Raw genomic sequence first — 72,089 nt, forward strand, 5'->3', positions numbered from 1 at the left:
AAACGGAAATCCTAGTTGGATGGATTTCTAGTGGGTGATTGAATTCTTATAATTCTATTGATCATCCTCAGGTACATCCATTATTGGAATTACAATAAACTATAAGTGAGCAACTCCTTACCCATCACATCTCATGTGAGGTTCAATCCTTTTACTAGCCCCTAATGCTCAAAATCTCAGGTACATCCAATATTGACTTATCTTGCATTAGTTAAGTTGATCCCATTGAGCCAGTAATTATGCAAATAATTTTAATGTCCTCAGGTACATCCAATATTGGCCACCAAACCATTTACATATTTACAACATTTCATGCTTAACAATTATTCTTAAGAAAATCTCTTAAATTAATTGCATCTCATGCAACTATTTAAAATTTCTTAAAATAATTGCCCCAATGGAGGGCTTATGTTATAATTACTTTAATTATAGCATTTCCAACTTAATCATTTGTTTGGAAGATTTTATGGTCATTCTATTTACTATTAAGGTCTCACTTTGCACATTATCCATTTAGCATGCATATATCATATAATTGCATACATTCTCATACATCTCATGCATTCATGGATAAGCAGTAAATATGGTATGATCATGGACTTTCTAAGGGATTCAATCGAGCCACCAAGAATTGAATCAGGGCATTCCTAGGTGCATTTCATTCATTCATTTTACAAGAGTTGCTGAAGGAGTACATAATCAACACTTGATCTTGAATTCCTCCCTGTGGGCCCACCCATGCTCTTGACCTCCTTGAACTTCTTGCAATCCAATATTACATAGTAATCCTTGGCATACCAAGGCGAATTTATAAGAACTTAAATAAATGAAATTACAACCCAAAAATATTACAAACTTAATAATACATGCCCAAAATAAATTAAAATAAATTAATTAATTTACATTCCCAAAGAAACATAAAAGAAATAAATCCAATCACATTGGTCTTTTATAGTCCATGATCATCCATCATGCATATCACTATTTAACAATTAAATAAAACATACATTCTTAAATTAAATTGAATATCTCATATTCAACTTAAAAATCCAGATTTGAATATGATTCAAATAAATTTAAAAATTCAGATTTGAATCTCATTCAAACAAATTTAAAAATTCAGATTTGAATCACATTCAAACAACTTCAAAAATTCAGATTTGAATCTCATTCAAACATTTTTTAAAAAATCAAATTTGAATCACATTCAAATATTTTTTAAAAAATCAGATCTGAATTTTATTGAATCAATTTTAAAAAATCAGATTTAAATATGATTCAAACAACTTTAAAAATTCAGATTTGAATCACATTCAAACAACTTTTAAAATTCAGATTTGAATCACATTCAAACAATTTTTAAAATTCTGATTTGAATCATAATTTAATTGTGTGATTAAAACAACTAATTAAACACTTTAATTAGTCAAAGAATAGGCCTTAGATCATACAACAATTGCAGAATTAAAAGCCAAACCTTGAACCACCCATGGAACCAATGTTGCCGCCACCAACGGTGGCTTCACCATGTGTGCCGCCACACCTCTTGATCCAACCAGCAATGAATCTCTTGATCTCATGATCAAACACACAATTAAATTATATAATCAACAATCTAAATGGCAAATATAGTGGCTCTGATACCAATTGAAGGCAGGCGTGAAAAACACATGATTTTACCATTGTATTAAAAAATTTTTCAACTAGGGTCACAAGCACCATGAAAGATTTATTTTTATCTATTTGATTTCAATTATAAACAACATATTAAAACTCTTTTAATATGTTTTGTATCTGTATTTGACATTTAAGATTTTAAAATTAATCAGTTTAATTTTAGAACCCTAGATTAAATCAAGAACGATTACACTAACCTCTTGATGTCTTTACTGCGCCTTTGAGATCGTCTTCAGGACACCAGATGTTGTCCCTCTAGCTTGTCCACACCAAGAACACCTATGGCAGCCCTTGAACAGCTTCTAAAGCCTTTTCTATTAATTAGAAATTCAAGTTCTGCCTTTTAAGAGATTAGAGATGCAAACAGGACACTAGAAACAATTTCTAGTGTTCTTAATTCAAGAGATTGATGGCTAATCTCTTTGAATTGATGAGAGATGAAGAGAAATAGCTGGAGGCTCAAAGTGGCGTGACATATGAGAGGAGAGGCTGCTGGTTGTGTTTTCTTTTCATAACCCCACTTAAATAGCTAGGTTAACACATTAAACCCTAGCCACATGTCACCTTTTGATTAGCTCTAGGTTTAAGTGACCCAATCACATTGTGCCAAGTGTCAAACCTATATTTAATCTTGATTTTAATCATCTTACATGATTAAAAATATTTGGCAAGCTTATGTGTTATGCCATGTGTCACCATCTCATGGTGCCACGTGTCACTGTACAAAATGACCAAAATGCCCACGTGTCTTAATTTTGAGTTCTTAACCCAAAATAATTATTTTCTTCTTCTAATTAATTTATATCAAATATAAATTAATTAATTAATCTCTATTAATTAATTTCTCATCAATTAAATTCATATTTAAACACTTTAAATATAAATTTAATTTATACTACACATCCAATAATCTAGATTTGGTTTCAAGTCATGCTAGGGACTTTGCAATTTTATTGCAAACCAAATCTATTTAATTAATCAATTAAACTCTTTAATTAATTAATTAAATCATATTTAAATAGGTGATAACTTGTGTATGTGTGTGACTTACTATGCTCATCACTAATTGGCAATGAGACATGATATCAACTCTTAATATCATCGAACTCTTTCTTACCATAAATGATTTCTCTAAATCAATTTATGAACCTCATAGACCATGGTTAACACCTAGCATAGCATGCCATGGCCACCCAATTAGTAATAAGATTTACCTTAAATGAACCTATAATCATATGTTACCATGCACTAGAATCTCTCATTACAAAATCCCAACTCAAGTTTGGAGTCATGGTTTATGTCAAACTCCATTTGCTATGAATATTATGTTCTCTTTTAATTCCAGTTCTTGATTAAAAGATTTTTCTCATCGAAACTCTTTTACGAATAAATCTATCTGTCTGGCCAGAACTTGAAACATCAAGAACAATTAAATGAACATAGGATTTTAACTCTATTTACTTAGAGGAACAAATTCCATCTTGATCAACACCTACCTCCATATATAACTAGTAGGAGCCAACAGATGCCCATATACCCATACATAGTATAAGTATGAAAGCAGTATCAAACTCAAACTACCTATATACAAGATAACTGTGCTATCTCAGGTCTAAAGATTATATGCACTGATATGATTTATGACAAAATATTGACAAGAGTAAACTCCATGTGCTTGTCATAAGCGTCACTGGTTCGGCCTACTTATCATTTATAAGTGCCTATCATGTTTGTTATATGGCATGAGACTCACCATTCCATCTTATTTATATCTCATATAAATAACTTGGGAACAAACATGAATACAATCTTTCTGGATAAGTCATGTCCTTATTATGAAGTATCCTCGATTGTGAACCTATTTATGATACTTTGTGCTAGAAATATTGTCACTCATATTCTTAACAACTTAAGAATAATATTTCTAACAAAATATCAATGGACCTTTTCTATTACACATAAATATATTATGTAAACGGAAAAGTGGAAATGCCTTTTATTAATAAAATATATACAAGATACATACTAAATGATATGCTCTAGGGCATACTACTAACATATTGAACCAGCATACACTATACTGTTAGGAAGGCCTTGGATTCATTCAGCAAATGCGATGCCCTCAACTCTACACCAAAGGATCAAATATGTCATGAATGGTAAAATCATCACGGTGTGAGGAGAAGAAGTTATGCTAGTCACTAAGCCCTAGTCCGCTTCTTATGTGGAAACAACTGAACAATCCCTAGAGAGTTCATTTCAATCATTAGAATTGCAAGGAACTGCCCTGGGAGATGGGGGAGCTGCGGCCATGGTTGCAAAAGTGATGCTGAAAAATGGCTATGAAGAAGGCAAGGGATTAGGTGCTACCCTGCAAGGAATTGTCGAACCCGCGTTAGCTACTTAAAGAAATGGTCGTTCTGGGTTGAGATATGATGAAGATGCCTTGACTGATGGAAGGTTCTAGATAAGGAACATACTCAAGGATCGGAGATTCGACAAATTACTCGAAATGAAGAAAAACGTTCAGAAAATCGTAGATGTTTTTACCAGGTCGATCATTGAAAACTTAGAAGAAGAGGATGGAGAATCTCCCTCAGGGCTATCTATCAATGTCCTGCACCTAGATCTCATGTCTGAAGTGCTGATCTTACCAACCGTTGAGGGGCAAGAGCTTGACAATTGGGAAGTCGAGGATATTCCTATGCTTTATTTTGAGGCCATTGACCAACCCAGCCATAATAATCCAATCAACCCTGAAATCCCTTATGTTAACTTTGAAAGTCCCATAATCACCATCGATACAAGTGATTCCGAAAAAAAGCCTGTGAAAGAGCAAGGAGAAGCAGATGAACCCACTCTAGTACCCTATGGAGATAAAATGAGTACCCTGAATTTGAGGATAGAGGAAAATAAAAGGGAACTCAGAATCGTGAATAATGAAGAATTAGAAGACATAATTTAATTGCTAAAGGAATTCATCGACGTATTCGCTTAGGGTTATGATGATATGCCCAAACTGGACCCTTAAATTGTCACACATAAGATTCCTTTGATTCCTGGAACAGTCCTAGTTAAACAAAAATTGAGGAGAATGAACCCTAACACATTACTCAAGGTTAGAGATGAAGTTAAAAAGCAATACGATGCTGGATTCCTAAAAGTGGTAAAATACCCAGAATGGGTAGCTAATGTTGTCCCCATAACGAAGAAGGATGGTAGGGTAAGGACATGTGTTGACTACAGGGACCTCAATAAGGCAAGTTTGAAAGATGATTTCCCTCTCTCACATATAGATGTACTGGTGGACAATGCTGTAGGACTGGGGAGATGTTCATGTATTGACGGAGCCTCAGGGTATAATCAGATTTTGATGGACAATGACGACAAAGAAAAACTACTTTTATCACCCAGTGGGGAGTCTTTTACTGCCGGGTGATGCCCTCTGGTCTAAAGAACACAAGGGCTACCTACCAATGTGCCATGGTCACATTATTCCATGACATAATGCACAAAGAAGTGAAAGTTTATGTGGATGACATATCATTAAATCCAGAGGGACCAAACGCCATGTACGGGTATTAAGAAAAGTATTCGAAAGGCTCAGAAAGTATAAACTAAAGCTAAACCCGGCTAAACGTGTGTTTGGAGCAAGATTAAGAAAGCTGTTGGGATTTATAGTAAGTGAAAAAGGAATAGAAGTGGATCCAGACAAAGTTCGAGCCATTCAAGAGATGCCATCCCTAAAGACAGAAATGGATGTGTGTAGTTTCCTGGGAAAGTTGAACTACATTTCAAGATTCATCTCTAATCTCATCGACAAGGCTGAACCCATTTGCAAGTTACTCAAGAAGAACAATATTGCCAAGCGGGATCAAGCTTGTCAAGAAGCTTTTGAAAAGATTAAGTAGTACTTGTCAAATCCGCCAATATTGGTTCCTCTAGTGACGGGTAGGCCATTGATCCTGTACATGGTAATTCAGCAAAACTAGATGGGTTGCGTTCTAGGATAACATGATGACACTGGGAGGAAGGAAAGAGCCATTTACTATTTAAGCAAGAAATTCAATGAATGCGAGTCGAGATACTCATTCCTCGAAAAAACCTGTTGTGCGTTGGCTTGGACAGCGAATCGACTCAAACATTACATGTTGAATCATAAAACGTGGCTCATCTCTAGAATGGATCCAATCAAGTATGTATTTGAAAGCCCGTTCATACCTAGAAGATTAGCAAAATGACAGGTCATACTTTCTTAATATGACATAGTCTGTATGATAAGAAAGGCAGTAAAAGGAACTGTGATAGCTGATCTCCTACCTAAAAACCTAATAAATGATTATGAGGCCCTGGATTTCGAATTCCCATATGAATATATTAACGTAGTAAGCAATGATGCTGAAGGTCCTAATGATGTGTGGGAAATTTATTTTGATGGAGCGGTCAATTTAGCCAATAATGGGATCGGAGCAGTGTTGTTGCTCTAAATGGGAAACATTTCCTAATAGCTGTTAAGCTGAGATTTGGCTACACTAATAACGTAGTAAAGTATGAAGCCTACATGAGTGGCTTATAGGCTGCCATTGAAATGAAGATAAAGAAGCAAGGAGAAATCTTGTACAAGAGAAGCTCCAATGGTGAGTTATTAAGATGCGTGAATGCCAAAGAAGCAAGGAGAATCCTTTTTGAAACCCATGAAGGGAACTATGCTACGCATAGCAATGGGTATATGATGGCAAAGCAGATCTTAAGGCAGGGTTACTTTTGGACCACTTTGGAAAAAGACTATATTGAGTTCTTCCAGAAGTGTCAAAAATGCTAAATTTATCCTCATCAGATAAATGTCCCGCCTCATCAGCTCTACAATCTCGTCTCACCATGGCCTTTTGCAATGTGAGGTATTAATGTAATCGATCTGATTAATCCAAAAGCATCGTATGGACACAGGTTCATTTTGGTGGCCATTGATTACTTTACTAAATGAGTTGAAGCTACCTCATATGCTCACATCACTTAAAACACCTTTCTGAAATTCCATAAGAATAATATTATCTGTCGGTATGGTCTTCCTAGTGAGATTATCACTGACAATGCCAATAATCTAAATGGTCCAAAGATTCAGAAGTTGTGTGATCAGTACAAGATATGGCATCTCAATTCATCACCATACCAAGCCCAGATGAATGGAGTTGTAGAAGCTAGCAATAAAAATCTCAAGTGAATAATTGGAAAAATGACAGTCACTTATAAAGATTGGCATGATATGCTTCCCTTTGCCCTTCATGCCTATCGAACCATGGTAAGGACATCGACCAGGGCAACTCCATATTCGCTGGTCTATGGGATGGAAGTTATTTTGCCAATAGAGGTGGAAATTCCTTCCTTAAGGATTTTAAAAGAGGCAGAATTAGATGAGACAGAATGGGTTCAATTGAGGCTTGATCAGCTGGATTTCATGGATGAGAAAAGACTGACAGCAATATGCCATGGGCAGTTGTACCAAAGAAGAATGGCTAGAGCATTAAATAAGAAAGTACGCCCGCGCAAATTCCAATCAGGAGATCTAGTTTTAAAGAATATCCTCCCAAATCAAAGCGATTCCCGAGGTAAGTGGTCACTAACTTATAAAGGGTCTTATGTGGTTCAAAAGGTATTTTCTAGCAATGCACTCATCTTAACTCAAATGGATGGGGAAGAATTACCAAGGCCTGTGAATGCAAATGTTGTAAAAAGATATTATGCATAAAAAAAAAGGGTGGGAGTGAAAACCAGAAAGGCCACTCCTAACAAAATGAGGGAAAGAAGGCAAAAACTCACAACGGCGCTTTTCTGCAAAATGAGCAAGGGTGAAAATTCGAAAGGACACCCCATAAAAGAGAGTAAAAAAATAATAGGAGTGAAAACCCGAAAAGGCACTTCTAGTCGAAGACAATGAAGAAACAAGGAGGATCTCGAGATCAAGGGATAGTAAATTACACATGACGCTTTTTGGAAGGTCACTTGGAACGCTGGCAATTGAGAGACTTCAAAGTTATGTAACACCCCTATTTGCATAGCCTGGTATATTTCACTATTCTGGTGATCGATGTCGGTCCAGATAATTAAGGGAATTAGAACCATGTCTAAGACACCTAGAGAAACCCTGAACACAAATAATTAGTAATTATCAATTAGTTAAATATAAATAAGAAAAACAGAACATAAGAAGTTAAATGAGCTGAGAGTCACAGCAATGGGTGACCTTCTCGGGAAGGACTGCAAGGTCGATTTAAACTCGAATTTCGAACTGTAAAATGTGATGCTGTGGTCCTTAGGACTATTGCAAATACAGTGAAAAAGAGAAATCACAAAAAAGAATTGTTAAGCTGGTCAAATAATTAGGTCAAAAATTTAGAAGAAATATTGAATTATTTGCAAAGAGAATGGAACAGTGGTTAGAGAGAATGGAACGGGTTTTCAGAAAGCTACGGTGTGTAGAAGGGCTGAAGTTCGAGTACTCTATTTCTCTATTGCAAGGAGATGTATATGAATGGTGGAAGACCATCCCCCACAGCCTGGTTGAGCCACCTATGCTGACATGGACAGACTGCCTGAGGGAATTTAGGCAGAAATGGGTTCCCGATGCTTATGTAGATATGAAATTATAAGAATTCTTGAGCTTGAAGTAAAGGGGCAGAACAATAGCAGAGTATGAGCAGGACTTTTCAATGCTAAGTCATTATGTTGGAAGCTTAGTCTACACCCCCAGAGATAGATGTAAGAGGTTTAAGGCTGGGCTGAGGCCTAGTTTAAGAATGCAAGTTGTGGGATTCAGACACCAGAATTTTTCTGAGCTAATTTCACAAGCCCTGGAGCTGGAAAAGATAGAATCAGAAGGGGCAGTGAAGAAGGGCACTCAAGAGAAAGAAAAGACTGAAAAGGCTATGGGCCAGGCTACTGAGAGTGGTTCTGGGAAGAGAAAATAGTTTGGGGGATCTAGCTCTCGCAGATCTGGCAGAGGCAAATTCTCCGGCCAAAAACCACCCTGGTCTGGTCAGCAGACCCAGTAGGCATCTCGAGGAGCTTTATCATTCCGACAGTGTGAGACTTGTGGTAGAACACACGGTAGGGTGTGTTTCAAGACCACAGGTGCATGTTTTAATTGTGCAGAAAGCGGACATTTTGTTAAAGACTATACTAGTCCACGCCGATCTGGACCTTCTACCACATCTGAGGGATCAGCCAAGACTCTGCACCTAGAGGGTCACTGCCAACTGGTCGAGGTAGAGGCAGAGGTAGGGGTCCTGGTAGCACTCATGGAAGTTAGAGTACTGTTAACCAGCCAGAACCAAGTGGTGCACCAGCTAGAGTCTATACCATGAAACAGAGAGAGGAGGCTGAAACATCAGATGTAGTAGCTAGTATTTTCTTTATCCTTAACCAAGATGCATATGTGTTGTTTGATCCTGGCTCCACACATTCATATGTCAGTGCTAGTGTGATGTGTTCTACTGCTATCCAGTGTGTACAAATGGATTATGATGTGATAGTAGCTGGTCCATTAGGTCAGGAGGTTAGGGCCAACAAAATCTATAGAGACTGTCCTTTGGTGATCCAAGGAGATGTTTTTCTGTCAAATTTGATTGAAATGCCCTTCAGAGATTATGATATTATCTTGGGCATGGATTGGTTAGCCAGGCATCATGCAATAATTGACTATAGACTGAAGACAGTCACTTTTGGTCTCCCTCAGTATGGTGATGTAGTAATACATAGGGAGAGGCAGTTATTGCTGTCAAACATCATTTCAGCTGCACTGGCCAGAAAAATGATTAGCAAGGGGTATGAGGCGTACTTGGCACATGTGATAGACACCCAAGTGGGTAGTCCAGCATTAAGGGACATCCCCACAGTATGTGACTTTCCGGATGTGTTCCCTGATGAATTGCCAGGATTACCTCCAGAAGGAGAGGTGTAGTTTGAGATTGATGTTATGCCTAGTGTGGACCCAATCTCGATAACACCATATTGAATGGTACCAACAGAACTAAAAGAAGGATGGCACTCTCCGGTTATGCATTGACTATCGGCAGTTGAATAAGGTGAGAATAAAGAACAGATACCCATTGCTCTGCATTGATGACTTGTTTGATTAGTTGAGGGGTGCAGCTGTGTTCTCCAAAATAGACCTGAGATCAGGTTATTATCAGCTGAAAGTATAAGAGCAGAGTATTCCTAAAACTGCCTTTAGAACCCGCTATGGCCATTATGAGTTCTTGGTTATGCCATTCGACTTAACTAATGCTCCGGCTACTTTCATGGATCTGATGAACACTATCTTCAGACCATACCTCGATCAGTTTGTAGTTATGTTTATAGATGTTATATTAGTTTATTCGAGGAGTCCAGAAGAGCATGATAGACATTTACAGATTGTATTGCAAACTTTCAGGGAGAAAAAGCTATATGCAAAATTATCGAAGTGTGAATTTTGGCTGAAGGAGATATCTTTTTTGGGGCACATAGTATCAGCAGAAGGTATTAAGGTCGATCCTAGCAAGATAGAAGCTGTCCTTAATTGGAAACCACCCAAAAATATCACTGAGATTCGCAGTTTTTTGGGGTTAGCTGGATACTACAGCCATTTTGTGAAAGGATTCTCCATGTTGGCATCTCTATTGACCAAGCTGCTTAGGAAAATGTGAAATTTCAGTGGATGGATAAATGCCAGCAGAGTTTTGATGAATTGAAGAGGTGTTTGATTGAGGCTCTAGTCCTGACTTTACCTACACCGGGTAAAGAATAAACAGTTTATAGTGATACTTCTCACAATGGGTTAGGCTGTGTATTGATGCAAGATCGAAATGTCATTGCCTATGTATCATGTCAGCTGAAACCGCATGAGAGGAATTATTCAACACATGACTTAGAGCTAGCAGCTATTGTGTTCGCTCTTAAGATCTAGAGACATTATTTGTATGGGGAGAAGTGCTACATCTACACAGATTATAAGAGTTTGAAGTATTTAGGCACCCAGAAAGAGTTGAATTTGAGATAGAGGAGATGGTTCGAGTTGATAAAAGACTATGATTGTCTGATGACTATCAGCCAGGGAAAGCTGATGTTGTGGCTGACACCTTAAATCGCAAGGCTATGGCAAGTCTACAGGTTACCCCTTTGTCTATGGTACATGAGTTGAGATCATTACATGCCAGCTTAGAGATTAATGATGAGGGGCAGACAGCAGTTGTATGGCATGTACAGCCAGTGTTGATTGATCATATCAGAATGGCTGCTCAGAATGATCAGAAGTATCAGAAGCTGTTAGAAGTTCTGCAGGGCAAAAAACCAAAATTCTCAATAAGAGATGACAATCTACTACTTCACCAGGGCAGAATGTGTGTTCCTAATAATGTTGATTTGAGGCAGATCATTTTGAAGGAAGCACATGAGTCTCCTTTTGCTATACACCCTGGTGGCACAAAAATGTATAGAGGGCTAAAGAAGCATTACTAGTGGATGGGTATGAAAAGAGATGTGGTAGAGTTTGTTTCCAAATGCCTAACTTGTCAGCAAGTGAAGGCAGAGCACTAAGTACCCGCTGGGTTGTTACATCCATTACCAGTACCAGAATGAAAATGGGAGAGAATAATGATGGATTTTGTGATGGGACTTCCGAGGACACAAAAGAGCCATGATGCAGTATGGGTCATAGTTAACAGACTAACCAAGTCTACTCATTTTCTGCCAGTTCGAATGGACTACAGTTTAGAAAGATTGGCCAAGTTATACATTGATGAGATAGTAAGACTGCATGGAGTGCCAGTATCGATTGTGTTAGATAGAGATCCTAGGTTCACTTCTAGATTCTGGGGTAGTCTTCAGAGAGCCCTAGGAACTATATTGAACTTCAGTACGGCATTCCACCCATAGACAGATGGCTAGTCTGAAAGGGTAATTCAGATTTTGGAAGACATGCTACGGGCTTGTGTGATTGAGTTTGAAGGCAGTTGGGACACACACTTGCCTTTGATTGAGTTTACTTACAACAACAGCTACCATTCAAGCATTGGGATGCCTCCATATGAAGCTTTGTATGGTAGAAAATACAGAACTCCCCTGTGTAGGGATGCTGTAGGTGAAAGGAAGATGATTGGGCCTGAAATTGTTCAGCAAATTGAAGAGAAGATCAGGTTGATCAGAGATCGACTTAAGACTGCATCAGATCGTCAGAAGTCCTATATTGATTTAAAGAGAAGGGATATTGAGTATGCAATGGGTGAAAAAGTATTCCTCAAGGTTTCCCCTTAGAAGAAGATTATGAGATTCGGCAGAAAAGGGAAACTGAGTCCTCGTTTAATTGGGCCATATGAGGTTCTGGAGAGAGTGGGTCCTTTGGCATATCATTTGGCACTACCTCCAGAGTTAGAGAAGATACATAATATCTTCCATGTGTCTATGTTAAGGAGGTATCAATCAGACCCATCTCATGTACTACCAGTGGAAGAAATTGAAGTGAATCCAGATCTCACATAAGAAGAAGAACCCATAGAGATTTTGGCTTATGAGGTGAAGTAGCTACAGAACAAGCAGATACCGTTGGTAAAAGTGCTGTGGAACCATCATTCGGGCCAGGAGGCTACTTGAGAACGAGAGGAGGACATGAGGAGACAGCACCCACAGCTGTTCAGAAATTGATACCTGGTAAAATTTCGAGACGAAATTTATTTTAAGGGGGGGGGGGGGAATTGTAACACCCCTATTTGCATAGCCTGGTATATTTCACTATTTCGGTGATCGGTGTCGGTCTGGATAATTAAGGGGATTAGAACCACTCTAAGACACCTAGAGAAGCCCTGAACACAAATAATTAGTAATTGTCAATTAGTTAAATATAAATAAGAAAAACAAAATATAAGAAATTAAATGAACCGAGAGTCATAGCGATAGGTGACCTTCTCGGGAAGAACTGCGAGGTCAATTTAAACTCGAATTTCGAACCGTAAAATATGACGATGTGGTCCTTAGGACTATTGTGAACATAGTGGAAAAGAGAAAATCACAAAAAAGAATTGTTAAGCCGGTCAAATAATTAAGTCAGGGATCTAAAAGAAATATTGCATTATTTGCAAACTGGGTCGAACCGGCAAAGGGCAATTTGGTCAATTGACCCCTAGAGCTGACTCCTGACCTAACTGTCAAATAAAATCGGACAAAAAAAAATTTCGGAAACGAGAACTAAATTAAAAAAGTATAGGAAAAATAAAAGAATAAGAAAAGAAAAGGAAATTAGATTAATGACATCACATAGATGACATCATGCATGACTTCATAATTCATTTTAATTTAATTACTTAAATTGACTAAGTCAAATTATGGATAAATATACACAAACGAAAAAAAAAAAAGAAGAAAGAAAATCATTTTAGTCTTCTTCCATTCTTACTGTCCCTCTCTCTCTCTTGTCTCTCCCTCAAAATTCCTCCATGAAAGCTTATTCTTAAGCTTTCTAAACACCAAATTTCACTATAAATCCTTTAATTTTCTTGAAGACAAATTATAAGCAAACCTTGGAAAGAAGATTAAAGGAGAAAGAAAGAAGAAAAAGTTGATGGAATTGAAGATTGAAAAGCTATACCAAGGTTAGTAAGCTAAACTTTGTATTTCTAGTTTAATTATTGTGTTTATAGTTGAATAAACTTAGAAATTATGAAAAATGGAAAACAAAACAATTGTTGGAGGACTATATGTGAATTTTGGCCAGCCTATATAGGACAATGATTTTCATGAGTTTAATTAAATTAAACATTTTAGAAAGCTTGAATGAGTTGAGAAAGTATGTTTATATGCTTTGAATTAGTAAAATGTAACAAAATTAGTGAGTTAGGGTTTTGGACCTAGGGTTTTCGGAGACAAAATTTTAAGAATTGGTCAAATGGTGTGTTTGACCTTATTTGAGCTGAAAAATGGTCATGTATGACCAATTGTGGTATTTTAGAAGCATTGGAAATAAATGTAGATTCGGATTGGATATGGTCATTATGCAGGCAGAATGACCAAGGTCCTTTTCAGGGACCAAAACTGAAAATTTACCAACCCAATTGGTGTGAGGCTAATTGAGAATGAAACTAGACACGAAATGACACATTTTTTATTCAGGAATCATGCCCAAAAAGTGACCATAGCATAGTGAATAAATTGGCCAAATCCAGAATCAGGTGTTCTGCCCTGTACAAAAATGACTAAATGAATAGTGTTTGTTCATTTGGCCATATCTTGGGCTAGGTAGGTCCAAATGACCTGAAATTTTACCAGGAGAAATCTGAGATATAGACCTACAACTTTATGAGGAACACAAACCCAAATTATGCCCTTAACCAAGTTAGTTAGCCACCCAAAATTAGTGACCTAAAACTGCCAGAACCAGTTTTTGTGCCCAGAAAATCTGGGTTAGGGTAATCTGGCTAGCTATGTTCAAATGGCTATAACTTGAGCTAAAAACTCCAAATGGAGTGATTCAAAAAGGGAAATAAAGTTAAGACAATAAGGAACAATTTCTATGAAGAAAACTAGGCCAAATTCTAACAGCAATATGACTAATGGAACAGTGCAAAATAGGTCACTAAAACTAAAAATTTGAAAGTTTGCCTAAAAGACTTAAGTTTTGAGAAAATGACCAAAACTAATAAGTTAGGTAGTCAAAATGTGGTATGCGGGTATGATTGGATTTCCCATACTTTTAAGCATAAGAAAGTCAATATTTTGACTTGAATAGTACTATAAATAGTAACCTCAATATGAAAATTTTTAAGAATATAAATTTAACCATATTGGGGCTAGAATTGAACATATACGAATTAATTATTGGAATTATTGTGAGTCAAAGATACTGAGACACTATAAATTTCATGTTTTAGTTGAAAAAGACCCAGAAGGTCTAAGAGACTGAATCAAAGCCTAGAGGCGACTAACGTCAGGTTTGTGCACAATAAACCTTATTTAAGCATTTTATCATTGAAAATTGATTTAGTACACATTATGAAATTTCTGTGTTAATTATGAGTTTAAGAATTTTTGTATTGCCACTTTGTGAATGAAAAGGTGACTTTGGAAATTTAGTGTGATTTGCATGAAATATTTGAACAAATTGCTTTAAATTGATTTCGGATTCACACTTAGTATGACAGTGCCTTATTATTCCTCCTCCATTTATGGGGTTGAGATCTATTATTTTCCTCCCTCTCTGGTTTACTAGTTTAGATTATAGATCGGATGAGTACTCATTAGCTAGCTAGCCACCTCCCTCATTGATTTCGATTAGTGGGGTTGTGGATTGCTTTGTCGTAGTGTACAACACGGCATTGATCGAAAATTTTGTGTCATGGCTTAAGTTGTGTATGAATTGGCAACACTGTGTTTATTAAATTATTTGACCCAAATTGTACTATAATAAGTTTTGATAATTTGTGAAATATTTAAATTGTGATTTATCAATGAATGTTATATGTACTGCATTTCAAATTTTTATTGTGCACCACTGGATATTTTTATACTCAGCGATAGCTTATTTTGCTGTCGTAGATAAGGGCAAGGAAAAAGCAGTAGGGTGAACTGTTGAATTGACAAGGACTTCACTGATCTTTTTGTACAAGTATTTGTTTATACCCTTATAGTTATTTGATGTAAATATTATAATGTCATATGTATTAATGTAAAGTTGAGTAGTTGTACAGTAAATTGTAATATTGTTATTTTGGATTTTCTTTTTTTAAATTAAGATCTGTATTTGTAAATTAAGTACTATATGCAATGTGAATGAATTTATAAAGTATTTTGAGATGACAAACTTTTGTTAAATTGTGGACTTAAATTCAATTGTGTTGACTTGAGTTGTTTTGGTGTTGGGAGTTGTGAAAATAATTGTTGGAAGTGCTTTTTTACAGGTTTTTGAAGAATTGTTTTCTCAAAATACAAACGGCACTCTGTCGAAATTTTTTCAATATTTGCGGACAAATAAAAATGGACAAAAATTTTTACTAGTTTTGAAACTTCAATTAAATGTTTTAAATTCTTACTAAAATGCTCACCACTTCCAAAAAGTAAGAAAATGGTTTTAAAATCCCTTGTAGGGTACTTAATGAGTTATCAATAGGTGATGTTCAGTAGTTCATTAGGTATTCTACGGGATCATGTTGTGCCTTACAGAGGGGTAAGGTGTGACAAGTTAACTGAGGGTATTTGTGAGATTTATCTTTGTACCCTTTTTCATAAAATTGTACCTTCATTCTATTAATGATTATCTTCTTACGCCAGAAATAAATTTGTGCATATCTCGTCTACCTTGGTTTATGCGTTATTAATTTGTTGAAAGCTTTCTTGTAAGATGAGAATCTAAATACAAGTAACTTCATATATACTTTATTTTGAGATTTACAAGAGGGTAAACGATTATCAGGTACATCTAAGAGCGAAAACCCAAAAAAGTACTCCTAGCAAAATGAGGGAAAGGAGGCAAAAACTCACAAGGACACTTTCTGCAAAGTGAGCAATGGGTGAAAATCCGTAAGGACGCCAAAAAAAAAAGGTGGTAGTGAAAGTCCGAAAGGACACTCCTAGAAAAATGAGAGAAAGGAGGCGAAAACCTGCAAGGGCACTTTCTGCAAAATGAGCGAAGGGTGAAAATTTGAAAGGACGCCCCGGAAAGGAGAGTAAAAAAAAAAGAACTAGGAGTGAAAACCCGAAAGGGCACTTCTAGTCGGAAACGGTGAAGAAGTAAAGAGGGAGCCAAAAGGGCACTGGGAGACAATCATGAGCCAAGCCTTAAAACTCGTCCTGACCTTTTTCATTAATCATTTATCTTCAAGATCTTGTTAAGTAAACTTTGCCTGGAAGAGCACCCTGCATCAAATTTGCTTTGTGAGCATTAAAGGTACATACACAGCTTATTTACAATAGTTGGTTAAGTCAGATTCAAGTTAATTTTTAAGATTTTAATTTCCTGTTATTAACCTATGGATTTAATATCCAAGTTGATTTTAATTTTCAGCATTCTAATTTCCTATTATCAATCTCTGGAAATCCAGGTTGATTTTAATTTTTAGCATTTTAATTTCCTATTATCAACCTCTGGATTCAAGATCTAAGTTGATTTTAATTTCCAACATTTTAAATTTACAGTTATCAACCTCTGAATTCAAGATCCAAGTTGATTTTAATTTTCAACATTTGAATTTGCTGTTATCAACCTCTGGATTCAAGATCCAAGTTGATTTTAAATTTCTAGTTATCAACCTCTAGATTCAAGACCCAAGTTGATTTTAATTTTCATCATTTTAATTTCTTGTCATCATCCTCTGTATTCAAGATCTAAGTTGATTTTGAATTTCTTGTTATCAACCTCTGGATTCAAGATCCAAGTTGATTTTAATTTTCAGTATTTTAAATTTCCAGTTATCAACCTCTGGATTCAAGATCCAAGTCAATTTTAATTTTCAACATTTTAATTTCCTGTTATCAACCTTTGGATTTAAGATCCAAGTTGATTTTAATTTTCAGCATCTTAAATTTTCAGTTATCAACCTTTGGATTTAAGATCCAAGTTAATTTTAATTTCCAGCATTTTAAATTTCTAGTTATCAATCTTTGGATTCAAGATCCAAGTTGATTTTATTTTTCAGCATTTTAAATTTCAAGTTATCAACCTCTGGATTCAAGATCCAAGTTGATTTTAATTTTTAGCATTTTAATTTCCTGTTATCAACCTCTAGATTCAAGATTCAAGTTGATTTTAATTTTCAGCATTTTAAATTGCCAGTTATCAACCTCTGGATTCAAGATCCAAGTTGATTTTAATTTCCAGCATTTTAAATTTCCAGTCATCAACCCCTGGATTTAAGATCCAAGTTGATTTTAATTTTTAGCATTTTAATTTCCTGTTATCAACGACTGGATTCAAGATCCAATTTGATTTTAATTTCCAGTATTTTAAATTTTTAGTTATCAACCTCTGGATTTAAGATCTAAGTTTAATTTAATTTTCAGCATTTTAATTTCCTGTTATCAATCTCTGGATTCAAGATATAAGTTGATTTTAATTTTCAGCATTTTAAATTTTCAGTTATCAACCTCTGGATTCAAGATCCAAGTTAATTTTAATTTTCAGCATTTTAATTTCTTGTTATTAACCTCTGGATTCAAGATCCAAGTTGATTTTAATTTCTAGCATTTGAAATTCCTATTATCAACCTCTGGGTTCAATCTCCAAGTCGATATCAACTTCCAACATGTCAGCCACCCAAAATATGGTTCTAAATCTTTACATGATTCCTATACAAGAGAATTTCATTCTCTCTAATAGAAAACATGTAAAGAGGGGCAGCTGTAGACACCATATTTTGGATGACCTCTAAATGCATAATTTACCAAGCCAATCTCCTATTTTAATGTTTTATCTGATCTCCGCCAGTTGCTTGATGCTAGGTTATGATCTGAAGATAAATGATAAATTCGATCACATAAATCCCAAAGTATTTTCCAATCTCTCCATCAACCCAATTTGTTTGAATTTCACCCTCAGACCTTCGAACCATCTTTGTATTTTTATTTTCTGATCTCTCGGCATTCAAAACTCTGAATTGTGTGAAATTCCATGATCAAGTATCTAATCAAGTCATCGTTTTGTCCGATCCCTAAGTATGCGATCCTGAATTGAATGTGGACTAGGACTCGACTTCGAATCATCAATGTTTCTAAGGTTTTCCGATTTCATCCTTGCGGATAATGTTGTTCAGATCTCTTTAAGCAGCCATGTTTTATAACTGATCTTAAGCACTATGGAATTAGCATCCATACTTAATGGGGATGTTTTCCCGATCTCATCAAGAATTAATCACAAAAACAAGTTCATTTCAAAGTCAAAATTATACAAGTCATTCGGCAGGAGGGTCTCCCCTAACCTGATCTTCAAGTACATTTTCAGTTTCATCATTCCCTCTCTCCTCTCTCTCAGGCTCCTCTTCGCTATCATCTTTAGCTCTCGGGACGAGCTCCTCCATCCAGGAGAAGTCTTCTTCAGGATAATGCTTCACAAGCTCGGCCAGAAGATCGCCATGAGCTTTCACATAGGCACCAGCTTTTCTTGCCAGGGCCTCTTCTTCTTTCACTTTGATCTTTTCAGTAAATTAAATGAGATCGATAGATTGGCAGGCCTGAGCGTCTTCAAGTTCCCACTCCATTTCAACTATCCTTTTTTCATAAGACTTCGTTCAATCTTTTATCTTGGCGATCTGATCCTGGGCAGTTGAGAGTTAGGCTTTGGTGGTTGCCGCATTTTGAACTGCCTTCAAAATCTCTTATCTCAAGAGATGAGCGTTTTCTCTGATCATATGCTGGTTCGTAATAGTCTCCAAACCTAAGCTCATCATCTGAGTTAAGAGATCATCAATGCTATCCTAGGCCATCCTATTCCGGTCTTCTTGAAAACAGATAGTAGCACCTAGGACCTTAGCTAGATCAGGATTGCCCCAAACTGAACGTTTCCTTTTTAGATAATGAATAAGGACTTGAGCACCTCGGGAGAGCATCCTAACGACTGGTCTGGAAGGCCCCCCTTCTGCACTTGAAGAAATTGGCGGAGGTGGAGGTTCGGCTTATCGAGGTGGAGAAGGAATGATCTCTACCCCTGAGGTCGGCTGCTCTAGAGGTCAGAATGGAGAGCTCGGTACTACTACCAGGTCCCACCTCGGTGTTTGGGCAACAGCAGCAGCAGCAACAACTTTCATCTCCCGCACTTTTTGGGTGAGCTCCCTCTTTCGCTTGCAGCTTTCCTTTGCACTCTCACCTCTCGCCATATCTGCATAGAGAACAAGTTAGTGAGATCACCAAAGTTAAGAGACTAAGGATCTAGATTATACCGATCCTGAGGCTGAGGTCAGAGAGTTACAGCTCATAGTCCTCACATGCGATCACTTGCATCATCCACCATTTTAGTTCGGTCATGACCACATCTAAACATGAATACCTATGAGCGATTGCCTGATCCTTCAACTCCTTCACCATGGCGTCCTCGTCTTTATTTAGGGTGATCTTCTTTGGTACTTTAAGAACTAAATACTGCCAGCTACGTGGAATGCCCTCAAAGCCATTTGGATCCTTGCTCCTCAGTATGAAAATTTGATCTTTCGAGTTCTTCAGCAAGGAAGGGAGATCGGTGAAGAGCCTGTAGTTCAGCTTGGCTTGGAAAAACCAATATTCGTCATCTTTTCGGCGAGGCAGCCTATGCAATTTAGCAAAAACCTTCACTGTGGGCTCACGCTTTTTAGCTCGGCATAGACCTATGAAGGTCACCAGGGTCCGCAAGGAGTTCGGATGCACCTAGGCTACACAGACATGGCGGAACTTCAGAACGACTTTATAGAATTCGTCTAGGGGAAATTGAAGCCCAGTTTTTAATTACTCTTCATACACCATGATCAAATCAGTTTCTTCAAAGAAATGATTAGCCCGAAGATCGCCATGGCATCTGATAAGTTCAAAGGAGTCGATCGAAAGATTGTACTCTTGGCTAATGGACTGAAGATTGGTCTCCCTGAGGACCGATAGCAACTCGTCCATGGGTAAGTTCTCTTTCCTTGGGGTTGATACCTACGTTGACCTAGTTGCTTGACCATGGACCAGGATAATAGTGTTAGTAGTATGCGTTAGAGCATATCATTTTGTGTGTATCTTGTATATATTTTATTAATAAAAAGACAATTTCACTTTTCTGTTTACATGATATATTTATGTGTAATTGAAAAGGTCCATTCATATTTTTTTGGAAATTCTATTCTTAAGTTGTTAAGAATATGAGTGACAGTATTTATAGAACAAAGTATCATAAATTAGTTCACAATCGAGGATACTTCACAAAGGACAAAACTTATCCAGAAAGATTATAATCATGTTTGTTCCCAAGGTATTTATATGAGATATAAATAAGATGGAGTAGTGAGTCTCATGCCACATAATAAACATGATAGGGACTTATACATGATAAATAGGCCGAACCAGTGATGCTTATGACAAGCACATGGAGTTTACTCTTGTCAATGCATTGACATATATCATATCAGTGCATATAATCTTTAGACTTGAGATGACACAGTTATCTTGTATATAGGTGGTTTGAGTTTGATATTGCCTTAATACTTGTACTGTGTATGGGTATATGGGCATGTGTTGGCTCCTACTAGTTATAAATGGAGATAGGAGTTTATCAAGATAGAATCTGTTACCCTAAGTAAATAAGGATAAAATCCTATATTCATTTAATTGTTCTTGATGTTTTAAGTTTCTGGCCAGGACAGACAGATTTAGTCAGAAAAGAGTTTCTGTCACACCCTACCCCTCAGTAAGATGTAACATGATCCCGTAGTACATCTAATGATTACTATACTTCGCCTACCGGTAACCCATTAAATATACTACAAGGGATTTTAAAATAATTTTCTTACTTTTCGAAGGTGGCGAGCACTTTTGGTCGAAATTAAAAACTTTTACTTGAAGTTTAAAGACTAGTTAAAATTTTTGTACATTTTTATTTTTTCGCAAATTTTGGAAAATTTTTGGCAGAGTGCCGTCTATATTTGGGAAAAATATTTCTTCAAACACCTATAAAAACACTTCCAATAATTTATTTCATCAAAATCAACTACAACCACAACACAAATCAACATCATTTCTCTCAACTCCGTAATTCAAAACAATTCTCAATTCAATTGTCTTCAGAAATAATATTAAATAACTTCATTCATTTTCTACTAAAGAAAAATTAATTTACATTTATTACAAAACTCAAAAATAAGTTTGAACATCACAATAATTTGCACTTCCATTAAACACCCAAAATAAAATTTCAAAAGTTTTATACATCTGTTCAAATAATTTACACACATATATTTACATGCATAATCAAAATCTAATATATAAGGGTATAACTAAATACCCGTACAAAAGCCTTGTAACAGCCCAATCCATCTCCATTTGTGACCAAGGCCTATGTGCCATTTTGCACTATCTTGTTTGCTTTTATTTAACTTATTTCTTTCTTGATAAAATAGTTCGATATATTGTTACACGTCTTAAGTAAGTTGTTTGCCTTGGTGGCAAATCCTCATCTAGGGTTTTTCTCATTTCTTATTATTCTATTTATTTCTTTTTTCATTCAACAACTTAACTTTAATTATTTTATTCTTCAATCCTATCTTCTTCCTTAATTAACTACCGAATCATGATTTAGCATCTCTTATTGTCCCTAATAAATCCACTATACTTCAATATTACTTTGATTTAGTCATCTGACCATTCTAGTCAACACTTTAACTAATATTCATAACGTTTGTTTATTACATTTGCACCAGCTATTCTAATTTTTACTTCTATATTTTCTTTTATCTACTGATATCCTATAGCTTATTTTCTACTGGTTTGCGATCATTACCTTTTTTTTTTTTTTTGAACTATAAACAATTCTTCAATCTTAAGAAGGGAGTCTACCAAACTCTCCTTTTTCCCATGGTATTCAAAAGTTTCACTTTAATTCTAATCTACTCCTTAAGATCTGCATAATAAAATTGTGCTCTTCCTAAAGAATATCTGGCCAACTAGTTCCTATCAAATTACTATTATTAGTAAAACATCATTTCTTAACTGTTTTATAAGTTATAATTATCATCCATAGCATCCTGTCTCTTTTAGGGGAACAAAATCATATTTTGTGTCTCACTGCTACATAAATAGAATACTATTCCTTACTAAACTTTGAGCAAAAGATCCATTGCAATACCAGAACAACTATAAACCCCATATCGGAGACTGGATGACTTAGCCCTATAGGTGTTATTTTTAAATTTTGACCATAGTAAAATCTATAGTCCCATAACAATTTCTGATGTACTGTAATTTGTGCTAGAGTAATGGAGTCGTTAACTCTCACTACCTTGCAAGCTTGATCTTTTGATATTATAATTGTAGAGTTTTAGATCCTGAATTAGGATTTTCAAATTCAGTTCTAGTAATAAAACTCTATCCTGGTATATTTGTACCAAAGCGAAAGCTATTTGTAACTATTCTTATCCTTGTGTACTAGTGGGTAGTACGTAGCTCTACACAATAAAACTCAAGTCAATACTATAATCTGCAGCTTACAGCACAAACATCAAGAACATTGTATAGTTACTACGATACATCCCAATAGATCAACCTTCCCTATATCTTATTTCTCTCAAATACACCAATATCTCTAAAACATGTCAGACCCTACTCCTCATAAGATGTAACATGCTCCCGTAGTACACCTAATGAACTACCGTACTTCACCTACCGGTAACCCATTAAATATACTACAAGAGATTTTAAAACAATTTTCGTTCATTTTTAAATTGGGTAAAAAAAATTTTTATATATTAAAAACCTTTATTTAAAGTCCAGACATAAATCAAATTTTTAAATATTTAAAATCTCCGTAATTTTTATAGAAATTTTAGCAGAGTGCCGTCTGTATTTTGAGAAAATAGTTCTTCAAAACCTGAAAAGAAAGACACTCCTAATATATTTCTCAATCACAACTCCATTAATCAATTTCATTTCACAAATCAGCACAAACAACTCAATACACAGTTTAAATTAAATCAAACATTGAAATATCTCATTAAGGTAACAAAATTAATATTTACATTCATGAGAGCATTAAAAATTTAGTAGTACAAGACTTTACAAGTACATAAAATCTCAAGATAATATTACAATAATTTGTATTTGATTACAGTCTAAAAATATATTACAAAAGAGTTTATACAACTATTCAAATGAAAATTACATACATATAATTACAGAATTACATCAAAATCTAATGTATAAGGGTATACCTATGATGTACCCGAAGATAGTTTCACAATGTCTTTCAATAATCTCGCTCAGCTGCTTTATATTTTCTTTCACCTGCGACAGCATACAAGGCTATCGCTGAGTGGTGAACTCAGTGGTACACAAACTAATAATTTAAAACTTAATACAAGTTATGCTTGACAATTCATAACAAATAAAAATTTAAAATTTCTAAATTCTTCAAAATTCTTAACATTCAAAAATCAATATTTTCATTCATGCAAATTATTCATTTGAATAGCATTTTGTTCAAATATTAACTATTTATCTACATTTCTTTTAAATCTTGAAACAATACAAAAAGGAAATTTGAAATCACTGACAAATTATTTATTTCAACCATAATTTATCAAAGTATGCATAATTTAAAGGGCGTTGCCAATAATTCACACAGTTGAACCTATGACCCAAAATTCATAATAGATGCCGTGTTGTACACCACGACATTTCAAACTCTCCTAATAACCAAGGCTACAAGGAAGGAACAAAGACTAGCTAGTATATATGAGTACTCATCCAAACTCTTCCCCAACTGGCAAGCCAGAGAGGAAGGAACTCACCCTATCTAGTGGAGGAGATATCTCAATAGACAAGCTAATGAGAATTCAAAACATATTGCCATGTCAATTGTGGTTTAAAATCACATTCAAAACTATTTCTATTTACAAAAGTGTTTACAAACCATTAATATATTTAATCATTATAAATTTATGCTCAAGGTTGGCAACACATCAAACTTAAAATTTACAATCCTCAAACCCATGCAATAAATCCTTAAATGCATAAGAAAATTTACATTTAATTTATATAATTTCATTCAACAAGTTAAAATTCTCAACACAACAAAAATTATAAATCATATAATAAATTTATTCAAATCAATTTGGAAGTGAAAAATAACAAAAGAGTTAGTTGTGCACAAACCTCTTATCTAGACTTGCCTTGGTTACATTCCTCCTCCTTCCTTGGAGGGCTCCTTTCCCACTAAAACACATATCTAGAGTGTTTCAATAACTATTTAATTTATTTCTAATTAATAAATTCAATAATTAAATTTTATACACTTAATTTACCCCATAAAATTGAGTCCTTTGTACTTAATGTAATTGTGATTTCTATTCATTTGACTATTTGGTCAAAATATTGACTTTTTCATACTAATTAGATATGCTAATTCTAATTACACCCATATATCACATTTTGGTTACCTAATTTGTTGGTTTTGGTTCTTCTCTTAAATTTTAAGTCTTTTAGGCAAAATTTCAAATTTTTAGTTTTAGTGTTCTATTTTGTACTATTCCATTGGTCATGTTGCTGTTAGAATTTGACTAAGTTTTCTTCATCAAAGTTGTTCCTTATTGTTTTATCTTTAATTCCTTTTTTGAATCACTCCATTTGGAGTTTTCTAGCCCAAGATATGGCCATTTGAACATGGCTAGCCGGATTGGTTTAACCCAGATTTTCTGGGCACCTAAGTGGTTCTGGCAGTTTTAGACCATTAAATTTCGGTGGCAAAATGACTTAGTTATGGATAGAATTTGGACTTGTTTTCTTCATGAAAGTTTTAGGGCTATGTCTCAGTTTTCTACCGGTAAAATTTCAGGTCATTTGGACCTACCTAGCCCATGTTATGGCCAAATGAACAAAATTTGATCATTTTTATACAAGTCAGTTTGCCTAATCCAGATTTGGCCAATTTGTTCACTAAGTTATGGTCACTTTCTGGGCATGATTCCTAAATGATGTAATTTTATATCTAGTTTCATTCTCAATTAGCCTCACACTAATTGGGTTAGTAAATTTTCAGTTTGGTCCCTGAAAGGGACCTAGGTCATATTGCCTGCAGAATGACCATAACCAATCCGAATTTAAACTTAATTCCAACACTTCCTACATACCACAATTGGTCATACATGACCATTTTTCAACTTAAGTAAGGTCAGCCATATCATTAAACTAATTTTCACATTTTTCTCTCCCAAACCCTAGGTGCCAAAACCCTAATTCATAAAATTTAAATCTAATGCATTCCAAACACCAATCCATAGTCTACATACATAATTCAACTTAAACAACCATTCAAATACATCAATTTCACTCATTTCAAACCCTAATCTACTACTGGCCGAATTTTTATTTGGTCCACCAAGGATAGTTTTCTTTTAATTTTAAGTATATTTCTAAGTTAATTTTAAGTATATTTGGTCCACCAAGGATAGAACATAAACATTTAACTAAAATATTCAAGTTTAGATTACAAACCTCAAACTTTGACTTCCAAATTTTCCAAATCTTTAATTCCTTCCTTTTTTTTGTCCTCTAATCTTCTTTTCTACTTAAGTTAGCAAGGTTTTATAAAGAAATTTGGGAGAAATGAGAGGTATGTGCATAGAAATCAAGCTTGAAACCAAGCTTTAATGGTGGAATACTTAGAGAGAGAAGAGAGTTCACGGCAAGAAGAAGAAGAAAGAGAAAAAATAAACTTTCTTTCAATTTTTGCTATTTTTATGTCTATTTTCACTTAATTCACTTGGTCAATATTTGTAGGAAAAGAACAAAATTATTTATGATGTCATAATAGTGATGTAAGGTGATGTAATAAACTTTTTCCTTTTTCTTTTTCTTTTGCATTTATTTTTCCATTAGTTCTTTAATTTAATTTCTAATTCCAAAATTTTCTTTTCTCCAATTTTATTGGACAGCTAGGTCAAGAGTCAGCTCTAGGGGTGAATTGACCAAATTGCCCCTGCTGGTTCAATCCAGTTTGCAAGTAATTCAATATTTCTTCCGAATCCATGACCTAATTATTTGACCTGCTTAACAACATTTTTTCGTGATTTTCTCTTTTCCACTGTGTTCGCAATAGTCCTAAGGACCGTGGTGTCACATTTTACAGTTGGAAATTTGAGTTTAGATTGACCTCGCAGTCACTTCCCAGGAAGGTCACCCATCGTTGTGACTCCCGACTCATTTAACCTTTTATATTCTGTTTTTCTTATTTTTAAGAGATTCAAAACCAGATAGAAAAGTAAAAATAAGAAAAACAGAATATAAAAGGTTAAATGAGTTAGGTTAGGAGATTTTCTAATAAGATCGCAATAAATAGATGCAATTAATTTAAGAGATTTTCTTAAGAATAATTGTTAAGCATGAGATGTTGTAAATATGTAAATGGTTTGATGGCCAATATTGAATGTACTTGAGGACATTAAAATTATTTGCATAATTACTGGCTCAATGGAATCAACTTAACTAATGCAAAATAAGTCAATAATAGATGTACCTGAGATTTTAAGCATTAGGGGCTAGGTAAAGGATTGAACCTCACATGAGATGTGATGGGTAAGGAGTTGCTCACTTATAGTTTATTGTAATTCCAATAATGGATGTACCTAACGATGATCAATGGAATTATAAGAATTCAATCACCCACTATAAATCCATCCAACTAGGATTTCCATTTTCTACATTGGAAGTGCAGGATTCGCTAAGTTAGTGGGAGGACCAATTTGATTAAAAGACCATAATCATTTTGGTTAATTACATGATACATTTACTAATTAATTTGGTTATTTTCTGCAGTTAATTTTCTGTTAATAATGAGCACAGAACAACCACCACCATCCAATATACTTGCAAGCATGTTTGATCGCAATAGGTTGACAGGACCTAATCTGTCTGATTAGCTAAGAAATTTGAAACTTGTCTTGAACCTTAAACATATAGGATATGTTCTAGACTCAAATGTTCCTGGTCTCTTACCTCCAGAGACCACCCAAGAGGAACTTGAAACTTTGGACAAGTGGAAGGAGCATGATATGAGAGCTAAGTGTTACATGCTTGCTTCCATGAGTAATGAGTTACAGAAGCAGCATGAGAACATGCAGAGTGCGAGTGAGATCTTCCTTTACCTATAAGAGTTGTATGGTGAGCACAGTAGGAATGCTAGGTATAAGATATCGAGGCAACTATTCCGCATGAGGATGTCTAAGGGACAGAATGTTGGGGATCATGTCCATAAGATGATTTGGTTGATTGAGCAGCTGGAACATCTTGACTTCAACATGGATTTCCAACTACAGACAGATTTGATCCTTCAGTCCCTTCCTGAGTCTTTTGGAAATTTTGTGACAAATTTTCATATGACTAAACAGGAATCCACCTTGGCTGGTTTACTCAACATGCTAATTATTGCCCAAAAGAATATGCATGGCAACAAAGGAAAAGAGGTAGCTTTGATTGCATCTTCTTCTACTGGAAAGTCCAACAAGAAGAAGGGTAATAAGAAAAAAAAACCTCAGATTCCTAGTCCTTCTAAGAAAATAGCTAAACAGAAAGGGAAGACTAAAGCTGATGGAGGTAAAGCAAAGTGTTTCCACTGCCAGAAAGATGGGCACTGGAAAAGGAACTGCCTAGAGTATCTTGTTTCTCTGAAGGACAAGAAGGATGCACCTTCAGAAGGTATGTCCATATCTTATTATTTAGATTCTGATGATACTCATAGTTCATCTATAGCTTGGGTTTTAGATACTGGTGCCAGTTCTCACATTTCTAATGATATGCAAGAACTAGCAAATAGTAGCGCTTGCATTCTCGAGATGTTAGACTCTGGATTGGCAATGGCTCAATTGTTGAAGCTTTAGCCATAGGATCTAAATCTTTCTACATGTCTGGATATGTTTTGTGTTTGGATACTATTTTATATGTACTTGATGCTTTTAAAAACATCATTTCTATATCTAGTTTGACTAGAAATGGCTATGAATTTCAGTTCATAGATGATGTTTGCAATATTTATTTTGGAAATAAATATGTTGGTTCGGGTTATATAAATGATGGTTTTTATTATTTGGATAATAATGAGAAACACAAAATGAATGCAAGTGATCTAAATGAATGCAATGCCATGGTGAAAATCAACTCAAGTTCAAAATATATTTGACACTTAAGGTTATGTCATGTTGTAAAAGATAGGATTGCAAAATTGAAGAAAATGGGGATTCTATCCTCATTGGGCTCTGAGCCTACTCCAACTTGTGAATCTTGCCTTCAGGGCGAAATGACTAGATCAACCTTTGTTGGGCAAGGGCTAAGGGCTAAAATTATTTTGGAGCTAATACATAATGATGTATGTGGTCCATTTAAGGAAATGGCTAGAGGCGGTTTTCATTACTTTATTACCTTTACTAATGATAAATCAAGGTTTGAGTATTTGTATTTGATGAAATACAAACATGAATCCTTTGAAAAGTTCAAAGAATTTAAATCTGAAGTAGAAAATCAACCAGGAAAGAGTATTAAAGCTCTTCAATCAGATCGTGGAGGTGAATATTTGAGTACTGAATTTAATGAATACTTGAGAGAGCATGGCATTGTTTCCTAGCTGACTCCTCCAGGAACAGCACAGCTAAATGGTGTATCTGAAAAGAGAAATCATACCCTATTGGATATGGTATGTAGTATGATGAGCTATACTGATATGCCAATCTCTTTTTGGGGATTTGCATTAGAATCAGCTTTGTATATTCTGAATAAGATTCCATCAAAATCAGTTTCTTCCACACCTTATGAGATATGGCATGGAAGAAAACCAAGTCTTAAGCATGTTAAGATTTGGGGTTGTCCAGCTTATATTAAAAAGCTGAACACTGATAAATTGGAAACTAAATCAGAAAGGGTCGATTTATTGGATATCCAAAAGATAGTTTTGGATATTATTTTTATTTGCCTACATCACAAAAGGTTGTGGCAAGTAGAGATGCCACATTTCTTGAACAATAGTTTGTTCAAGAAGGAGGCAAAGGAAGACAAATAGAGTTAGAATTGGAGAATTCTGACCAACCAATAGATCAGATGGACATAGATTCATCTAGTCAACCTACATCCATTGATGAAATATCTACAACTATTCCTCATAGAACAACCAGGATATCTCACCCGCCAGTGAGATATGGTTTCCTTCATGAAGAAGAACAAGAGTTGTCTACTCATGAAGAAGTAGATCATGGAGATGATCCACTTACCTATGAAGAAGCTATATCAGATATAGACTCTTTAAAATAGATTGATGCTATGAAATCTGAGATTGATTCCATGTATAAGAATCAAGTTTGGGATCTTGTTGACCCACCTGAAGGTATTGTACCTATAGGGAACAAATGGGTTTTTAAGAAGAAAATTGGTTCTGATGGAAAGGTATAGACCTATAAGGCAAGGCTAGTAGCGAAAGGGTTTCGCCAAAGGCAAGGAATCGACTATGAGGAGACTTTCTCGCCTGTTGCCATGCTTAAATCAATTAGGAATCTATTAGAAATAGCTGCATACTATGATTATGAGATTTGGCAGATGGATGTCAAAACAGCTTTTCTCAATGGATACATTGAAGACAACATTTTCATGGAATAACCTAGGGATTTTGAATCCGAAGATGGTTCCAAGGTATGCAAGCTAAAGCAATCCATTTATGGGTTGAAGCAAGCTTCGAGAAGTTAGAACATCCATTTTGATGAAGCCATTAAATCATTTGGTTTTATAAAAAATGAGAATGAGCCATGTGTATAAAAGAAGGTTAGTGACAATGTTATCACTTTCCTTATCTTATATGTGGATAACATACTGTTGATGGGTGATGACACAGGTATGTTGACAACTATACAGGTATGGTTGTCAAATACATTCTCCATAAAAGAATTAGGGGAGACAACCTATATTCTTGGGATTCGCATCTATAAAGATAGAACGAAAAGAATAATTAGTTTATCCCAAAGTCTATACGTGGAAAAGGTGTTAAAGAGGTTTAACATACTTGATTCCAAGAGAGGATTGTTACCAGTGAGACATGGTATCCATCTTGCTAAAGAGATGTCTCCAAAGACACCTAAAGAAAGAGATAAGATGGCCAAGATTCCATATGCTTTGGTTATTGGAAGTTTAATGTATGCAATGTTATGTACTAGGCTGGATATCGCATATGCTGTTAGTTTGACTAGCAGGTATCAATCCAATCCAGGTTTGGAACACTAGATAGCTGTCAAGAATATCCTTAAGTACTTGAGAAGAACTAAGGATTTATTCTTGATCTATGGAGGTGGAGACTTGCAATTGGATGGTTATACTGATTCTAATTTCCAATCAGATATCGATGATAGAAAGTCTACCTCTGGATATGTGTTCATTTGTAATGGAGGTGCAGTCAGTTGGAAGAGTTCCAAACAGAGCATGACTGCAGATTCCACTACCAAGGCTGAGTATATTGCTGCATCAGATGCTGCAAAGGAAGCTATTTGGATAAAGAAGTTCGTGACAGAACTTGCAGTAGTTCCTTCCATTAAGTCAGCAGTTCCACTACGCTGTAATAACAATAGAGCAGTCATACAGGCTAAGGAACCAAGGTCTCACCAGAAATCCAAACACATAGAAAGGCACTACCATATTATCAGAGAAATAGTTGGACGAGGCGATGTAGCCGTGCAAAAAATAGCATCAGCTGAAAATCCAGCAGATCCATTCACTAAGCCTATGTCACAGACTCAGCTAGACTGACATCTTGAGAAGATGGATCTAAAATATTGTAATGAATGGCTCTAGTGCTAGTGGGAGATTGCTAGTAGTATGCCCTAGAGCATATCATTTAGTATGTTTCTTGTACATGTTTTTATTAATAAAAGGCATTTTTACTTTTTCATTTATATAATATATTTATGTGTAATAGAAAAGGTCCATTGATATTTTGTTAGAAATTCTATTCTTAAGTTGTTAAGAATATGAATGACAGTATTTCTAGTACAAAGTATCTTAAATAGGTTCACAACCAAGGATACTTCATAATAAGGACATGACTTATCCAGAAAGATTGTATTCATGCTTGTTCCCAAGTTATTTATATGAGATATAAATAAGATGGAATGGTGAGTCTCATGCCATATAACAAATATGATAGGTACTTATACATGATAAGTAGGCCGAACTAGTGACACTTATGACAAGCATATGGAGTTTACTCTTGTAAATGCATTGTCATAAATCATATCAGTGTATATAATCTTTAGACCTGAGATAGCACAGTTATCTTGTATATAGATGGTTTGAGTTTGATACTGCTTTCATACTTGTACTGTGTATGGGTATATGGGCATGCGTTGGCTCCTACTAGTTATATATGGAGGTAGGTGTTGATCGAGATGGAATCTGTTCCTTTAAGTAAATAGAGATAAAATCCTATGCTCATTTAATTATTCTTGGTGTTTCAAGTTCCTGGCCAGGATAGATAGATTTATTCAGAAAGAGTTTCTGATGAGAAAATCTATTTAATCAAGAGCTGAAATTAAAAGAGAACATAATATTCATAGTAAATGGAGTTTTACATAAACCATGACTCCAGCTTGAGTTGTGATTTTATAACAGAGGGATTCTAGTGCATGGTAACATATGATTATAGGTTCATTTAAGGTAAACCTTATTATTGATTGGGTGGCCATGGCATGCTATGCTACGTATTAACCATGGTCTATGAGGTGCATAAAATGATTTAGAGAAATCATTTATGGTAAAAAAGAGTTCTGATGATATTAAGAGTTGATATCATATCTCATTGCTAATTAGTGATAAGACTAGTAAGTCACACACATGCACAAGTTATCACCCAATTAAATATGATTTAATTAATTAATTAAAGAGTTTAATTGATTAATTAAATAGGTTTGGTTTGCAATTAGATTGCAAAGTCCCTGGCATTACTTGAAACCAAATCTAGGTTATTAGATGTACAGTATAAGTTAAATTTATATTTAAAGTGTTTAAATATGAATTTAATTAATGAGAAATTAATTAATAAAGATTAATTAATTGATTTATACTTGATATAAATTGATTAGAAGAAGAGAAATAATTATTTTGGGTTGAGAACTCAAAATTAAGACACAGGGGCATTTTGGTCATTTCACAGGGTGACATGTGGCACCATGAGAAGGTGACACATGGCATTACACATAAGGTTGCCAAATATCTTTTAATCATGTAAGATGATTAAAATTAAGATTAAATATAGGTTTGACACTTGGCACAATGTGATTGGGTCAATTAAACCTAGAACCAATCAGAGGGTGACATGTGACAAGGGTTTAATGTGTTAACCTAGCTATATAAGTGTTGTTATGAAGAAAAAAAAATACAACCAGCTGCTGTTCTCATTTGTGCCGCCACCTTGAGTCTCTCCCTTCTCTTCTTCTTCATCTCTCACCAATTCCAAGAGATCCAAAAATATATTAAAAGAGTTTTAATATGTTGTTTATCATTGAAATCAAATAGATAAAAATAAATCTTGCATGATGCATGCGACCCCAGGTGAAAATTTTTGAATTCAATGTTATAAACTTGTGTTTTTCATGCTTCCGCTCCTTCACTATACCTATTAAGTATAAGAAAGTCAACAAATTGACTTGAATAGTGACATGAATAGTAACTCCGAAATGAAAATTTCCAACATTAGTTTAAGTATATTGGGGCTAGAATTAAGTATAATTGAATTAATTATTGGATTTATTGTGAAATAAGATACTGAAACACTATAAATTACGTGTTTCAGCTGAAAAAAACCTGGATAAGGATAGGGCAAACTGAGTCAAGGCCTAGAGGCAACTCATATCAAGTTTGTGCACAATAAACCTTAATTTATCATTTTCTAATTGAAAAATTATTTAGTTATGCATTGTGAATTAGTTGTGCTAATTATGGATTTCGAGAAATGCTGTGTTGCCATTTTATGAATGGAAATTTGAATTGGAAATTAATTTATGGTTTGCGTGAAGTGTTTGAATAACTTGATTTAAATTATTTTTTATTCACACTTGGCATGGCAATATCACTGTGTTCCTCCTCCATTTATTGGGTGAGTTTGACTATATTCCTCCCTCTCTGGCTTGCCAGTCAGAGTTGAGTTTGGATGAGTACTCATTAGCTAGCTAGCAACCTCCCTCATTGATTTCGATTAGTGGGGTGAGTATGCCTTGTCGTGATGTACACACAACATGTTCAGAAATTTTGTGTCATGGCCTAAGTTGTGTTAGTGATTGGCAACACTTGTTTATTAAATTGTTTGATCAAATTTGTGTTATATTAAGCTTTGAAAACTGTAAAATATTTAAATTGTTATTTGAGATATGTAACACCCTCCCGATAACCACTCCGTACATCCTACTGTTCCGGTGACCGGTGTCGGACCGGACAGCTAGAATGTCCGGAAAAATATTTAAACTAAAGTCAGAACCATAATTAACTCAAATATTAATAAGAAAAATTTAGTAAAAAAATTTAGAAATAAAATACAACCAAGTTAAACGAGCCGGTGCCCTAGCGATGGGTAACCAGAGGGAAGTTGCGGTTCTCGCAACGAGGAGCCTTAGACCCAGGGAAAAAATTATAAAATAATTTTTGAGACTCCAGAGAAGGGTTATTGAGGTTCCCATGGCATTAGAATGCCAAGAAAATATCTAGAAAAATTTTTCAATCGGTACAGACAATTTTGACCCGTTAAGCCAAACGGAGGGCATTTTGGTCATTTCACTTTCCGAGGTGATTTTTGGCCGACTTGTCCAGTTGATTAAATAATTAATATGATATAAAATATGAATAAACATTACTAGAAATTAAATTGAACTTGAGCAGTGATGAAAAGAAAAGAAAAATCAAAGAAAAGCTTATTTATGACATCATGGTGATGTCATTAAGAAATTATGACCAATCACAATTAAGCCATCCTTTGACTAACTATTAATAGAGATAATTGAGACTAAGAAATAAAAGAAAAACCAGCAGCCACCCCCTTTCCCATTCCAGCAGAAATCCCTATCCTTTCTCCCTCCATTAATCTTCAATCAAAAGCTTGATTTTTCCCTTGTTTACACCACAAAACCCTAACTTTTCTTCATTAAAGCTTTACCCCACATCTTAAACAAGCTCTTGGCAGCCAATAAGAGGAAAGAAATTGAAGTTTGGGGCTTGGAAAAATTCTGCCACTTGAGGTTAGTGCACCTATATCCATTAAACTCTTTATTTTCATGGTTTGGGACTTGAAACTAGTAAGAATTGTGATTTAAATTAAAAAAAAAACTTATGTGTATAACATCTTGAATTTCGGCTGCCCTAGCTATGGAATAGGGGGAAGTGTTTTGATGAGCTTAGAGTGAAATAGAAACCATGTTTAAGTGATAAACATATGAGCAATGCATTGGTAGCTACTAAGATACATGGCATAAACCATGAATTTGAATTAGGGTTTGGAAAGGTGAAAATGTGACTTGGCTTAGGAAATTATTAGAGAGCATTTTAATGGTCAATTAGTGACCATTTTAGGTAATTTGACCAACAAAGGGACTGAAAAATAGGATTCCAAAGTGAGGTTGCAGGCTGCCCTAGGACAAGAAAGATAGGGACTGAAAATTCAGTCCATTTGCACTGCCATAACTTGGGCTGTGTTAGTCCAATTGGTGTTTGGCCAATTGAACATGAAACTAGGCTTATAATGGCACATTTTTGCTGAAGAAACCATGCCCAAAAGACCAAAGCAAGAGGACCAAAACTTGGCCCCAATCTGGATCCCCTGCAACTGGTTCTGCAGAATTGACCAAATGAACAGTTCATTTGGCCATAACTCACTGTAGATTTGGTCAATTGACCTGAAATTTTTACAGCAACAAGTTAAGACATAGACAAACAACTTTCATGAAGGAACCTACCCCAAATTATGGCCAGAACCTAACCCAAATGGCAGTGGCAGTCACTGTTCATGTTACTGTAGATATGGTAATTCTGCAGTTTTGGCAATCCGGCCAGCTTGGGTTTTTGGGCCATATCTAGAGCTACAAAACTCCAAATGGAGTGATTCAAAAAAGGAAATTCAACTAGACAAAATAAGGAACAACTTTCATGTTTTACATTTCTTCAAATTTCCACAGTAACAGTGTCCAATGGAACAGTGAAATTGACTCACCAAAACTGAAAATTCTGCTTGTGTTGGTTTAAACTTTGAAATGGTATAAATGCTTTATGCCAACAAGTTTGGAATGCCAAATGTGGTATGTAGGGAGTGCCAAAGTCAATGTACATATTTTTATTCTAAAAGTCAACATTTTTGTTGACCAATAAGGTGAATAGTGACACCAAAACTTGAAATTCACAAATTAAAGAATTTAAAAGTTTCAAATGCCCTAGTATACCTAACAAGATTGGTTTGGATAGTTTGGCATGCCAATAGGGTTCAGTTAGCAGTACTGCACATGGCAATATGCCATTCTGTAATTTCATGGCTTTTAGCCATTATGACTTTGTATTGAGACTTGGCCTTGTGCCTGATATTATTTACAGCTTGTTAGTCGCTCACACACCGGGAGATGCATATGTGACCGATGGTGTGACGGCCCGAGGTACTAGGTACCTAGTGCCAGTTTACCCGTTATCCAGTCCAGTCATCTAGTATAGGTTACTTGGGCAACTACATGAATGAAAGTGGACAAAGTAACGAAATGAATGGATATACAAATACAAAACAAACAAAACATCCACATGCAATACATATTTACTTCATGTTATTTCTTCTATTATATTATTGCACCACTAAGCATTATTGCTTAGCGCGTTGCTTTTGCCACGCGTAGGTACTGGAGATCCCGATCGTGAGCCCAGTAGACCACAGACTGGGTGAGTCCATCTGGTAGTTCTACTCAGTGTCCGTGTCACCTCAACTTCTGCTGTGCATTGGTAGGACACTAGGTGTCATTTTGACATTTTGTAACTTAATTTTGATTTTCTTCATATGTAATTAAACTTGTGTAATGTATATTGATGTATATGTAAATTATGAAAATTGTATTTGTTAATGGAAAAGTAAATGTTTACTTGTGATTTATATGTGAACATCACATGTGAATGATGAATGAGAATAGAAATTGAAATGTTGAAATCTTGATATTGAGTTTTGTGTTGATATTGGAGTTTAGAATGAATGAATTTGTTTATTGGAAGTGTTTTTAATAGGTTCCGAAAAACTGTTTTCTCCATTTTTAGCCGGTACTCCGCCGGATTTTCTTTAAAATTTTCGGAACCTCAAATAAATAATAATTTCGATAAATGGCTTAAATAAATCATATTTCATAAATTAGCTTCAAAAGCATGATACAAATTAAGTAAGGTATATTAGAGTGTGCCAGTACACCGTGTGGCATTACTTACTCGGGTATACTGTACACGGGTAAGGGGTGTCACAAGATAAATGTGATTTGAAAATTGAAATGTAATTGTGAAATATTTGAACTGTGAATTAATAATAAATGTTTTATATTTTACATTTTATATTTTATTGTGCACCACTGAGTATTTTTATACTCAGTGATAGCTTTCTTTGCTGTCGCGAATAGAAATAAGGAAAAAGGCAGTAGAGTGAGCTGCTGATTGTTGGGACTACACTGAGGCTATTGTATGGGCATTTAGTTATACCCTTGTATATTAGATTTTGATTATGCATGTAAATATGTGTGTAAATTATTTGAGCTTATGTATAAAACTTTTGAATTGTTATTTTGGGTGTGTAATGTAAGTGCAAATTATTATAATGTTCAGACTTATTTTTGAGTTTTGTAATGAATGTAAATTAATTTTTCTTTAGTGGAATATGAATGAAGTTATTTAATATTATTTCTGAAGACAATTGAATTGAGAATTGTTTTGAATTACGGAGTTGGGAGAAATGATGTTGATTTGTGTTGTGGTTGTAGTTGATTTTGATGAAATAAATTATTGGAATTGTTTTTACAGATGTTTGAAGAACTGTTTTTCCCAAATATAGACGGCACTCTGCCAAAAGTTTTTCAAAATTTACAAAAAAATAAAAATGTACAAAAATTTTAACGAGTCTTAAACTTCAAGCAAAAGTTTTTAATTCCTACCAAAAGTGCTCACCACCTTCGAAAAGTAAGAAAATTGTTTTAAAATCCCTTATATTATGTTTAATGAGTTACCAGTAGGCGAAGTGTGGTAATTCATTAGATGTACTACGGGATCCTGTTATATTTTACTGAGGGGTAGGGTGTGACGAAAATACTCAGTGGTGCATAATAAAATATAAAATGCAAAATATAGAACATTTGTTATTAATTCACAGTTCAAATATTTCACAATCACATTTCAATTTTCAAATCACGTTTATCACAAATCACAATTTAAATATTTCACAATTTTCAAAGCTTAATATAACACTAATTTGATCAAACAATTTAATCAACACAGTGTTGCCAATCACTAACACAACATAGGCCATGACACAAAATTTCTGAATATGCCGTGTGTACATCACGACAAGGCATACTCACCCCACTAATCGAAATCAATGAGGGAGATGGCTGGCTAGCTAATGAGTGCTCATCCAAACTCACCTCAGATTGGGAAGCCAAAGAGGGAGGAATATAGTCATACTCACCCCACAAATGGAGGAGGAACATAGTGATATTGCCATGCCAAGTGTGAATCAAAAATAATTTAAATCAAGTTATTTAAACATCTCACACGAAACACAAATCAATTTCCAATTCAAATTTCCATTCATAAAATGGCAACACAACATTTCTCATAACCCATAATTAGTACAACTAATTCACAATGTATAGCTAAATAAGTTTTCAATTAGAAAACAATAAATTAAAGTTTATTGTGCACAAACCTCTTTTGTCGACTCAATTTACTCAAACTTTCATTTCTCCTTCGAAGATCCCTTTCCAACTGAAGTACATAAATTTAAAGTGCTTCAGTATCCATTTCTAATACTTAAATTCCAATAATTTCTTTACAACTTATCCTTCCTATTACGGTTTATAAATTTCGGGTCTTTCACATTTTTGTGTTTGGTGGTACTATTCATGTTAAAACGTTGACTTTTCTATACTTAATAGGTTTATTAATTCTAATTGTACCCATATACCACATTTTGGGTGTCAATTTTGTTGGCATTGATTGCCAATTCAATTTCTAAGTCTCCTAAGAGAAATTATAAATTTTCAATTTTGGTCCCCTGTTTTCTACTGTTCCATTTGTCTGGTTACTGTGGGAATTTGGCTAAATGTCCTTCATCAAAGTTGTTTCTTATTATCTTAGCTTTAATTCTGTTTTTAAATCACTCCATTTGGAGTTTTGTAGGCCAAGTTATGCCTATTTGAATGGGGCTAGCCAGATTTGGTGTTACCCAGAATTCTGGGCATTTTCTAGATATTGGCAATTTTTGTGCACTGACTGCAGGTGACTTTTTGGACAGGTTATGGTCAAAATTTAGATTTTTTTTTCTTCATGAAAGTTGTAGGGCTATGTCTTAGCTTTCTATCAGTATAAAATTCAAGTCATTTGGACCTTCCTAGGCCAAGTTATGGTCATTTACGTAACTACTATTCATTTGGTCATTTTTGCACAGGGCAGTGTGCCCAATTCCAGATTTGGCCTAATTGTTCACTAAGTTATGGTCATTTTCTGGACATGATTCCTCAATGAAAAATGGTCCATTTTGTGTCTAGTTTCATTCCAAATTGACCTCACACCAATTAGGTTGGTAAATTTTTAGTTTTAGTCCCTAAAAAGGACCTAGGTCAAGCTGCCTGCATATTGACCCTAACCAATCCGAATTGAAACTTATTTCTAACAATTCACACACACCACAAATGGTCACAATTGACCATTTCTCAACTCAAATAAGGTCAATTACATCAATTGACTAATTTTCAACTTTTTCTCCAATTTTTCAAAATGCTTAAAACCCTAATTACATAGACTTCAAATCTAATACATTTAAAACATATACCCATATTTCACATACACAACTCAACCTAAACAACCATTCAAATACCTCAAAATCATTCATTTCAAACCTTAAGTAAGGCTGGCCAAAATTATCTTTTGGTCCTCTAAGAATTATTTTCTTTTAATTTTAAGTTAAGATCTAAGTTACTTACACTAAAAACATAAGTATTAAACATAAATTTTCAATTAAATTCACTAACCTTAAACTCTGAATTTCAATTTTCAATTCCTCTCCTCTTTCCTTCTTTCTTTCTTGCTCAATCCTCTTCTCAAGTGGATTAATTTGGGGTCAAGGTAAGGTTTAGTGGTTGAAAGCAAGCTTAAAGCATGCTTTAATGGAGGTTTTTGGTGAAAGAAAAATGGGATAGAGAAAGCTATGGAAATTTGGAGAAAAAGAAGTAAAAAATTTGTCTTTTTAATTTTGTTTTTATCTTCATTTATGCCATAATTGACTTAGTCAAAAATTTGGGTAAAGTAATTTTAATTTTGACATCATTCATGATGTCACCTAATGATGTAAGCATGATGTAAATAAAGTTTTCTTTTCTTTTTTCTTTTACATTTATTTTTCCATTAATTCTTTAATTTAATTCCTGATCCCAAAATTTTCTTTTCTCTAATTTTATTGGACAGTTAGGTCAAGAGTCAGCTCTAGGGGTGAATTGACCAAATCGCCCCTCGCAAGTTCAATCCGGTTTGCAAGTTATTCAGTATTTCTTCTGAATCCCTGACCTAATTATTTGACCTGCTTAACAACTCTTTTTCATGATTTTCTCTTTTTCCATTGTGTTTGCAATAGTCCTAAGGACCGCGGTGTCATATTTTCCAGTTCAGAATTCGGGTTACGATTGACCTCGCAGTCATTTCTCGAGAAGGTCACCCATTGCTGTGACTCCCAGCTCATTTAACTTTTTATTCTTTATTTTTCTTCTTTATACTTAACTATTTGGCAATTACTAATTATTTGCATCAGGGCTTGTCTAGGTGTCTTAGACGTAGTTCTAATCCCTTTAATTGTCCAGACCGATACCGATCACTGAAACAGTAAAATATATCAGGCTATGCAAATAGGGGTGTTACAGTTTCTGGTAAGAAAATCTAATTAATCAAGAATTGGAATTAAAAGAGAACATAATGTTCATAGCAAATGGGGTTTGACATTAACCATGACTCCAGCTCAAATTGGGATTTTGTAACGAAGAGATTCTAGTGCATGGAAACATATGATTAAAGATTCATTTAAGGTATTCCTTATTACTGATTGGGTGGCCATGGCATACTATGCTAGAAGTCAACCATGGTCTATAAGATGCCTAAAATGATTTAGAGAAATCATTTATGGTAAGAAAGAGTTCTAATGATATTAAGAGTTAATATCATTTCTCCTTGCCAATAAGTAATGAGCCTAGTAAGTCACACATCTACACAAGCTAATCACCATTTAAAATGTGATTTAATTGATTAATTAAAGAGTTTAATTAATTAATTAAAGAGGTTTGGTTTGCAATAAGATTGCAAAGTCCCTAGCATGACTTGAAACCAAATATAGGTTATTGAATGTATAGTGTAAATTAAATTTATGTTTAATTTGATTAAATATGAATTTAATTATGAGAAATTAATTAATGGAGATTAATTAATTAATTAATTAATTTATATTTGATATAAATTGATTTAAAGAGGAGAAATTATAATTTTGGGTTGAGAACTCAAATTAAAAAGTAAGGGAAAATTGGTCTTTTCACATGGTGACATGTGGCACCATGAGATGGTGACATATAGCACCATATGATCTTGCCACTTGTCTTCCTATGATGGAAGACCACATGTCATGATTTAAATGGAGCTTGACACTTGGCTTCAAAGGATTAAATCAAACAATAACAAGATGGGATCTTGTGATGACATGTGGTAAGAGAGTTAGTGAGGGTTTGACCTAAGTATATAAAGAAAAATAATAAAGAAAAAATCACTCCTCTCTCTTTTCTCTCAAGTTGCTGTCACTTTTGGTGTCTCCTTCTCCTCTTCAATTTCTCAATTGATTCAAGGGAAAAAACTTTGATTTCCTCTTGAATTAAAATTATTAGAAAGTGTTTCTGACTCCCAATACATTCATACAACCTTCATAAAGCATAAACCCCATCTCAAAATTGGCTGACAAGGCTTGAGAAGCCAATCTAAGGGCTGCTATTGCAACTTTGGTGTGTGCTTGTGGTGGACAAACTAGAGGGACAACATTTGGGGTCCTAAGTACATCCTAGGAGTCGGGATTGCATAAATTGTGCATCAAGAGGTTAGCACCTAAAAATCCCTCTTTTAGTTATGGTTTAATTAAATTAAATGTTAATTCGTAACCTTTAATGGCAAATGAAATTTTAATGCATGCTAAAATATATTTTAGTATGCAATTGAGCATTGAAAATTGATTAGAATCATAAGACATTTGGTATGGTGCATGTAACCTTAGAAATAATTTTGAAATTCAAGGTTCTAATGCCCTTTAATCCATACTTCCACTCCTACAAATAGCCGTAGAAGGTTCAGGTCGCTCACTTGGTACGATTACATCACCTTCGTCCGATGTCCACAAAATGTGAACGAAAGGGGGGCTGGTAGCTCTCTGACCGTCGGTACCACTCATTTTCAAAAATAAACATAAAATTGATCAGAAAAAGATTAAAGCTATTATCGGAGTGTAAATCGGTGCAGGAAAACTTTAGAAAACAAGAGAGAACATCGTAATTGCTCAAGGAATCTGAAAATGGTGTAAGTAGGAAAATGGCCAATACTCCTCCCTATTTATACCTGCCCGAGCATTAAATGCTTACGAAACCCCAAGAGACGCATCGGTTAGCAGAATTGGACTGTTTTGACGACTCATCAAAAGTGAATTCCAGAAACATGGCAGGGAGATCGAATAGTTGAAGATAGGTCAGGAGAGATCGGTCGATGAGTGTGAGTTATGAGATCAGATCGAACATAGTTATAAGAGATTGGAAAAATAATGTAATAATAAAATAAAATAAACAATCAATTTTAAATAAATAAAACTTCATTTCATTTCTAAAAGGTCAGATTACATCATTTGGGCAATCTCTCAAGATCAACAATTTCAAATTTCCCTTCACTACATTCTACCTATCTTGCTCCTACGGTTCGGACCACTCCTGATTCCAAGATGCCTTTCAAGAGATATGTGGAGATCGAGAGGGTAGCTCTCGTCAACTATGGCAATGACTAAGGGAAGGTCGGTGTCTTTGTCGATGTCATCAACCAGAACCAAGCTACGATCGAGACCCTCGATATGGTTAGGAGCCAAATAAACTTCAAGAGGTAGTCACCGATATCAAGATTGAAATTAGCGGTCCTCTTGTCAAAGATCGGTTTGTAAGTCATACTATTAAACTGATCAGAGATCGCACGATAGTCAATTTCGACCTTGATTGGTCAATTAGTCCAGATGCCTCACCATTATCAGATGACGCCCTCATAAATCTCTAATCATCAAAATTGTCCATTTTCAGGAGATGGGCAAGGAAAACATTCGGAAAAAGATCAAGGTGGTTGTCATAAGAAGAATTGTCACCGGAAAGGTCAAGAGTGGGAAAGTAAAACATTGAAAATTCACTGGAGAAGGGAGAATGTGAGTGTGTGAAGGACGAAATTCCTCTGCATATATATAAGGCCTTGGCATTTATTGCATGCAGAACTCGAAGCGGTTCATCAGTAATCGAAGAATTAATTGCTTTAGGGGATGAGAAGGGGATCAAAAATTAAGAACGGGAAGAAAATAGATTAGATGTAAAAAGAGTCGAATTGAAAGATCAGAGCAAGAGGTCTCAGGTCTACTAACTATAAAAGAGATCGGCTAAAGTGAGAAATAACCTATAGAGATTAGAGAGCTTGGAGAATCACTTTCAATCATGACCCTCAAATTTGTAAGATTAACTCCTCACCATCGGATCCTAATTGGTTAAAGCACATCTCAATTTGCATCGTTGATCACACTTGTAATGACAGATTTGAGACCTTCATATCAAAAGTGAATAACTGATTCGACACCTTCTGCTCCCAGCCCTTGGATCCATCCTATAAGGCAGAATTCCTAATCATTGGATTAAGGAATGAAAGGACAGAGATTCTAAACCAAATCCCAACCCTCAATCTTGATTCTCTTTAATTCTAAGGCGTCAGATCATGTCTTTTTAAATCCGAGCCCTCCATCTCCTCTTGCTGGAATCCTAACCCTTCATTTTGAGTACCCATCCCTATAAATACTTGCATGCAATACTGTAGTAGAAAAAAAAGGAGGGAGGGAGGGAGGGGGATGATGGTCAGGAAACCTCTGTATTTTTTATATAATCCTATTGCCCTTCATTCTAAAACCTTTGAAATTCCTAGAGACTTTAGAAACAAGTTTTCTAAAGGATCTTTTCATTGAAATTACAGGTCTTGTAATTTATACCCTTAGTAGCCACACACATCTTGGAAGCCCAATCACAGTTTGTTATTAAAGCCTTATTGTCATCTTCTTTGGTAACTTCAGGTCACTCCCTCGTCTCAGCTATAACAATTCCAGAGTAGGGCATCGGTATTGATTCATCCATTGTTTCAGCACTCTACAGGTAAATGTTTAACTCGACCATTATTAAACATCGCTAGTTTATGTTCATGATGTGAGTATTTTTAAGGTGTCTTGTCACATTGAGTTCTCAGAATAGGGATGTATCAAGTTGAGCTTGTGTCACAAATATTATCTTTGGCCTCCTATTATTTACAGGTCCTATAATTATCATTATTTTCAATTTTTTTTATTTCTTTTGGCTGAAAGTTCGGGTCGTTAATGCTCTGTAACTACCATGAGGAGCATGGATAAAGGTGACACCTCAGAAATTTTTTACCCAAATAAATAAGGACAATAATTAGGAAAATAGATGTATTCCAGATCGGTGTAGAAGGTTAGGATGAGTTGTGAGGTCGAAGATCGAGATTAGCTGGGACGAGTAAATTATGAGATTGAAAAGAAACGAAGCAAGCCCGAACAATAAGGTATATGGGTGGGAATAAAGGAGTTCGGATAACATAAAAGGTGGTGGAATTACGCAGAAGATTGATGAAGAATTCGGATCAACCTTCGCAACTTTTAAATTCACTTTTCGAAATAGGAGTTCAGGAGAGAGTCTTTACCCGAATTCTCTTAACTAAAACTCTAATAAAAACATTTTAAGAGATTAGGAGAGAGTCCTTACTCGAACTTTCTTAGCTAAAATTCTAATAAAAATATTTTAAGAAATCGGGAGAGAGTCCTTACCCAAATTCTCTTAGCCAAAATTCTAGTAAATATTTTAAGAGATCAAGAGAGAGTCCTTACCCGAATTCTCTTGGCTAAAATTCTAATCAAAATATTTTAAGAGATCGAAAGAGAGTCCTTATCTAAATTCTCTTAGCCAAAATTTTAGTAAAATATTTTAAGAGATCGGGAGAGAGTCCTTACCCGAATTCTCTTGTCTAAAATTCTAATAAAAATATTTTAAGAGATTGAGAGAGAGTCCTTACCCAGATTCTCTTAGCTAAAATTCTAATAAAAACATTTTAAGAGATCGGAAGAGAGTCCTTACGTGAATTCTCTTAGCCAAAATTCTAGTAAAAATATTTTAGAAGATTAGGAGAGAGTCCTTACCTAAATTCTCTTAGCTAAAATTCTAATAAAATATTTTAAGAGATCGGGAGAGAGTCTTTTCCTGAATCTTTTTAATCAAAATTGTAATATTCTAACATATACCCTCAGTTATCTAAATGTCGAGGTACATAATATGTAAGATGAGAATTGTCACACCCTACCCCTCTATAAGGCATAACATGATCCCGTAGTATACCTAATGAATTACCAACTCCGTCTACTGATAACCCATTAAATACACTACAAGGGATTTTAAAAACTTTTCTTACTTCTTTTATAGTGGTGAGCACTATTTACAGGTGTTAAAAACTTTTTTTAATCAAGTGATAGAATCGACACATTTGACTTATTTGGAATTTCAGAAAATTTTGGCAGAGTGCCATCTGTAATTTGGATAAAGCAGTTCTTGTAAAACTCAGAAAAAGCACTTCAATATATTTTCCAAATCTCAAATCCATCATTTTTCTCAACACAATATATTTCTCAACTCAAATCTGCAGTGATTTTTCAAAGACTGAGATAAAAGAAATATAATACAATTTTTACAAGCCAAAATAACTCATAATTTACTTCACAATGTCAATGTACAATTTTAATTTATAACTGCTCAAAACCAAAACAATATGTACATACAGTGAACATACATTAAATTACAAAATACAAAATATTGGTATACTCATTATACCCGGTAGTCTCTCGCTGGAGGTACTAGCAGCCTAGTCTGCTGCCCTGTTTGTCTGTCTACTTGCGACAGCAATAAAAAGCTATCGCTGAGACAATGTCTCAGTGGTGCACAACATTAACCAAACACAAATTTAAATCACAATTCATAATTCAAATAAATAGTGGATATTTAAAAACCATAGTTAAATTCAAGACAATACTATCATAAGGAATTTAACACAATGTCACAATAAATCTCAGTAATCAAAACATAGTTAAATTCAAAAGACAGTAAATGTCAATAAGAATTTAAACTTCATTTCACAAATTATCAAATCGCATAACAACACAATTTAGTCGAATAATTTAAGAATACAGTGTTGCCAATTCATTCACAACTTAAGCTATGACACAAATTTCCGATCAATGCCGCGTTGTACACCACGACAAAGCAATCACAACCCCACTAATCGAAATCAATGAGGAAGGGAGCTAGCTATATAATGAGTACTCATCCAATCACCTCAACTGGTAAACCAGAGAGGGAGAAAAATAAACGATCACGACTCCATAAATGGAGAAGGAAAATAAACGATCACAACCCCATAAATGGAGAAGGAATGATATCATACTGTCATGCTAAGTGTGAACACAAAATCAATTCCAAACCTTTTATTCAAATGATTCGTGAGAATCCAATAAATTTCCAAAGTTATAATTTCATTCACAAAATGGTAACACAATTCATAATTATCTTTAATTTCCACAAAAACCATTTACAGTGCTTTTCAATCAATAGTATCCATCAAATCATTTACAATGCTTTTCAAGCAATAAATATCCATTCAAACATATTTCCACAATTTAAAATAATAATGTACAAATAGTCATAATTCATTTCAATTGAAAAATTCAAAAGAAATATTGTTGTGCACAAACACAATTTAAATCAATAACATACAATTAATCATATGAAATCTTATTCAGAGTAAAATCAGTTGAAAACTAGTTGTGCACAAACCTCTAATAACTGTTTCTCTGTCTGAACTCAGTGTTTCCTTCCCTTTTCCTGAGTCTTTGGTAACTGAGAAACACAATTTGAAGTGTTTCAGTACTAAATTAAACTGTCTCTAACGATAATGTTCGATAAGTAATTCACTGAAGACTATTATTTGCTCAATCACCTAATATACCGACCCTCGATGCATTTTAGGTAAATTAGGTTTTTGTGTCATTAATATGTCACATTCGATAGGGTTTTAGGGTTGGTACATTTTACCAAACTCATTTCCTTGTTTAGTGCATTTTAATGCAACTTGCTGGATTCCGGGAAACTAGTTTGACCTAGCCGGACGACCTAGTTCCCTCGATTTTCGGGTTTCGGTTAAAACTACAAAGTTGTAGATCTATGTCTTATGGAACGTGGGGCAAAATTTTAGGTCAATCCGAGTTATGTAGACCATGTTATGGTCATTTTACTATTGCTGGTCAAATGGCATCAAATTTGGTCATTTTAGGTCAATTTTGGTCAACTTTGGTTCGGCCAGTTTTTGGACCCGAACTTGTGCAAGCTGTTTGACTTGCTTATGGTCATTTCTGGGCTTTGGTGTCCTAATAAGACTTGTAGGTATGGGTCTTAACTATTCATGGTTAAAATTTCAGGTCAATTGGACCTGTTTTGAGTGAGTTATGGCCTAAACACTAACTGCTGCCCAATTGGTCAGTTTTTAGGTTTCAATTGCACTTAATCCGAATCGGTCATTTTTCATGCCACCTTGCAAGCAGAATTTTGGTATGCTTTCTTAATGAAAGTTGGCACATTTTGTGCCTAGTTTTACCTCCAATTGGTCTCATACCAATTGAGGTTACACATTTAAAGTTATAGGCTAAAATGCATACTGCCTTAATCACATTGCTTAAACATACATCAATGACACATTTACCTTACTATATGTTCACTTCCCTTACCAATTCTGTTTTGGTACATTACCAAAACCATATACCACTTCACTTTAAAGTCACTTTGGGCAGATTACACACATCCTCAATACACCAAATAAACTCAAATTTACAAAGTCTAAGTACAATCACATATACACCTAAACATTACTCATTCTTACATACACTTTACACAATCAATCTATATACATATCCATCAATCCTTAATGTCAATATTCTGCCAATACCTTCATGAACACATACATTTATCCAAGAGTCCCAAGGCTGCCGAAAATGTTCCTCAATACCAAAGTGTCCTACAATTCATCAATTTCCATTCCAAGTGCAAAATCACCATATACATATGGAATAATTTACTAGGATATTAAATCCCCTAATCAACATCATTTCTCATCAAATATATGTACAAATATTTCATTAAATACATAACTCCATGGCTGTCCAAAATGAACACATCAGTAACTTCTCAAACTTGAAAATTTTCTTCACAAATCCAACACCCATAACATGTACACAAAGTTTAATAAAGAAATCTTCAAAAATGTAAACTCACCTATGTTTAGGACTTGTTAAACCTTCACCAAACTTCTTGACTTTAGTATCAAACTCTTCCTTGTGATGTGTAGACAATCTTTAATGAAGAAATCTAGGTGATTGGAAGTGAAATGAATGGGTTAGGAGATCTTAAAGAAAACGGCAATGGAGGTTTTCTTGGTTCTTCAATTCGGCTAGGTTTAGTGAAATGAAGAAGATGAGGTATTCAGCTTGGATAATGGAATTACAGCTGCCATTTAGTGTTTAATTAAATCCCTAGTGGTCCACTCACAAAATTTAAATCATATAATAAGCTTAATTCTCACTTATTCCACATTAAACCCTTAATTCTTACTATTTACTTTAGGTACCACCAAATTAATTTTTCATTTTATTTTCTAAGTGTAATATCATTTATTTTTAATGGACATTTAGGTCAAAAGACAATTCAGGATGTCAAATGACCATAATGCCCCTGTTCGGGTTGCATTCCCGATTTTTCGGTAACACCGAATTTTGTTCGTTTTTCGATTTCTCACTTTTCTTTGTACTAATTATTTAATTTTTCTTTGATATTTCTAATGATATTTATACTTCAATTGATGTCTCTTTAAGTCCTAAAAATATTTTCCAGGGTTCCCCGCAGTCCAGGATTAGTCAACGGTCCACGCAGTGACTTCCCGGTGCGGTCACCCATCGCTAGGGTTCTCGGCTCGCTTAACTTGGTTACATTTCTTTGCTATTATTTTTCCTTTGTTTTTCTTGTATTTTCTTTTCTTGTATTTCATTATTTTATGTCTCCTCACTCATATTGAAGTTTAGTTCTAGGCATCCTAGCTGTCCGGACAACACTAGTCACCGGAACAGTAGAACGCACTACCGAACTTAAGGGTGTTACAAGAATCCTCCTCATCCATTATGAATTTTTAAGGTCCTGATAGCACTTCTTTAGAATTAGGATCCTGATTAGAAGAGGGAAAGATTTGATAAAATATTTAACAACTCAAGTAAACATAACATCAATTCACTGTAGGATCATCCCATAAACCCGTATTCTTGGGAAACCCAAAATAGTGAAATATCAAACGTTCCTTTTAATAGGGACCAACATTGTGACTCCAACCCCAAAATTATCAATATTAAGTTATGAAGAGCACATCATTAAAATTGCTTACCCTCGTTGAGGGACAAGGTGGGATGCCTAACACCTTCCCCACCCGTAAATAGACCCCAAACCTAAAATCTCTGTCTTAGAAGTGGTTTTATAAATGGTTTCCTTTAATTTCCCTTAAAATTAAAGTGGTGACTCCTCACTTTTTCCACTTCGGTGAGAATCGTCCGGTGGCCGCAAGACCTTTGCGACATTGAGAAACAAATTGCAAAGTAGGCTAGCTCCTTAAGTAAAGTCCTTGGTAAACTACCTAGCCAATCATAAATGAATCTAATAGAGCATTGCAATGCTATTACATTGAGAAGTGGAAAGCTAGTAAAGAATTAACCATGTTATGGTGTACAAGAAAGAGGGGGAGCTGATGAAGTTGAAAAGGCTCCACCAGTAGTAGAGGAAAAAATGCATGAAGAAAAAGGTGTTGAGGAGAAGGAAGCCATATACATACCTCCCAAACCATATGTCCCACTTTTGTCTTTTCCACAAAGAGCATTAAAGGCAAAGCTTGATACGCAATTTGGAAAGTTCTTGGAGGTGCTCAAAAAGCTCTATATGAACTTCCCATTCATGGAGGCTTTTTCCCAAATGCCATCCTATGTAAAGTTCTTAAAAGAGATCTTATGCAATAAAAAGAGGCTTGCGAGTATGAGACAGTAATGCAATTCTTCAAAACAAGCTTCCTTCAAAGCTTAAAGATCTGAGTAGTTTCTCCATTCCTTACTCTATTAGCAAATTAAATATTGATAGGGCCCTTTGTGATCTTGGTGCTAGTGTGAACTTAACGCCTTATCAATACATGAGAAGCTAAAATTGGAAGAGTTTAAAGCAACCATCATCTCTCTACAATTAGCAGATAGATCAATAGAGTACCTTATAGGGATTTTTGAGAATATTCTGCTTAGTGTTGAACTCCACTTAATACTGATCTTAGATATTAATCAAATAACTGAAAGGGGAAAATTAATATTGCAATAACATGATTTTGATCTTAGGGTTCTTGATCTAGAGAGAGGCTAGAATTCTATGTAGAGTTAATAATTAATCAAAGGGCATAAATGGATTTTAATTAATTTAATCATCACAAAAGTATAGCGTAAATCGATTAAAATATAACTTGAGTACCTTGAGAAAGGACTTAGGTAACTAATTAGGATTAATTTTCTTCAAAGTAATAATTTCCCATTATTGAATGAATTGGATCGAATCTGTAATTGATTGTGTAACGCCCTCACTTTAGGTAGTTCCGTACATTCTACTATTCTGGTAACCAATGGCTGTCCGGAGAGCCAGAATGTTTGGAACTATAATTAAACTAGAGTGAGGGGTCGTAAATAGACCAAATAATAGTAAGAAAAATTAAGGAAAAATTTTTGAAATGAAATACAACAAAGTTAAATGAGCCGGTGCCCTGGTGATGAGTGACCATAACGGGAAGTTGCTGTCTTTACAGCTAGTAGCCCTAAGCCAGAGGGAAATTCCGTGAAATAATTTCTGGGATGTTAGAGAAGAGTTACAATGCCCTAGGTAGCATTAGAATGCCAAGAAAAGGTTAGGAGAATTTTTAAGATCGTTACAGACAGTTTTGGCTCCTTAAGCCAAACAGAGTGCATTTTGGTAATTTCAACTTCAGAGATGATTTTTGACCAACTTATCCATTTAAGTAAGTGAGAATTATGACATAAAATATGAACAAGTATTACAAAAAATTTAGTTAAAAATGAATAAAAGAAAGAAGAAAGAAAAAGAAAACAAAAAGGAATTAAAATTCAATTATGACATAATGCATTATATCATTAAAACCTCTCCCACCAATCACGTTTAGACAAATCCATTACAAGAGACAAAATAGAGATAATTAAAACCAAGAAAATCAGCTTCTTCTTCTTTCCATTCAAGTTGGCCGTACCCCACCTTCAAAGAGAGACCACCATTGTTGTTTTAAACAAGCTCTACTCCTAGCCAATTTCACCATAAAACCTATAACCTTCTTCACTAAAATTTGTCATCTAACCTTGCTAAGGTGATTGGTTGCCAAGAAAGTGAAGGAAAATTTAAGTTGGGCTAAGAGAAAATTCTACCACTAAGATTAGTGCTTATTCTACACTATTTTCTTGATTAATTCTTGGATTTGGTTTCGAAGCATGGGAAATAGCAAGAAGAATTGATAAAAATTGGGTATGTATGCATGGGAGGAATTTTGGCCAGCCTAGGTATATGGAGGAAGTGATGTGTTTAATGAGATTTAAACTTGAATTCTAACTTAAGAGAGGTGCTAGATATGAAAAGTAAGTTAAATTTGCATGTGTAGTATGAGATTATGATTTTGAAGTTAGGGTTTGGAATCAATTTGGGGGAAATGATGTTATGATGCTTAATTGTGGAAGTTAAGGTCAATTATTGACCAATTGATGTGTGTTGGTTGCAATTTGAAGTTGGTAGTTGATGGAATTGAGCTATTGGAAGTGTTGTTTCTTTACAGGAATAATTAAACCTTGAGTCCAGTACATATTTATGATTATAAGTAGAGTTGTGTTACTCCAATTAGTGTGAGGCTAATTGGAGATGAAACCTAGGACAATTTGCCACATTTTGCATGAAGAAACCCTGCCTAGAAGAACAACTTATGTTGACCTAAAAATTGCCTCAATCAGAGTAACACACAAGCTATCCCTGGAAAATGATCGAATGAATAGTATTTGTTCAAATGGTCATAACTCAGTGTAGAAATGTCCAGTTGACCTGACTTTTAAATCAATAGAAAGCTTAGACAATTTAGAACAACTTTCATGAAGAACATAACTCCAAATTTTGACCAGAACTTAATGAAATTGTCCATCAAAATTAGGACACCAAAATTGCCAGAATTAGTTTCTGCCCAGAAATTTTGGGTAGATACTAATCCGGCCATCCTTGCTAAAATTAGCATATCTTGAGCTAGAAAACTCCAAATGGAGTGATTCAAAAGGGGGAATTAAGGAAGACACATAAAGGAACAACTTTCATGAAAAAAGTTTTATCAAATTTTTACTGTAGCCAGATCCAATGGAACAATGAATTTGGACCTAAAATTCTGAAAATTTGAAATAAAACCTAGAAGGCTAGGAATTAAGTTTGGCAATCAATGCCAACAAACAACAAAATGCAAAATGTGATATCTTGGTAAACTTAGGTTTAACAAATCTATTATGAATTAAAAAGTCAACCTTTTAAATGAAATGGTCAAGTGAATAGTAACCCCAATGATATAGGAAATGGTATACTAAATTAGAAAAACTATTAGGATTGTTAATATAGATAACGTGATTAATGAATTTAAATTCTTGAAGTTGAGTGACTCTAGGATTTAAGGAAAATTTAGTTAAATTTGAAATCCATAAAATATTCATGGATTACTTGAAATATGAATGATAATTTATATACATAGTGTAATGAATAAATGAGAATATGAATGAGACTTTAGTTCTCATTATTGGAGAAAGGGTAAGGAAAAAAGCTTTTAGTATAATTACACATAAAAATAATTGTTATAAATTGTGATCAATATTAATGACATAATGAATGAATAAAAGGATGAATGCATAATTTAGGTAGAATTGTATTTTAGACATTTACACTTCTGCTAGGAATAAAAATTGAAATGTTATAAATTATAATTGGAACATATAATAAAAAAAATGATACTTATGAACCCTTAAAGGTACTAATGTGCTCATGCATTGCCTAGAAACGTGTATCAGATTGGAAAGATTGGCATGCCAATAGGGTATTATTTTAGCAGTACTTCGTAAGGCTTTATGCCTATATTTATGGCTTTATGCCCACACTCATGGCTTTTATGCTCGATTACTTGTTATCATGGCTTTTTAGCCATACTGACTGCATACGTGGTTGACGTACTGAGCTTACACGTCCCATGGTATGATGGCCCGAGACACTGCGATGCCCAGTGCCCACGACCCACTTATCCAGTTTAGTCAGCCTGTCATAGGTTACTTGGGCAGTGATATTTGTTAAGAATAATGTGAATTAAATGAATGAATAAGAAAGAAACTAGAATTAGATTCAAAATTTTATTTACTATGCAATGATTCAAAATACCTAGAAATAAATTAGTGAAATGATAAAAAGATTTGCAAAAGAAGTAGAATGTAAATAAATATTACAAATGTGTCTCTCATAATAAATTAAGACAAAATTTAATATTGTTAAATAATTGAATATTGTATCTATTATTACTGTAAAGTTTATACACTAAGCATTTTCAAAGAAGGACAAATTAGGATAATCGAAAAATTAATATTAGTAATCTCACACGAAATTAAATTAATTCTCCAGCATCCAAATATTGCTTCGGTTTTTTCTTTATTGTATATTAGTTTCTTTGTTATTTTATCGCACCACTAAGCAGCAATGCTTAGCAATGGATTTGTTTCTTCACATAGGTACTGAAGATAAAGCCTTGTGTATATTAAACTGGGATTTTGGAGTTCTGATCTGCAGAGTGTTCAAGGTTGTCACCTCCTCAGCAATGCATATAAATAGGGCTCACATTAGTCGTTTTATGTATTTTGTATATTATAAATATTTCTTATGTTGTAATGTAAACTAGGAAATTGTAATTAATATTTATGTATTGTAAATTAATAAATCAGTTAGTTCATATGTGATTAAATTGTATATCATGTAAATTAATGAAAATTGAAAATTTTCACATATGAGTTAAGAGTGAATGGGAATGTATGGAAATGAATATGAAATTGAATTATATAGAGGATATTCGAATTGATGAGATAATTATGATTAGTATGGATAAGACTTTATTGTGAAAATATTATTGAATTTTCAAGCTGGTGAATAGTGAAATATGCTAACTAGAAATAAAACAGGGAAAACTCTGTTGGTTTTTCCTTAAAAAAATAATTGATATTAAAATATAATGAGAACAAATTATTAAAAGAATAAAATAAGAAAAGATAGGGTGCTTCGGCATTGAGTGTGACATGTCTTGCTCTGCTACACTATAGACGAGTAAGGTGTGTTACATTTAGTGGTATTAGAGCACGGTTTAGGCATTCCTAGGCATCGATAGATAGAATAAGATTGTGTGCATAACATGCATTGCATTCATATGAGTTGAGGTGACACTAATGCAGATCTGTTTTCTCTAGTAAGGTGAAGAAATAAGGAGGTAGCAGCTCCTCGACTATTTACACTGGGTAAATTTCGAGGACGAAAGTTTTGTTAGAGGGGAAGAATTGTAACGCCCTCACTTTAGGTAGTTCCGTACATTCTACTGTTTCAGTAACCAATGGCTGTCCGAAGAGCCAGAATGTCTGAAACTATAATTAAACTAGAGTGAGGAGTCATAAATAGACCAAATAATAACAAGAAAAATTAATAAAAAATTTTAGAAATGAAATACAACAAAGTTAAATGAGCCGATGCCCCAGTGATGGGTGACCCTAATGGAAAGTTGCTATCTTCATATCTAGTAGCCCTAAACCGGAGGAAAATTCCATAAAATAATTTTTTGGATCCCAGAGAAGAGTTACGGAGCCCTAGGTAGCATTAGAATGCCAAGAAAAGATTAGGAGAATTTTTAAGATTGGTAACGGAGGACATTTTGATCATTTCAACTTCAGAGATGATTTTTGACCAACTTATCCATTTAAATAAGTGAGAATTATGATATAAAATATGAACAAATATTGCTAAAAAGTTAATTAAAAATGAGTAAAAGAAAGAAGAAAGAAAAAGAAAACAAAAATAAATTAAAATTCAATTATGACATAATGCATGATGTCACTAAAAACTCTCTCACCAATCACATTTAGACAAATCCATTACAAGAGTGAAAATAGAGATAATTAAGACCAAGAAAATTAGCTTCTTCTTCTTTCCATTGAAGTTGGCCGAACCGCAACTTCAAAGAGAGACCACCATTGTTGTTTTAAACAAGCTCCACTCCTAGCCAATTTCTGTTAGTAGTATGCCCTAGAGCATATCATTTAGTATGTATCTTGTACATAATTTTATTAATAAAAGGCATTTTCACTTTTCCCTTTACATAATATATTTATGTGTAATAGAAAAGGTCCATTGATATTTTATTAGAAATATTATTCTTAAGTTGTTAAGAATATGAGTGACAATATTTCTAGCACGAAGTATCATAAATAGGTTCACAATCGAGGATACTTCATAATAAGGACATGACTTATCCAGAAAGATTGTATTCATGTTTGTTCCCAAGTTATTTATATGAGATATAAATAAGATGGAATGGTGAGTCTCATTCCATATAACAAACATGATAGGCACATATAAATGATAAGTAGGCCGAACCAGTGACACTTATGACAAGCACATGGAGTTTACTCTTGTCAATGTTTTGTCATAAATCATATCAGTGCATATAATCTTTAGACCTGAGAGTAGCACAGTTATCTTGTATATAGGTAGTTTGAGTTTGATACTGCTTTCATACTTGTACTGTGTATGGGTATATGGGCATGTGTTGGCTCCTACTAGTTATATATGGAGGTAGGTGTTGATCAAGATGGAATCTGTTCCTCTAAGTAAATAGAGATAAAATCCTATGTTCATTTAATTGTTCTTGATGTTTCAAGTTCCGGGCCAGGACAGATAGATTTATTCAGAAAAGAGTTTCTGATGAGAAAATCTTTTTAATCAAGAACTGGAATTAAAAGAGAACATAATATTCATAGCGAATGGAGTTTGACATAAACCATGGCTCTAGCTTGAGTTGGGATTTTGTAACAGAGAGATTTTAGTGCATGGTAACATATGATTATAGGTTCATTTAAGGTAAACCTTATTACTAATTGGGTGGCCATGGCAAGCTATGCTAGGTGTTAATCATGGTCTATGAGGTTCATAAGATGATTTAGAGAAATCATTTATGGTAAGAAAGAGTTCTGATGTTATTAAGAGTTGATATCATGTCTCATTGCCAATTAGTGATGAGCCTAGTAAGTCACACACATACACAAGTTATCACCTAATTAAATATGATTTAATTAATTAATTAAAGATTTTAATTGATTAATTAAAAAGGTTTGGTTTGAAATTAGTTTGCAAAGTCCCTAGCATGACTTGAAACCAAATCTAGATTATTGGATGTGTAGTATAAATTAAATTTATATTTAAAGTGTTTAAATATGAATTTAATTAATGAGAAATTAATTAATAGAGATTAATTAATTAATTTATATTTGATATAAATTAATTAGAAGAAGAGAAATAATTATTTTGGGTTGAGAACTCAAAATTAAGACACAGGGGCATTTTGGTCATTTTGCAGTGTGACACGTGGCACCATGAGATGGTGACACATGGCATAACACATAAGCTTGCCAAATGTTTTTTAATCATGTAAGATGATTAAAATCAAGATTACATATAGGTTTGACACTTGGCACAATGTGATTGGGTCACTTAAACTTAGAGCTAATCAAAGGGTGACATGTGACAGGGGTTTAATGTGTTAACCTAGCTATTTAAGTGTTGTTATGAGAAAATAAAATACAACCAGCAGCCACACTCCTTGGTCACGCCATTTTGCAGCCCTCCCTCTATTCTTCTTCATCTCTCATCAATTCAAAGAGATTAGCCATCAATCTCTTGAATTAAGAACACTAGAAATTGTTTCTAGTGTCCTGTTTACATCTCTAATCTCTTAAAAGGCAGAACTTGAATTTCTAATTAATAGAAAAGGCTTTAGAAGCTGTTCAAGGGCTGCCATAGGTGTTCTTGGTGTGGACAAGCTAAAGGGACAACATCTGGTGTCCTGAAGACGAATCTCAAAGGCGCAGACACGCTACAGTGCATCAAGAGGTTAGTGTAATCGTTCTTGATTTAATCTAGGGTTCTAAAATTAATCTGATTAATTTTAAAATCTTAAATGGCAAATACAGATCCAAAAACATATTAAAAGAGTTTTAATATGTTGTTTATCATTGAAATCAAATAGATAAAAATAAATCTTGCATGATGCATGTGACCCTAGGTGAAAATTTTTTAATTCAATGGTATAAACTTGTGTTTTTCACGCTTCTGTTTCTTCAATTGGTATCAGAGCCACTATATTTGCCATTTAGATTGTTTATTATATGATTTAATTGTGTGATTTGATCATGAGATGAATGATCCATTGCTGGTTGAATCAAGACGTGTGGCGGCATGCTTGATGAACTCCAACATGGTGCGCCTGGCTTTGGAAGATCATGGTGCGCATGGTTGTTATTAAAGTCTGCAATTGTTGCATGATGAAAGGTTCATCATATGACTAATTGAAATGTTTAATTAGGATTTTTAATCACACAATTAAATTATGATTCAAATCAAAAAATTTTAAAAATTGTTTGAATGTGATTCAAATCTGAATTTTAAAAGTTGTTTGAATGTGATTCAAATCTGAATTTTTAAAGTTATTTGAATGTGATTCAAATCTGAATTTTTAAAGTTGTTTGAATCATATTTAAATCTGATTTTTTAAAATTGATTGAATAAAATTCAGATCTGATTTTTTTAAAAAATTTTGAATGTGATTCAAATCTGATTTTTTTTAAAAAATGTTTGAATGTGATTCAAATCTGAATTTTTGAAGTTGTTTGAATGTGATTCAAATCTGAATTTTTAAATTTATTTGAATGAGATTCAAATCTGAATTTTTAAATTTATTTGAATCATATTCAAATCTGGATTTTTAAGTTGAATATGAGATATTCAATTTAATTTAAGTATGTATGTTTTATTTAATTGTTAAATAGTGATATGCATGATGGATGATCATGGACTATAAAAGACCAATGTGATTGGATTTATTTCTTTTATGTTTCTTTGGGATTGTAAATTAATTAATTTATTTTGGGCATGTATTATTAAGTTTGTAATAATTTTTGGGTTGTAATTTCATTTATTTAAGTTCTTGTAAATTCGCCTTGGTATGCCAAGGATTACAATGTAATATTGGATTGCAAGAAGTTCAAGGAGGTCAAGAGCATTAGTGGGACCAGTGGGAGAAATTCAAGATCAAGTGTTGATTATGTACTCCTTCAGCAACTCTTGTAAAATGAATGAATGAAATGCACCTAGGAATGCCCTGATTCAATTCTTGGTGGCTCAGAATTGAATCTCTTAGAAAGTCCATGATCATACCATATTTACTGCTTATCCATGAATGCATGAGATGTATGGAAATGTATGCAATTATATGATATATGCATGCTAAATGGATAATGTGCAAAGTGAGACCTTAATAGTAATTAGAATGACCATAAAATCTTCCAAACAAATGATTAAGTTGGATATGCTACAATTAAAGTAATTGTAACATAGGCCCTCCATTAGGGCAATTATTTTAAGAAATTTTAAATAGTTGCATGAGATGCAATTAATTTAAGAGATTTTCTTAAGAATAATTATTAAGCATGAGATGTTGTAAATATGTAAATGGTTTGGTGGCCAATATTGGATGTACCTGAGGACATTAAAATTATTTACATAATTACTGGCTCAATGGGATCAACTTAACTAATGCAAGATAAGTCAATAATGGATGTACCTGAGATTTTGAGCATTAGGGGCTAGGTAAAGGATTGAACCTCACATGAGATGTGATGGGCAAGGAGTTGCTCACTTATAGTTTATTGTAATTCCAATAATGGATGTACCTGAGGATGATCAATAGAATTATAAGAATGCAATCACCCACTAGAAATCTATCCAACTATGATTTTCGTTTCCTACTTTGGAAGTGTAGGATTCGCTAAGTTAGTGGGAGGACCAATTTGATTAAAAGACCATAATCATTTTGGTTAATTACATGATACATTTACTAATTAATCTGGTTATTTTTTGCAGTTAAATTTCTGATAAAAATGAGCACAAAACAACCACCACCATCCAATATCCTTGCAAGCATACTTGATCACAATAGGTTGACAGGACCAAATCTGTCTGATTGGCTAAGAAATTTGAAGCTTGTCCTGAACCTTGAACATATAGGATATGTTCTAGATTCAAATGTTCCTGGTCCCTTACCTCCAAAGGCCACACAAGAGGAACATGATACTTTGGACAAGTGGAAGGAGCATGATATGAGAGCTAAGTGTTACATGCTTGCTTCCATGAGTAATGAGTTACAGAAGCAACATGAGAACATGCAGAGTGCGAGTGAGATCCTCCTTCACCTACAAGAGTTGTATGGTGAGCACAGCAGGAATGCTAGGTATGAGATATCTAGACAGCTATTCCGTATGAGGATGTCTGAGGGACAGAATGTTGGGGATCATGTCCACAAGATGATTCGGCTGATTGAGCAGTTGGAACATCTTGACTTCAACATGGATTTCCAACTACAGACGGATTTGATCCTTCAGCCCCTTCCTGAGTCTTTTGGGAATTTTGTGACAAATTTCCATATGACTAAACAGGAATGCACCTTAGCTGGTTTACTCAACATGCTGGTTATTGCCCAAAAGAATATGCCAGGCAATAAAGGGAAATAGGCAGCTTTGGTTGCATCTTCTTCTGCTGGAAAGTCCAACAATAAGAAGGGCAATAAGAAAAAGAAACCTCAAATTCCTAGTCCTTCCAAGAAAATAGCTAAACAGAAAAGGAAGACTAAAGCTGATGGAGGCAAAGGAAAGTGTTTCAACTGCCAAAAGGATGGGCACTGGAAAAGGAACTGCCCAGAGTATCTTGCTTCTCTGAAGGACAAGAAGGATACACCTTCGGAAGGTATGTCCATATCTTGTTATTTAGATTCTGATGATACTCATAGTTCATCTATAGCTTGGGTTTTAGATATCAATGCGCTTCTCACATTTCTAATGATATGCAGAACTAGCAAACAAGAGTAAACTTATGCTTCTCAAGATATTAGAGTCCGGATTGGCAAACGCTCAACTGTTGAAGCTTTAGCCATAGGATCTAAATCTTTTTACATGTTTGGACATGTTTTGTGTTTGGATAATATTTTATATGTACCTGATGCTTTTAAGAACATCATTTCTATATCTAGTTTGACTAGAAATGGCTATGAATTTCAGTTCATTGATGATGTTTGCAATAATTATTTTGGAAATAAATATGTTGGTTCGGGTTATATGAATGATGGTCTTTATTATTTGGATAATAATGACAAACACAAATTGAATGCAAGTGATCTAAAAGAATGCAATGCCATGGTGAAAACCAACTCAAGTTCAAAATATATTTGGCACTTAAGATTATGTCATATTGCAGAAGATAGGATTGCAAAATTTGAGAAAATGGGGATTCTATCCTCATTGGGCTCTGAGCCTACTCCAACTTGTGAATCTTGCCTTCAGGGTAAAATGACTAGATCACCCTTTGTTGGACAAGGGATAAGAGCTGAAAATATTTTGGAGCTAATACATAGTGATGTATGTGGTCCATTTAGAGAAATGGCTAGAGGGGGTTTTCATTATTTTATTACCTTTACTGATGATAAATCAAGGTTTGGGTATTTGTATTTGATGAAATACAAACATGAATCTTTTGAAAAGTTCAAAGAATTTAAATCTGAAGTAGAAAATCAAATAGGAAAGAATATTAAAGCTCTTCGATCAGATCGTGGAGGTGAATATTTGAGTACTGAATTTGATGAATACTTAAGAGAGCATGGCATTGTTTCTCAGCTGACTCCTCCAGGAACGCCACAGCTGAATGGTGTATCTGAAAGGAGAAATCGTACCCTATTGGATATGGTACGTAGTATGATGAGCTACACTGATATGCCAATCTTCTTTTGGGGATTTGCATTAGAATCAGCTTTGTATATTCTAAATAGGATTCCATCAAAATTAGTTTCTTCCACACCTTATGAGATATGGCATGGAGGAAAACCAAGTTTTAAGCATGTTAAGATTTGGGGTTGTCCAAATTTTATATCAAAAGTCAACACTGATAAATTGGAGACCAAATCAGAAAAAGGTCGATTTGTTGGATATCCAAAAGATAGTTTTGGATATTATTTTTATTTGCCTACTTCACAAAAGGTTGTGATAAGTAAAAATGCCACATTTCTTGAACAATAGTTTGTTCAAAAAGGAGCCAAAGGAAGGCAAATAGAGTTAGAATTAGAGAATTCTGACCAACCAACAGATCAGATGGATATAGATCCATCTAGTCAACCAATACCCATTGATGAAACATCTACAGCTATTCCTCGTAGAACAACCAGGGTATCTCACCCACCAGTGAGATATGGTTTTCTTCATGAAGAAGAACAAGAGTTGTCTACTCATGAAGAAGTAGATCATGGAGATGATCCACTTACCTATGAAGAAGCTATATCAGATATAGACTCTTCAAAATGGATTGATGCTATGAAATCCGAGATTGATTCCATGTATAAGAATCAAGTTTGGGATCTTGTTGACCTACCTGAAGGTATTATACCTATAGGGAACAAATGGGCTTTCAAGAAGAAAATTGGTTCTGATGGAAAGGTAGAGACCTATAAGGCAAGGCTAGTAGCGAAAGGGTTTCGCCAAAGGCAAGGAATCGACTATAAGGAGACTTTCTCGCCTGTTGCCATGCTTAAATCAATTAGGATTTTATTAGCAATAGTTGCATACTATGATTATGAGATTTGGCAGATAGATGTCAAAACAGCTTTTCTCAATGGATACATTAAAGAAAACATTTTCATGGAACAACCTAGGGGATTTAAATCCCAAGATGGTTCCAAGGTATGCAAGCTAAAGCGATCCATTTATGGGTTGAAACAAGCTTCGAGGAGTTGGAACATCCGTTTTGATGAAGCCATTAAATCCTTTGGTTTTATCAAAAATGAGGATGAGCCATGTGTATATAAGAAGGTTAGTGACAGTGCTATCACTTTCCTTGTCTTATATGTGGATGACATACTGTTGATGGGTAATCACACAGGTATGTTGATGACTATAAAGGTATGGTTGTCAAATAAATTCTCCATGAAAGACATAGGGGAGGCAACCTATATTCTTGGAATTCGCATCTATAGAGATATAGCGAAAAGAATAATTGGTTTATCCCAAAGTCTATACTTAGAAAAGGTGTTAAAGAGGTTTAACATGCTTGATTCCAAGAGAGGATTGTTACCAGTGAGACATGGTATCCATCTTTCTAAAGAGATGTCTCCAAAGACACCTAAAGAAAGAGATAAGATGGCCAGGATTCCATATGCTTTGGCTATTGGAAGTTTAATGTATGCAATGTTGTGTACTAGGCCGGATATCGCATATGCTGTTAGTTTGACTAGCAGGTATCAATCCAATCTAGGTTTGGAACACTGGATAGCTGTCAAGAATATTCTTAAGTACTTGAGAAGAACTAAGGATTTATTCTTGATTTATGGAGGTGGAGACTTGCAATTGGATGGTTATACTGATTCTGATTTCCAATCAGATATCGATGATAGAAAGTCTACCTCTGGATATGTGTTCATTTGTAATGGAGGTGCAGTCAGTTGGAAGAGTTCCAAACAGAGCACGACTGCAGATTCCACTACAGAGGCTGAGTATATTGCTGCATCAGATGCTGCAAAAGAAGCTGTTTGGATAAAGAAGTTCGTGACAGAACTTACAGTAGTTCCTTCCATTGAGTCAGCAGTTCCACTACACTGTGACAATAATGGAGCAGTCATACAAGCTAAGGAACCAAGGTCTCACCAGAAATCCAAACACATAGAAAGGCGCTACCACATTATCAGAGAAATAGTTGGGCGAGGCGATGTAGCCATGCAGAAAATAGCATCAGCTGAAAATCCAGCTGATCCATTCACTAAGCCTATGTCACAGACTCAGTTAGACCGACATCTTGAGAAGATAGGTCTAAGATATTGTAATGAATGGCTCTAGTGCTAGTGGGAGATTGTTAGTAGTATGCCCTAGAGCATATCATTTAGTATGTATCTTGTACATATTTTTATTAATAAAAGGCATTTCCACTTTTCCGTTTACATAATATATTTATGTGTAATAGAAAAGGTCCATTGATATTTTGTTAGAAATATTATTCTTAAGTTGTTAAGAATATGAGTGATAATATTTCTAGCACGAAGTATCATAAATAAGTTCACAATCGAGGATACTTCATAATAAGGACATGACTTATCCAGAAAGATTGTATTCATGTTTGTTCCCAAGTTATTTATATGAGATATAAATAAGATGGAATGGTGAGTCTTATGTCATATAACAAACATGATAGGCACTTATAAATGATAAGTAGGCCAAACCAGTGACACTTATGACAAGCACATGGAGTTTACTCTTGTCAATGTTTTGTCATAAATCATATCAGCGCATATAATCTTTAGATCTAATATAGCACAGTTATCTTGTATATAGGTAGTTTGAGTTTGATACTGCTTTCATACTTGTACTGTGTATGGGTATATGGGCATGTGTTGGCTCTTACTAGTTATATATGGAGGTAGGTGTTGATCAAGATGGAATCTGTTCCTCTAAGTAAATAGAGATAAAATCCTATGTTCATTTAATTGTTCTTGATGTTTCAAGTTCCTGGCCAGAACAGATAGATTTATTCAGAAAAGAGTTTCTGATGAGAAAATCTTTTTAATCAAGAACTGGAATTAAAAGAGAACATAATATTCATAGCAAATGGAGTTTGAAATAAACCATGGCTCCAACTTGAGTTGGGATTTTGTAACAGAGAGATTTTAGTGCATGGTAACATATGATTATAGGTTCATTTAAGGTAAACCTTATTACTAATTGGGTGGCCATGGCAAGCTATGCTAGGTGTTAATCATGGTCTATAAGGTTCATAAGATGATTTAGAGAAATCATTTATGGTAAGAAAGAGTTCTGATGATATTAAGAGTTGATATCATGTCTCATTGCCAATTAGTGATGAGCCTAGTAAGTCACACACATACACAAGTTATCACCTATTTAAATATGATTTAATTAATTAATTAAAGAGTTTAATTGATTAATTAAATAAGTTTGGTTTGCAATTAAATTGCAAAGTCTCTAGCAGGACTTGAAACCAAATCTAGATTATTGGATGTGTAGTATAAATTAAATTTATATTTAAAGTGTTTAAATATAAATTTAATTAATGAGAAATTAATTAATAGAGATTAATTAATTAATTTATATTTGATATAAATTAATTAGAAGAAGAGAAATAATTATTTTGGGTTGAGAACTCAAAATTAAGACACAGGGGCATTTTGGTCATTTTGCAGTGTGACATGTGGCACCATGAGATGGTGACACATGGCATAACACATAAGCTTGCCAAATGTTTTTTAATCATGTAAGATGATTAAAATCAAGATTACATATAGGTTTGACACTTGGCACAATGTGATTGGGTCACTTAAACCTAGAGCTAATCAAAGGGTGACATGTGGCAAGGGTTTAATGTGTTAACCTAGCTATTTAAGTGTTGTTATGAGAAAATAAAATACAACCAGCAGCCACACTCCTTGGTCACGCCATTTTGCAGCCCTCCCTCTATTCTTCTTCATCTCTCATCAATTCAAAGAGATTAGCCATCAATCTCTTGAATTAAGAACACTAGAAATTGTTTCTAGTGTCCTGTTTACATCTCTAATCTCTTAAAAGGCAGAACTTGAATTTCTAATTAATAGAAAAGGCTTTAGAAGCTGTTCAAGGGCTGCCTTAGGTGTTCTTGGTGTGGAAAAGCTAGAGGGACAACATCTGGTGTCCTGAAGACGAATCTCAAAGGCGCAGACATGCTGCAGTGCATCAAGAGGTTAGTGTAATCGTTCTTGATTTAATCTAGGGTTCTAAAATTAATCTGATTAATTTTAAAATCTTAAATGGCAAATACAGATCCAAAAACATATTTAAAGAGTTTTAATATGTTGTTTATCATTGAAATCAAATAGATAAAAATAAATCTTGCATGATGCATGTGACCCTAGTTGAAAATTTTTGAATTCAATGGTATAAACTTGTGTTTTTCACGCTTCTGTTTCTTCAATTGGTATCAGAGCCACTATATTTGCCATTTAGATTGTTTATTATATGATTTAATTGTGTGATTTGATCATGAGATGAATGATCCATTGCTGGTTGGATCAAGAGGTGTACCGGCATGCTTGATGAACTCCAACATGGTGCGCATGGCTTTGAAAGATCATGGTGCGCATGGTTGTTATTAAATTCTGCAATTGTTGCATGATGAAAGGTTCATCATATGACTAATTAAAATGTTTAATTAGGATTTTTAATCACTATTCAAATCAAAAAATTTTAAAAATTGTTTGAATGTGATTCAAATCTGAATTTTAAAAGTTATTTGAATGTGATTCAAATCTGAATTTTTAAAGTTGTTTGAATCATATTTAAATCTGATTTTTTAAAATTGATTGAATAAAATTCAGATCTGATTTTTTAAAAAAATGTTTGAATGTGATTCAAATCTGATTTTTTTTTTTAAATGTTTAAATGTGATTCAAATCTGAATTTTTGAAGTTGTTTGAATGTGATTCAAATCTGAATTTTTAAATTTGTTTGAATGAGATTCAAATCTGAATTTTTAAATTTATTTGAATCATATTCAAATCTGGATTTTTAAGTTGAATATGAGATATTAAATTTAATTTAAGTATGTATGTTTTATTTAATTGTTAAATAGTGATATGCATGATGGATGATCATGGACTATAAAAGACCAATGTGATTGGATTTATTTCTTTTATGTTTCTTTGGGATTGTAAATTAATTATTTTATTTTAATTTATTTTGGGCCTGTATTATTAAGTTTGTAATAATTTTTGGGTTGTAATTTCATTTATTTAAGTTCTTGTAAATTCGCCTTGGTATGCCAAGGATTACTATGTAATATTGGATTGCAAGAAGTTCAAGGAGGTCAAGAGCATTGGTGGGACCAGTGGGAGGAATTCAAGATCAAGTGTTGATTATGTACTCCTTCAGCAACTCTTGTAAAATGAATGAATGAAATGCACCTAGGAATGCCCTGATTCAATTCTTGGTGGCTCAGAATTGAATCCCTTAGAAAGTCCATGATCATACCATATTTACTGCTTATCCATGAATGCATGAGATGTATGGAAATGTATGCAATTATATGATATATGCATGCTAAATGGATAATGTGCAAAGTGAGACCTTAATAGTAATTAGAATGACCATAAAATCTTCCAAACAAATGATTAAGTTGGATATGCTATAATTAAAGTAATTATAACATAGGCCCTCCATTAGGGCAATTATTTTAAGAAATTTTAAATGGTTGCATGAGATGCAATTAATTTAAGAGATTTTCTTAAGAATAATTATTAAGCATGAGATGTTGTAAATATGTAAATGGTTTGGTGGCCAATATTGGATGTACCTGAGGACATTAAAATTACTTACATAATTACAGGCTCAATGGGATCAACTTAACTAATGCAAGATAAGTCAATAATGGATGTACCTGAGATTTTGAGCATTAGGGGCTAGGTAAAGGATTGAACCTCACATGAGATGTGATGGGCAAGGAGTTGCTCACTTATAGTTTATTGTAATTCCAATAATGGATGTACTTGAGGATGATCAATAGAATTATAAGAATTCAATCACCCACTAGAAATCCATCCAACTAGGATTTCCGTTTCCTACTTTGGAAGTGTAGGATTCGCTAAGTTAGTGGGAGGACCAATTTGATTAAAAGACCATAATCATTTTGGTTAATTACATGATACATTTACTAATTAATCTGGTTATTTTCTGCAGTTAATTTTCTAATAAAAATGAGCACAAAACAACCACCACCATCCAATATCCTTGCAAGCATACTTGATCACAATAGGTTGACAAGACCAAATCTATCTGATTGGCTAAGAAATTTGAAGCTTGTCCTGAACCTTGAACATATAGGATATGTTCTTGATTCAAATGATCCTGGTCCCTTGCCTCCAGAGGCCACACAAGAGGAACATGATACTTTGGATAAGTGGAAGGAGCATGATATGAGAGCTAAGTGTTACATGCTTGCTTCCATGAGTAATGAGTTACAGAAGCAACATGAGAACATGCAGAGTGCGAGTGAGATCCTCCTTCACCTACAAGAGTTGTATGGTGAGCACAGCAGGAATGCTAGGTATGAGATATCTAGACAGCTATTCCGTATGAGGATGTCTGAGGGATAGAATGTTGGGGATCATGTCCACAAGATGATTCGGCTGATTGAGCAGTTGGAACATCTTGACTTCAACATGGATTTCCAACTACAGACGGATTTGATCCTTCAGTCCCTTCCTGAGTCTTTTGGGAATTTTGTGACAAATTTCCATATGACTAAACAGGAATGCACCTTAGCTGGTTTACTCAACATGCTGGTTATTGCCCAAAAGAATATGCCAGGCAATAAAGGGAAAGAGGTAGCTTTGGTTGCATCTTCTTCTGCTGGAAAGTCCAACAAGAAGAAGGGCAATAAGAAAAAGAAACCTCAGATTCCTGGTCCTTCCAAGAAAATAGCTAAACAGAAAAGGAAGACTAAAGCTGATGGAGGCAAAGGAAAGTGTTTCCACTGCCAAAAGGATGGGCACTGGAAAAGGAACTGCCCAGAGTATCTTGCTTCTCTGAAGGACAAGAAGGATACACCTTCGGAAGGTATGTCCATATCTTGTTATTTAGATTCTGATGATACTCATAGTTCATCTATAGCTTGGGTTTTAGATACTGGTGCCAGTTCTCACATTTCTAATGATATGAAGGAACTAGCAAACAGTAGCAGCTTGCGTTCTCAAGATATTAGAGTCCAGATTGGCAATCGCTCAACTGTTGAAGATTTTGCCATGGGATCTAAATCTTTTTACATGTTTGGACATGTTTTGTGTTTGGATAATATTTTATATGTACCTGATGCTTTTAAGAACATCATTTCTATATCTAGTTTGACTAGAAATGGCTATGAATTTCAGTTCACTGATGATGTTTGCAATATTTATTTTGGAAATAAATATGTTGGTTCGGGTTATATGAATGATGGTCTTTATTATTTGGATAATAATGACAAACACAAATTGAATGCAAGTGATCTAAAAGAATGCAATGCCATGGTGAAAACCAACTCAAGTTCAAAATATATTTGGCACTTAAGATTATGTCATATTGCAGAAGATAGGATTGCAAAATTTGAGAAAATGGGGATTCTATCCTCATTGGGCTCTGAGCCTACTCCAACTTGTGAATCTTGCCTTCAGGGTAAAATGACTAGATCACCCTTTGTTGGACAAGGGCTAAGAGCTGAAAATATTTTGGAGCTAATACATAGTGATGTATGTGGTCCATTTAAAGAAATGGCTAGAGGGGGTTTTCATTATTTTATTACCTTTACTGATGATAAATCAAGGTTTGGATATTTGTATTTGATGAAATACAAACATGAATCTTTTGAAAAGTTTAAAGAATTTAAATCTGAAGTAGAAAATCAAACATGAAAGAATATTAAAGCTCTTCGATCTGATCGTGGAGGTGAATATTTGAGTACTGAATTTGATGAATACTGGAGAGAGCATGGCATTGTTTCTCAGCTGACTCCTCCAGGAACGCCACAGCTGAATGGTGTATCTGAAAGGAGAAATCGTACCCTATTGGATATGGTACGTAGTATAATGAGCTATACTGATATGCCAATCTTCTTTTGGGGATTTGCATTAGAATCAGCTTTGTATATTCTGAATAGGATTCCATCAAAATCAGTTTCATCCACACCTTATGAGATATGGCATGGAAGAAAACCAAGTCTTAAGCATGTTAAGATTTGGGGTTGTCCAGCTTATATTAAAAAGCTGAACACTGATAAATTGGAGACCAGATCAGAAAAAGGTCAATTTGTTGGATATCCAAAAGATAGTTTTGGATATTATTTTTATTTGCCTACTTCACAAAAGGTTGTGATAAGTAGAGATGCCACATTTCTTGAACAACAGTTTGTTCAAGAAGGAGGCAAAGGAAGGCAAATAGAGTTAGAATTGGAGAATTCTGACCAACCAACAGATCAGATGGATATAGATCCATCTAGTCAACCAATACCCATTGATGAAACATCTACAGCTGTTCCTCGTAGAACAACCACGGTATCTCACCCACCAGTGAGATATGGTTTTCTTCATGAAGAAGAACAAGAGTTGTTTACTCATGAAGAAGTAGATCATGGAGATGATCCACTTACCTATGAAGAAGCTATATCAGATATAGACTCTTCAAAATGGATTGATGCTATGAAATCTGAGATTGATTCCATGTATAAGAATCAAGTTTGGGATCTTGTTAACCAACTGAAGGTATTATACCTATAGGGAACAAATGGGTTTTCAAGAAGAAAATTGGTTCTGATGGAAAGGTAGAGACCTATAAGGCAAGGCTAGTAGCGAAAGGGTTTCGCCAAAGGCAAGGAATCGACTATGAGGAGACTTTCTCGCCTGTTGCCATGCTTAAATCAATTAGGATTTTATTAGCAATAGCTGCATACTATCATTATGAGATTTGGCAGATGGATGTCAAAACAGCTTTTCTCAATGGATACATTGAAGAAAACATTTTCATGGAACAACCTAGGGGATTTAAATCCCAAGATGGTTCTAAGGTATGCAAGCTAAAGCGATCCATTTATGGGTTGAAACAAGCTTCGAGGAGTTGGAACATCCATTTTGATGAAGCCATTAAATCCTTTGATTTTATCAAAAATGAGGATGAGCCATGTGTATATAAGAAGGTTAGTGACAGTGCTATCACTTTCCTTGTCTTATATGTGGATGACATACTGTTGATGGGTAATCACACAAGTATGTTGATGACTATAAAGGTATGGTTGTCAAATACATTCTCCATGAAAGACTTAGGGGAGGCAACCTATATTCTTGGAATTCGCATCTATAGAGATAGAGCGAAAATAATAATTGGTTTATCCCAAAGTCCTTGGAAAAGGTGTTAAAGAGGTTTAACATGCTTGATTCCAAGAGAGGATTGTTACCAGTGAGACATGGTATCCATCTTTCTAAAGAGATGTCTCCAAAGACACCTGAAGAAAGAGATAAGATGGCCAGGATTCCATATGCTTTGGCTATTGGAAGTTTAATGTATGCAATGTTGTGTACTAGGCCGGATATCGCAAATGCTGTTAGTTTGACTAGCAGGTATTAATCCAATCCAGGTTTGGAACACTGGATAGCTGTCAAGAATATTCTTAAGTACTTGAGAAGAACTAAGGATTTATTCTTGATTTATGGAGGTGGAGACTTGCAATTGGATGGTTATACTGATTCTGATTTAGAATCAGATATCGATGATAGAAAGTCTACCTCTAGATATTTTTTAATTTTGTAATGGAGGTGCAGTCAGTTGGAAGAGTTCCAAATAGAGCACGATTACAGATTCCACTACAGAGGCTGAGTATATTGCTACATCAGATGCTGCAAAGGAAGCTGTTTGGATAAAGAAGTTCATGACAGAACTTACAGTAGTTCCTTCCATTAAGTCAGCAGGTCCACTACACTGTGACAATAATGGAGCAGTCATACAGGCTAAGGAACCAAGGTCTCACCAGAAATCCAAACACATAGAAAGGCACTATCACATTATCAGAGAAATAGTTGGGCGAGGCGATGTAGCCATGCAGAAAATAGCATCAGCTAAAAATCCAGCTGATCCATTCACTAAGCCTATGTCACAGACTCAGTTAGACCGACATCTTGAGAAGATAGGTCTAAGATATTGTAATGAATGGCTCTAGTGCTAGTGGGAGATTGTTAGTAGTATGCCCTAGAGCATATCATTTAGTATGTATCTTGTACATATTTTTATTAATAAAAGGCATTTCCACTTTTCCGTTTACATAATATATTTATGTGTAATAGAAAAGGTTCATTGATATTTTATTAGAAATATTATTCTTAAGTTGTTAAGAATATGAGTGACAATATTTCTAGCACGAAGTATCATAAATAGGTTCACAATCGAGGATACTTCATAATAAGGACATGACTTATCCAGAAAGATTGTATTCATGTTTGTTCCCAAGTTATTTATATGAGATATAAATAAGATGGAATGGTGAGTCTCATGCCATATAACAAACATGATAAGCACTTATAAATGATAAGTAGGCCGAACCAGTGACACTTATGACAAGCACATGGAGTTTACTCTTGTCAATGTTTTGTCATAAATCATATCAGTGCATATAATCTTTAGACCTGAGATAGCATAGTTATCTTGTATATAGGTAGTTTGAGTTTGATACTGCTTTCATACTTGTACTGTGTATGGGTATATGGGCATGTGTTGGCTCTTACTAGTTATATATGGAGGTAGGTGTTGATCAAGATGGAATCTGTTCCTCTAAGTAGATAGAGATAAAATCCTATGTTCATTTAATTGTTCTTGATGTTTCAAGTTCCTGGCCAGGACAGATAGATTTATTGTAAAAGAGTTTCTGATGAGAAAATCTTTTTAATCAAGAACTGGAATTAAAAGAGAACATAATATTCATAGCAAATGGAGTTTGACATAAACCATGGCTCCAGCTTGAGTTGGGATTTTGTAACAGAGAGATTTTAGTGCATGGTAACATATGATTATAGGTTCATTTAAGGTAAACCTTATTACTAATTGGGTGGCCATGGCAAGC

Source organism: Hevea brasiliensis, chromosome 9 (genome assembly GCF_030052815.1).
Source record: "Hevea brasiliensis isolate MT/VB/25A 57/8 chromosome 9, ASM3005281v1, whole genome shotgun sequence".
Taxonomy (NCBI): Eukaryota; Viridiplantae; Streptophyta; class Magnoliopsida; order Malpighiales; family Euphorbiaceae; genus Hevea; species Hevea brasiliensis.